General features: G+C 34.6%; 2 protein-coding genes and 1 long non-coding RNA gene across 5 annotated transcripts; 2 read left to right on the forward strand and 1 right to left on the reverse strand.

The window, feature by feature from the left end:
• Positions 1-2,388: 2,388 nt before the first annotated feature.
• Positions 2,389-27,455, forward strand: LOC149560922 (sugar transporter ERD6-like 4). Of its 3 annotated transcripts, none has more exons than XM_089824889.1 (18): positions 2,389-2,666; positions 14,433-14,495; positions 14,596-14,685; positions 14,830-14,889; positions 15,064-15,129; positions 15,669-15,734; positions 15,874-15,949; positions 16,068-16,132; positions 16,373-16,465; positions 16,776-16,856; positions 24,922-25,006; positions 25,356-25,402; positions 25,515-25,577; positions 25,688-25,747; positions 25,945-26,001; positions 26,109-26,168; positions 26,594-26,708; positions 26,818-27,455. In XM_089824889.1, exons 2-18 carry the CDS (start codon positions 14,466-14,468, stop codon positions 26,928-26,930), a joined length of 1,227 nt encoding a protein of 408 aa, XP_089681015.1. In that variant the 5' UTR covers positions 2,389-2,666; positions 14,433-14,465; the 3' UTR covers positions 26,931-27,455. The 3 variants fall into 3 exon arrangements, with proteins under 3 accessions (XP_089681015.1, XP_089681013.1, XP_089681014.1); XM_089824887.1 differs by having other exon boundaries at positions 2,494-2,992; XM_089824888.1 differs by lacking the exon at positions 2,389-2,666 and adding an exon at positions 2,707-2,992 and having other exon boundaries at positions 24,952-25,006.
• Positions 27,456-27,677: 222 nt separating this feature from the next.
• Positions 27,678-29,009, forward strand: LOC149560923 (uncharacterized). The gene is made up of 2 exons (XR_016363734.1): positions 27,678-28,287; positions 28,383-29,009. It is a non-coding gene; the product is annotated as an uncharacterized LOC149560923 (long non-coding RNA).
• Positions 29,010-46,563: 17,554 nt separating this feature from the next.
• LOC149560924 (ubiquitin-NEDD8-like protein RUB2) lies at positions 46,564-47,854 on the reverse strand. Its single transcript, XM_089823701.1, has 3 exons — positions 47,627-47,854; positions 47,048-47,307; positions 46,564-46,900 (listed from the first exon to the last, which is right to left on the reverse strand). The coding sequence occupies exons 1-3, from the start codon at positions 47,717-47,719 to the stop codon at positions 46,792-46,794; spliced, it is 462 nt and encodes a 153-aa protein (XP_089679827.1). The 5' UTR covers positions 47,720-47,854; the 3' UTR covers positions 46,564-46,791.
• Positions 47,855-72,089: the final 24,235 nt, after the last annotated feature.

The raw sequence follows: 72,089 nt of genomic DNA on the forward strand, positions 1-72,089 counted from the left end.
ATGGGGTAGATATATAGGGTAAATAGGGGGAAGAGATTGTGAGAGGAGGGAGAAGAGACTTAAAGAGATTAATGAGGCATGGAGGCAGAGATATGATGTAGAGATAGCAGGCAGTATGGGACATGATAGAGGCTATGGGGGGGGCATTATAAACAGAAGGTAGACATATAGAATGAGTTTGAGAGGTAAAGATATACGAGTAAGGGACATAAGAGTGAGATAAGAGGAAATATGGTGAGAGACATGTGCAAGAGAGATTGTGAGAGATAAAGATAAAGATACATGAGTGAGAGATATGGGGTAGATATAGAGGGTAAATATGGGGAAGAGGGAAAGGAGAGACATAAAGAGATTAAGGAGGCAGGGAGGCAGAGAGATGATGTAGGGATACACAGTAATAAAGGAGAGGATATGGTAACTAGGGGTGGAAATAGGACAAAGGCAGAAATGTAGGAAGGTATGAGGTAGAAAGAGACAACGTTGAAGGAGAGAGATTACGTAGAGAGAAAGAGAATAATTAGGGCATCAAATAGATGAAAATGGTGATGGGGGGAGGAATTTGGGAGGGAGGGAGGGAGGGATGGAGGGAGAGAGAGATGGGGGAAGTGGGAAGGGTCTATATTATGAGGAGGGGGTGGAGTGTGTAGAGAAAGAAGGGCAGGTAAATTATAGAAGGGGACATGTGAGAGAGAGTGTGACAAGGGGATGAGGGTGAGACATGAAGTAAACATTATGAGAGAGAGTGAGAGATAAAGATACATGACACAAAGAGAGCAGGTAGTATGGGACATGATAAAGGTTATGGAAGGGGCATGAGAGACACAAGGTGCACACACACACACACACACACAGAGAGAGAGAGAGAGAGAGAGAGAGAGAGAGAGAGAGAGAGAGAGAGAGAGAGAGAGAGAGATGAGGAGGGGACATGAGAGTGAGATAAGAGGAAATATGGTGAGAAACATGTGCAAGAGAGATTGTGAGAGATAATGATACATGAGTGAGAGATATGGGGTAGATATATAGGGTAAATAGGGGGAAGAGATTGTGAGAGGAGGGAGAAGAGACTTAAAGAGATTAAGGAGGTAGGGAGGTAGAGATATGATGTAGAGATAAATGGTAATAAAGGAGAGGATATGGTAAGTAGGGGTGGAAATAGGACAAAGGGAGAAATGTAGGAAGGTATGAGGTAGAAAGAGACAATGTCAAAGGGGAGAGAGATTAGGTAGAGAGAAAGAGGATAATTAGGGTATTTAATAGATGGAAAGGGTGATGGGGGGAAGGAATTTGGGAGGGAGAGAGAGGGAAAAGGAGGGAGGGAGCAAGGGAGAGAGAGAGAGAGAGAGAGAGAGAGAGAGAGAGAGAGAGAGATGTGGTAATTAGGGGATGGATGACAATTAGGGTCCAAAAGAGATGGGGGGGGAGAGAGAGAGCAGGGGAGGGAGGGAGAGAGAGAGAGAGAGAGAGAGAGAGAGAGAGAGAGAGAGAGAGAGAGTTGAGTTCCTATAAGTTGAGAGACATGGGATATTGCTATATGGTAATCTAGAGGAATGGATGGTGAGAGAGACATAGTGTGAAGGATGAGAGATAAAGAAACATGAGAGAGTTTTTGAGACTTTAATTTAATGAATAATACAAAAACCATGTATTATAATAGTTGAAGCCTTTATAACTCTCTAACTCTTGATTTCTTTAAAGAAGTCCCACTATGACCTTTTCTCTATTGCAAATAATAATCTAGCTTTAAGGATAAAACTTAAGCTAACACTAATGCAAATGAAAACTCTAATTTCAATCCAAAGTTTAATTCTAATTAGTTGAATAAAAAGAAAAAAAGAAAAAAAATTTGATTGTATTAATTATTATATAGGTGGTGATTTATTTTTTTTCCAAAGGGAATCTATTTCATTAAGCATATTTTTGAAGTGAACATATAAAATCTATAATGTACCATTAATATAATATATATAATTATTATTATTTATTCTTGTAAATTACTAACAATAATGTCTTTCACTCTTTCGTCGCGAGTGCTACTAGCTTATATATATTATATATATATAAAATACGCCGAGAGATATCCTTCTCGAGACGCCTATTTTCATAATCTCACTCAGTGCAATAGACGCCTCGAGAAGTATATCTCTCGGCTTATTTTATATATATATATATAAAAGCTAGTTATAATTATATTTAGTTTATTTCTATTTTATTTTTCAGACATGTAAATGAACATCAATATTTTTTCAAAATAAAAAATATTTACCTCTCGACATAATTACATAAATGTTAACACAATTTTAATTTATTTATTCATTTAACTTGTAAATTGTTTTTTTTTTGGAGGGACCCATTGCAGACCAAGTTATCGAAATGTCCAGCTTTTTCGACAATTCTGAAACTATCCAGAGACATGGATGTACATTTTACGAATTCAAAAAACTATACTTCATTCCCACATTTTACAAATCTACGATAAATTCTGCAATGCATTTTGTGATCACCCACATTCTTGATGCCTGAATATGCCGTGTTCCTCCAATAACAGGACCCCACAATTTGATGTGGCGCAAATTTGAAACATATCAGTTGTAAAACTGATTGTAAAAGTTTGACAAACACGTAACCTATTGCTTCATGAAGGATGATGGATATACGTTGCCTATCAGGCACGCTAGATGGCCCTACCTTTCTTATATATATATTGTTAATTTATTTAGAATTATAGTCAGTTTTCTTTTAATTTGTGCTTGTGATTTGAGCTAAAATGAGTTTTAATGGAACGAATCTGGAAATTGGGGATTTGGAGAATGATGAAGATGCGAAGACACCATTGATTTATCAAACAAATAGATGGTATAGCAATTCTAGGATTAACATTGAGAGAGGTGGTAGTAGCAGGCAAGTTCCAGAGGCTACTGCCCAAGAAACTTCTATTAATGCTGTACTTTGTACTCTTATTGTGGCTTTGGGTCCTCTGCAATATGGTTTCACAGTAAGTTTGCTTCTCTTGTATGTAACCAGTCATTTTGAGGAGAATGAATTAACTGCCATATAAACAAATTTGCTTTTCTGCAATGTGGGTTTGCAGTAAGTTTGCCTGTGTTGAAAACTTGAATCTAACCAATCATGTTGAGGAGAATGGATTAGTTGGGATATATTTTAAGTTTGCTTTTCTCCAAGAGGGATTCGCTGTAAGTTTGCTTGTATGAATGTAGCCAGTCATTTTGAATGAAATGATTTATCTCATTTTCTTCGTTGTAATACGGGTTCAGATGAAGTTTGCTTCCTTTCATAATATAATTCATCATTTAGTTATGTTTTCTTGATTGTACGGGGTCTTTTTTCTCGTTTGCTTGCATTTCATTTGTCGTTATCTTTTGGTTTGCTCTTTCCCACACACCTGCTTTTTGCTGTCTCCTTGGTTGTGTGCATTCAGTCCCCTAGACCCTTTTGGTGATTTCTTGTTAGACATTAACAAATCTATCTTATCTTATCTTATAGGTCTAGTCTCAACCCAATGAATGCATCATCAAGCTTAAACCCCACTTGCCGTGGGAAAGCCATGTGCTAGGGTTCTAATTCTACCAAATTTGTTTGTGACTTGCAATCAACATTGCCTGGATATGAAATGAGGCACCTGTAAGAGGTTTCACTACTCACATTCTTCTTGTATGATGTGTTTTATTTTGTTAGGTGTCTAATAGGGCTATCTTGTTGGACTAACCGCCAATGTTCCCCTTCTGGATTCGTGAATAGCTTAAACATCTCCTATGTTCTATAAGTCTAGTGGTTGTATCAGGCATTGACAAGTCGATCTTTTTGTGCAATGACAACCCTAACCTTTCTAACAATTGGTATCAGAGCTTGGTCACAGGTTTGAATCTCCTTAGTTAACGCTGAGGGGGGATTGTTGAACTAACCGCCAATGTTTCCATTCGGGATTTGTGAATGGCTTAACCACCTCCTGTGTTGTATAAGTCTACCAGTTGTATTGGGCATTAACAGGTCGATCTTTTGGTGCAACGACAACCATGACCTTTCTAACACATCCTTATAGCCTAGGTAGGAGCTCGCAGGGGTATTCCTATGGTACTTGCACCAAATAGCTCAATTAAGCATAGAAGCTAGATACATGGAGTTCCTATTCTCTCAAAATTTACATTAACCTATGCTGACTTGTCATGTGTGACATGGCATTGCTTAAAGACCATTTAGCAAAGGATGTAAGCTAGGTAGGATCTTGCTAGGGGTATTCCTCTGTTAAACTAGGTAGCTCAATTGAGAATAGAACCTAGGTATAAGGAGTTCCCATTCTCTCAAGTTTTACATTACCCCACCTTGAATTGTCATGTGTGACATGACATTGCTTAAAGACCATTTAGTAGAGGTTAGTATTGACAATTTTAATAAGTTCACCTTCCCACTAATCATGGGCAACACCCACTCAATAGTGTTGTAGGTTAGCCATCCTTCAATGCATATCTCCTCTTAATGAGAGAGGAATGAATGAGAAAAACTGTAAACAATTGATTGTTGATTTGTTCAGGTAAATTACTTAAATGGTAGTAAAGCTAGTTTCAATTTTTACTTCAATCCCTGGTCCTAACTAAGAGTAGTATATGATAATAAAACCGATGCAATTTAGTGGCAGAAGTCTCTGGTTTTGGTAGCAACTACCTTTTGATTAGTCCCTCAGTTTTGGTTCTACAAAATAGAAAATAAGGAGTTGGCCCAAAATTTCATCAAATAAAGGATATCCATGTCCCCAAATGAAGGAAGAACAATCTTTGTAGTGGGCAGATTTAGAAAGTAATATAATGTAAGAGAGGGAGGTAAGGAATTTTTAGCCTAGTATGGGTCCTCAAGTAACTGAGAATTGTTAAATTAAAAAGGAGTCTAAAAACAAGTAGTGTAAATTATAATGATCATTATTGGTGGAGACTAACTAAATTGTCTTTTCAAATGATGTAAATATCTTGAACACTATTCAACTCTGTTTCTGAATTCTTATATGAGTTTACTTATATTTTATATATATATATAAGCCTTGGTGCTGATGATAACAAGATCTTCCTTCAATTATACTGAGACAGATTTAATTTAATACAAATATGTGCAGGTCTGAATTTACTAGCTGAGATCTATATTGCTGTTTGTAATAGATATATCTCTGCAGTTTGTGAATGAGCGTGTGCGCGCACACACATATATGTGTTGAGACATGGTCATGTAGGGGCATGAGCCACGTAGAGTCATGACCCTACGTGGTCATGCCTCAACACATATCATTTCAAGTAATGTGCCCAAGATAGTATAAGCAACATTTCATATATTTCTATTGGTGGTAAAACAAAACCAATACATGTAATCGGTATTTGGATTAAGAACCGATACACAATATTAACTGATCGGCATTCTGATTACCACCGATACATATTGTTATATGATCAGCATTTAACATTTGAATAAATATGTAACTAAAGGTTTATGATAATATATATATATTCAATCAAGCCTTCATAATCAGATTTATCATCAATGATGTATATTAACATACATTATTTACTTATAGAGTTTGCTTCAATTTACTATGAGGCTAACATTCTCAACATTCAAGCAGATATAATACAAGATTAAATACCACCTTAAGTGTGGTCAATGATAGATTTATGTTATGGTGTCCAACAAGATCCGGCTCGAAGAACCATAACAATTTAATTTCATGGTGTTCGACAAAATCTGGCCCGAAGAACCATGATAATACTTGCTCCAACAAATTTTGGTGTTAGGAGATAAATCAACAATTGATAAGGTCGTCACCTTACAATAGTGACCTTACACATATGAAAGACCGTCACCTTTCATAACACAAATTTGAAAATAATCTAATTTTCAATTATTCATGAATATAGATTAAATTACAAATGTATTTACAAATATATAATGCCAAGTTTACCTCTGAAGTACTCTATTTTCAACCTTGCAAGAGGCTTGGTGAAAATATCAGATTAAATTACAAATGTATTTACAAATTTGTCATGCCAAGTTTACCTTTGAAGTATTCTATTTTCAACCTTAGAAGAGGCTTGGTGAAAATGTCAGCATTTTGCTCATTAGTGTTGATATAAATTAGTTTGATGACATTTCTATGAACCATGTCTTTTATATAATGGTATGGAGTATTGATGTGCTTTGATCAATTGTGGAAGATAGGATTAGCAGAAAGTTTGGTGCAGCTCTGGTTATCACAATGAATCACTATGGGACTTAGTTGCTTTCCAAAAAGTCCAAACAATAGTTTTCTCAACCATACTGCTTTGCGAGCTCCCATGGAGGCTGCCATATATTCAGCTTTAGTGGAACTCAAGACAGTTGTTGGTTTTTTTCTAGTGAACCAAGATATTATTGTTGATTTAAGACTAAAGCAACATCCTGTAGTACTCTTGCAGTTTATAGAACAACCAGCTCAATCAGAATCAGTATATCCTTCAAGTTTAATCTCAATATTTTTGTACTTCAAACCAAGTCCAACAGTACCACGTAGATATCTCAAGATATGTTTAGCAGTCATCAAATGAATCTTCTTTGGTTCACACATGAAATGACTTGAAACATTTGGGTGATGCAGAGTTCTCCCCTTGATACCATAAATTCATAATAGAAACAAAGGAACAACAACAAATGCAAGAAAAAAATATGGACTTATTTGCGCCGCAAATGCGGAATTACAAAATGTTAAATCACATGGGCGCCTTCAGTACAATAATTTGCAAGACAAGCTGCGAACTATCACTCAGAGTTGTCCTAGATAATGTTCGGGTCTTTCTTAAATAGGAAGTTCTATGCCGCTCGAGAAGGTTCTAGATGCTCAAACTCAATACCTAGGGCCGACAGACCCTAACAAAACATATAGAGTCAGCCAAATACATCTTTGACAATTATTTTAGAAATTTCGGGTAGCCCAACTTGGGAAGGCCATAACTCACGAATAGTTGCTCTGATTAGCTATTATAATCACTTTTTGGAAACACCAGCTCCTGATCTATAGGTTCATAACGGTGCTAGCGCCCTTCTATCAAGTTTTCGGACCTCATTCGGGCACTCTAAGGCCTCCAACGGTGAGCCTGAAGATTTTTCTACAAAAATTTTCATAAAAAATCTGCAATAACTTCTCTGATACTTAAGCTGGAGCAATGAGATTTTTATGGTCGGCTTATATCTCTAAAATGAACCTTCCTGTAGAAAATGAGAACATTCCGAGCTCATATGACAAATTTACTAAAAGTAGCAAGTTCTCATAAATAATAACCACCTTGTCTACTAGTCCTTATTAAAATAGAAAAGACTGAAAATAAAATATTTTTGGGTGATGCAAGATTGCCCTTACACCTAGGATGCTCCCGCATCATTTTGGCATAGCAGATATCAGGCCTAGTGTTTGCTAAATACATAATTGATCCAGTGATCTGTCTGTATAGTGCGGGGTCAATGGGTTCTAAATTCATAGCTTCTTCTTTTAGCTTGTGTAGGTTTGTTTCCATCGGAGTTGCTAGAGGTTTGGAGTCCATCATACCAAATCTAGTTAATATGTCATGGGTGTACTTCCCTTGATTTAGAAAAATATGGTCTTTCTTTTGACATACTTCTAAACCCAAAAAGGAGTGTAGTAGGCCCAAATCCTTCATTTCAAATTCAGCTATAAGATCTTGTTTGCATTTTGCAATTAAATGATCTTCACCTTTTATTAATAATTCATCAACATATAAAACAAGTATTAATATATCATCGTTAGATATTTTGAAATATATGTCAGGATCAACATCATTTTTGGAGTATCCTAGTTTGGAGAGGTAGCTATCTATCCTTTTATGCCAAACTCGTGGTGCTTGTTTGAGGCCATAAAGAGATTTCTTTAGTTTACATACATATAGGTTCATGTCTTTTATAACAAAACCTTTAGGTTGTTCGATTTATACTTCTTCATTAATGACACCATTCAGAAATGTGGTCTTGACATCCATTTGATGTATCTTCCATCCTTTGGATGTTGCAATTGCAATGATTGTCCTTACTGAAGTGTATCGAGCAACTGGAGCAAATGTTTCCTCATAATCAATACTTGCCTTTTGAGAGAAATGTCGAGCAACAAATCTTGTTTTATGTCAATACTACCATCTGAAGCATACTTGATTTTGTATAACCACTTTGATGAAACAATTGATTTGTCTTTTGGCCTAGGTACAATATCCCAAACATCGTTTCATAATATGGATTGATATTCTTCGACCATAGCATCTTTCCATGCTTGACAAGATAGGGCTTCTTCAATAGTTGATGGTTCAGATTTTGTAAGCTCAGTCACTAGTGCAGTGTAGCAAGATTTATTTCTAGTTTTCTTGCTCTCTCTGGAGATTTCATCTGGTTCAACATGATTTTTTTCAATCATTTTCCTTGCCCACAATAGCCTTTTCTTGATATTAGAGACATCTCTATTTTCTGTGTCGGGTAATAGTTCATTCTCTTTTGATATGCTCTCCCTCTGATTTTTAGTTTGTAGATTTTCATCTAATTCTGCGATGGGCTCATCTTCTGTACTAGTGGATAGTTTTAAGGTAGTGTTTTCTTCAAATTTGACATCTCTGCTGATTTCAACTAATCTTTGCCCAGGTATATAGACTCTACACCCTTTGGTGTTTTCACTGTACCCAACAAATATTCCTTTCTTCTCAAATGGTTCTAACTTGGTTCTCTTTTCTTTAGATATGTGAATGTAAATAGGGAAACAAAATATTCTAAGATGACTTAGGTCAGGCTTAATTCTTGTAAAGGCTTCTTCAGGGGTTATGTTATCTAAGATTGAGTGTGGGCATCTATTTTGAATATATACAGCAGTATTAGTGGCCTCAACCCAGAATGAGAAGTGTAATTTTTGATCATGTAGCACGGCCTTTGCTGCTTCAACAATGGTTATGTTTTTTCTTTCTGCCACCCCATTCTATTGAGGCTTATAAGGTACAATACACTCCCTCTTAATCCCAATAGAGGTGTAGAAGTCTTTGAAACTTTCAGAGGTGTATTCATCCCCATTGTTTAATCTTAGAGTTTTTATTCTTTTTAATGTTTGATTTTCCACAATTGCTTTGAACTCTTTAAATTTCAATAGGTCCTCATTTGATTCTTTGACCTTTAGAAAATAAATCTAGGTTTTCCTAGAAAAATAATTAATAAAGATTATGTAGTATGAGAATCCTCCAAGAGAAAGTGTTGGCATAGGTCTACATAAATTAGTGTGGACTAGTTCCAAAACTAATTTAGATTTGTGTTCGCTAGGAGGAAAAGATCTTTTTACATTCTTTTCTAGAGCACATCCTTTACAAATGCCTATATGGTTTGAATTTAAGTTAGGTGTTCTAGTGGTGATTTTTCCTATATTTGGTAGTGTATTGAATCCAATATGTTTGAGCTTTCTATGCCACATTTCATTAGGGTTTTTTACTTCATGATTTAGAGCTTGCTTTTGGATGTTACATAGTTTATATAGAGTTCCATCTCTAAACCCTATGGTGATAGCATTCTTGAGGTTAGATTTTTTAGGCAAGTACAACACTTTGTCTTCATTAAAGGTGACTTGATACCCTTCATCAGCAAGTCCAGAGATGAATAATAAATTCCTTTTTATGCCAGGTATGAAAAGAACATCTCTCAATTTTAGAGCAATCCCAATTCTTAGTTGTATAGAACAGGTCCCAATTCCTTTTACTGGATAGATGGAGTTATCTCCAATGGTAACTCCTTGAATGGTATAACTTTCAAAAGTTTCAAACTTATCTTTGAATCCTGTTATGTGATGGGATGCACCACTATCTATTATCCACACATTTTTGTTGTATTTCACATCACCTGATAGTGCTAAGTAGAATAATAGATTTTCTTCCCTTTTTGTTTCGGCCAAGGAGGCTAGAATTTTTTCCCTTTCTGGACAAAGTCTAAAGGTATGTCCAAATTTCTCACACTTTAACATTGAACTTTGGAAAAGTCTTTTCTATTGTTTCCTTTTCATTGATCATTTTTCTTCCCATTATGTTTAAATTTTCTCCTCTTCCCTCTGTTATTAGAGACTGAGAAAAGAACTTGATTTGAAATGATCCCTCTAGAAATTAGTCTTGATTCTTTTGAGGTGCAATCATTTTTAAATTAATCAAAAACTAGTATTGAAGGTCTGCTAATGACTTGGATGAATGCTTCCCAAGATATAGGTAGTCCTTTAAGTGCCATTATTGACAAATCTTGATTTTCTACTTTGTTTCCAATAGAGGATAGTTGATTCTTTATTTTGAAGATTATTCCAAAGTAGAATGAGATTGACTCTCCTTTATTCATTTTCATATTCATAAGTTGATTTTTTAATGTAAGCAATCTACTTGAGTTGTTGATCTCAAATGTATCCTTAATTGTTTTAAATACTTCAAATGCTTTCTTGAGATTTGATATGGAAGGAAGAATATGACCTTTGACTGAATCAACAATGATTTTTCTGGCTTTATTATTTCACCTTTCGTAAGTGGCTTTTTTTGCCTCATCTTTAGGTATTGAACTGTCTGTCTCAATGAATGATTCTAATTCCAATTCTTTGAGAATTTATTGTTGTAATTCGAATTTTCCAGGAGAAGAAATCTGTTGCTCCTTCAATCCTATCCTCGACTCTAACATTGTTTGCCATAATGTTTGTTTTAAGAAATTAGTTTAGCAATCTCTCTACAAATTTGGCTCGAATACCATGTAAATTATAATGATCGTTATTGATGGAGACTAACTAAATTGTCTTTTCAAATGATGTAAATATCTTGAACACTATTCAACTCTGTTTCTGAAATCTTATACGAGTTTACTTATAGTTGGTGCTGATGATAATAAATCTGTTTGATGTGTGCAGACCTTCCTTCAATTATACTGAGGCAGATTTAATTTAATACAAATATGTACAGTTCTGAATTTACAAACTGAGATCTATATTGCCATTTGTAATTGATATATTTCTACAGTTTGTAAATAAGCGCGCGCACACACACACACACAAATATATATATGCGTTGAGACATGGTCATGTAGAGGCATGACCCTACATGGCTCATGCTAGGTAGAGTCATGACCATACACGGTCATGCCTCAATTGTTTCAAGTAATGTGCCCAAGATAGCATAAGCAACGTTTGATATATTTTGACCGGTGGTGAAACAAAACCAATACATGTAATCAGTATTTGGATTGAGAATTGACACACAATATTAACTGAACGGCATTCTGATTACCACTGATACATATTTTTATATGATCAGCATTTAGCATTTGAATAAATATGTTAATAAAGGTTTAGGATTATATATATATATATATAAAAAATCAAGCCTTCATAGTCAGATTTATCATCAATCAAGTATATTAACATACATTATTTACTTATAGAGTTTGCTTCAATTTACTATGAGGCTAACATTCTCAAAAAGTAGATGCTGGTTTTCTATTTAGTTAAATACTTATGCACTGACTAGATCTACAACTATCATCTCGTCTCTATATTTTATTTCCCTGAACCTATTAAAGATCTATTCTATGGAGATGGAACTCTCAAGCTCAATACTTGCCAGCTATGGAAGTCTTTACCATTTACCTTGAGTGCTGAAGGGGTAGTCCAAATGGAGGAGGAGGATTTGAGATTTAAAGAAAAATTAAAATATAGGTGTATACAAATGATCAGATTAGGTGAATGCAACTTAAGATTACTGTCAGCAATTATAGCAAAAGAAAGGAGTGTTTTAGTTACATTGCTCCGGAAATTAAATAATCAAAGAGTTATCAATTGTATGGTCATCAAGAGTGATAACGTTCTCTAGGGAATGGCCCGAGGTAATAAGTCTTTGCTATTACTAGTTACAAAGTACTATCGATTCTTTTACCATCACAGGTCAAATATTTAATGGAAAATAAAGAGATTTGGAACAAGTACAGGGAGGACCACCTACCAACCAAAACTTGCTTAGGCCTGACAAGTCTTTTTTGCTAGCAATAATGGTAATGGAGGGCACTCGATTTCTTGCTAAAAGTGGCCACTGTAGGGCAGTGAAGGAAGAGTGAAATGTGACTTAATCATTGGTAGGTCTAGGAGATTATTTCAATACTTGACACACTGAGACAGCTACCTTGCAGTGGAACAGAACAGAAACATCTTTAATCAGAATCGTAGAACAAAAACATTTTTATTAAAAGAGAATTTGTGTTTTTCAGGTTGTTCCATTTTGTGTGGAGAATACCCAGAGCTTATCAGTTGTAAATTAGTCATGTTTTGAGTAATAAATGAGTAGATCAATTAATTATGGATTGATTCAGATAAAGAACTTAAAGTGGTAGTAAAGCTATTTTTAACTTTTACTTCTTCCCCTGGTTCCTAAACAAGAGCAGCATACAAAACTGATGTATCAAGTGGCAGCAGTCTCAGTTTTGGTGGCAATTATTTTTTGATTTGTCCTTAGTTTCGATTCTACAAAACAGAAAATATATAAAGGAGTTGTCCTGAAATTTCATTTAATTAAATATATTCATGTCTTTGAATGGGAGAGTTAGAAATAATAAATGTAAGAGAGGAAGCTAAGGGATTTTTAGCCTAGTCTGGGTCCTAAAGTCACCGTGAAAATTGTTAAATTAAAATGGAATCTGAAAGCAAGTAGATACTAGCTTACTATTTAGTAAAATAAATATGTACTGAATCTACAACTATCATCTTGTCTCTATATACGATTTCCCTGAACCTATTAAATATTTATTCCATGGAGATGGAACTCTAAGGCTCAACACTTTTGTCAATGCTATGGCAGTGCTTTATCATTTATTTGAGTGCTGAAGAGGTAGGCAAAATGGAGGAGACTGAGCTCTAAAGAAAAATGATAATATTAGTGTCTACAAATGATCAAAACGGGCGAATGCAACTTAAGAGTACCTTCAGCAATGATAGCAAAAGAAAGGACTGTCTTAGCTACATTCCATAGGAAAAATAAAGTATTAGTAAGTTATCAGTGTTTGTATGTCATCAAGAGTGATTACATTCTCTAGGGAATGGCGTCAGCTAACAGAATCAGTGCTGCTACTAGTTACAAAGTACTATTGTTTCTCTTTCCATCAAAGGTCAAATATTTAATGAAAAAACTAGAGATTTGGAACAAGTATAGAGAGGACCATCTATCAAACAAAACTTGTTTAGGTCCAAAAAGTATTTTTTGCTAGCAATGTCAGTGGGGAAGGCAGGGTACTTGACAGCTTGCTAAAAGAAGCCATTGTAGAGAAGTGAAGGAAGAGTGACATGTGAATTAATCCATCAAGTTGGTCTAGGAGACCATTTCAGTACTTCACACCTGAAGACAGCTACCTTGCAGTGAAACAGAACAAAATCCTCTTTAGTCAGCACAGTAGAGCTAGTATATTTTTTTCTTCATGTTATCCAGGAATAGAGAATTTTACATCTATTGAAAAACAAGCTGAATTGGGCTCCTCACTTTGAAGTGTCTCTTAAGCTACACTTTCTGAGTGCAGATTTAAATCTCAATCAACCAATATTGTGCTTTAATCAAATCCTTTTATGTGTAAGCCATTTTGAGTGCTACTGCTAATTTAGAAATTTCAATTTGTTCCACTTTTTCCTATACCGAATAAATCTCTTTTATCATTTGAGACTAATCCATACTTTCCGCAGAAGGAATTGATTATGAGGTGCTCGTGCACATTTCAACTCCTGTGGATTTCTTATCAAAGAGTGCCCTAGTACGCAATATATACTATGTCCCACTCTAAAAGCATGGCAGGTGCAAGGGGTTTTATGCATCTCCAAGAATGAACAAATTAAGGTTTCCAAAATAAGGCAACAAGATGGTATTAAGGAGCAATATGATAAAATCCATCAGCTTTATCCTTGTCCTCTACAAGTGACACTGAAGAGAATCTCCCTGCAAAAATAGCTAGGTCTTGTAGAACTCCTATCTAAAACCAGATGTGGGGGAGCTTCCTAGTTCTCAAAGAAGCTACTTGTTTCCCTTACATCTCAAGCAAGCTTGACATATAACAGATGAAATGTACCTTCATTTTTCAACCCACAACAAGCAAAGTGTACAATGAGAATAACATCTGGCTTACAGGTTCCAAGCATTACTAGGATAGAGTATAGTAAAATAAATTTCTTGTGTAATGTCATAAAATATGAATTATTTAAAAGAAAAGATAAAATCATAAAAGTATTCCAATGATCCAGATTAATTCTTAAGTAACTCTTGGAAACTTCTGTGCAACAGTTGGCACGAACTTCACAAATGTCTTATTGCTATTTATTATAGTTGTTATATTAAGAAGGGGAAAAATAAAGAAAAGTGATATTAATCGCTTTGTTGCAGACTGGCTATTCATCACCTACTGAGAGCAGTATAATGAATGATCTCAACCTGACCATTTCTGAGGTATGTTGCACCCTTGCAGCATTGTTTGTGCCTCTCTCAACTAGAATTGCAGATGTCAAGCTTACCATTGTTGATGAATTGGCTACTAAATATCATACAGTTCTCTTTATTTGGATCACTGTCGAATGTTGGGGCAATGACTGGGGCCTTGGTCAGTGGGCTACTTGCTGATTATATTGGAAGAAAAGGGGTACGTTTTTAAGAGATTGTATCAATGAAGGGAAATATAAACCGATATATATGAATTCAGTTTTGTCCTTTCCATCTTAATTGATGTTAAATGTCTGTGTTACTATTTCTGATTTTTTTGAAAGTTTTTTCTTTACATATACAGGCACTGGTAGTAGCCTCAATACCCAATATTCTAGGGTGGATAGCGATTTTTTTGGCAAAGGCAAGATGTCATTCTCCCATTGGTGAATCCTGCTTTATATAAATATGGCCTACAAAAATATAATCCTCGAATTATAACATGCATGGTTTTAGTTCACTATTGGAACTGCTGTAATTTGCACATGAAAATCACATGCTTGACTATTCTAATTGTAATATTGCTATCTGGGTGCAGGATTCTTCATTTCTGTATATAGGTAGGTCATTGACAGGCTTGGGAGTAGGGATCATATCATTCACTGTAAGTTCATTAATTTACCATAACCCTTTACACCAAATTGCTGTTTTTGAGTGTTTATCTCCTCGTGAGATTTATAAGCTATAATTTCCAGTTTTAATTCTTATTCTTCACATAGAGACAAATGTTAGCCAAGATAATTCTAATTAAAGTCCACTGAATGGTTTTGACAACAATTGGAAAATTATTATTTGCCAGAGCAGTATTTGTCATATACTTGAAAAGCTTTCCGGCATAGAAAAATTGAGAGGTGGTCTTTCTAGATGCATTTGAAACTTGAATTCCTTGTCAACTTCTGAGATTGAAATATTAGATACATTGTCAAGAACTTGAAACTATATTAATTTCTTAATACTATACATTTGTCTGTATTGGTCAGATTGTTCTATTGTCCTATATTGAACCACTTCTCTTCATATGAACATTAGCCAATAAAATAATTTCCATTATTAATGCCAAGGATTACTCCTTCAAGTAATCAGGAAGAAAAATGTCCTAGACATTCCTACAAATTTCTATGTTGCATGTTATGATCTTTTCAGGTGCCTGTGTATATTGCTGAGATAGCTCCTAAACACTTGCGTGGGGCTCTTGGGACAGTCACCATGGTAAGAACTTGCCCATTATCAGTATTTTGAATTTTCTGAAAAGTCAACCTTTAAACTATCTTTATAGGTAAAATTTGGTCATTGGTATTCATCTGCAAAGTCAGAGTTGTGACAAGTTAAGAGACAACTCGTGTTACAGCTTTCCATAACAATTGGTATATTCATGGCATATCTATTGGGAATTTTTGTTTCCTGGAGGCATCTTGCAATTGCAGGTATGTTGGTGCAAATTATATGAAAGAGAGGATAAGGTATAATTTAAGCAAGATATTAAAATCTCTTTGAGTGGCAACTTAATAATGCTCATATTTGCAGTGTTTTATGACTATGCAGGTGCAGTTCCCTGTTGCTTATTGGTTCTTGGGCTTTTTTTAATCCCAGAAGCTCCACGATGGCTGGTAAAAATATATCAATGTAGTGTTACATTTAAATTATGATGAAAATTTGAAATTCATGGTTTTCATCACTGCTAAAACTTAACCTCGTTAATCTTGTGTTTAAGGGCATTCAGGCTAAGATTTGTAAAGATTCAGACTTTGAAATGTGCATACTAACCCTAAATTTCAATTTTGATCAGATTGATGCTTTTCACCATTGCTTAAACTTATCCTGGTTAATCTGTGTTTATGGGCATACAGGCTAAGATTGGTAAAGATTTAGACTTTGAAGCTTCCTTACAAACTCTTCGTGGGTTTGACTCTGATGTTTCCCTTGAGGCAACTGAGATTAGGGTAATTCTTTCTTTTAGAATTTAATCTTTCATTTATTTACTTTATGCCTTGTCTCTTCCATTCTATCGAAATAAAACAGAACAGAAGAAATCCTTACATTCTTTTTGGCTTTGCATTGGGTAGTCCAAGTGCCAAGAAACATGTTGTATCATTTTTTATTTACCAGACCATCTTTGTAAATACCTTCTTAACCTTAATCTCCTTAGTGTGCTAAAACACTATCTTGAGCAAAACCTGCAGTCAGAAATTGGCAGTTGTTTTCATGAAGGAGCCTTTCCTCCAATTGATCTGAAAATTTATTGTGCTTTAGAGTGCAATGGAGCTTAACAGGCGAGAATCAAATATCAAATTGTCAGACTTATGCCAGAGGAGATATGCATTCCCTCTTACTGTAAGTATTCTTACCTTCCAATTTCAATGCCAAAAACTAGAATGTGACATTTATGTTTTAGACATCTATAGGAAATCATATGAAATCTCTATATGCATTTGGTTAAGATGTTGAAATTAGGATGGCCTTGTTAGAGATGTTATAATGTTGTGATGATTTAAGCCTGATGCTTTGTCAAATAACAAACTGAAAGTTGAGCTATACCTTTAGTTATCTCTACCTATTCTTTTAAAGCTTTTCTTTCAAAGTAGTTTCTAACCTGTATTCTCCACAAGACATTTACTGAGTTAATATTATAATTTTTTATTCCACCCAAAACCTTGAACACTGATCAATGTACCTATAGATTTACAAACTGCTTAGCTTTTAGCACCCACAAATCACTATAATTAGTAAACAGCATAGTTTATTGGACCACACAAGCTTGTGAATCTTAAGTTTTTCCATCCCCATCTCTTTTATGCACATACTCATGGGGGCTGTACTGAGTTTGAAACACCTGACTTCCCTTTTGCTATCTCTTAAACATCAGAGAAACAATTCAGATAAACATCTTAAGCAGTTCCTAGACTATATTAGTGTAACATAAAAGGTTGGTGTTGATGATAATAAGGGGTTCTAGTGTGGTTCCCTACTAGTGACATAAAACCAACCTTGGTCACATTGGAAGGAAGATGACTCACTAGACTCAAGTAAGATAAGCCCTAAGTGAGTGCAATAGTCCCTTGTTGTAATTGAGGTTTGATTAGGTAAATGTGATTGGACAATGAAAAATTGAAGGATAGAAAGGAACACAGTGAGTTTTGGGTTGCACAAACTGATAGGAAGAAGACAAACCAGTTTTGATGCTAGAAAACACAACCTAGAGATTGCAACTAACTTGTATATTCAGTCTGAAGAGGATCTAGAGGGAGTATGTCGGCTTGATCAATCTTTTCTCAGGACTACATTGACTGGGTCAACCTGTTCCTTGCACTTCCAACTGTTTCTAGTTGTAGATTGTTGATGAGGTCTTGAACTTTCTAGATCTGACCATGGTGTGAGTGCCACCTATTCCTACACATATAAACGAGAGAAAATGTTGTGTAGAGAGGGGTTTGCCTCAGTCAAACCCTGGTTGAGGAATCAACCTTGGAATAGAAAGGAAATATGCATTAAAAGAAAGTGTGCTAATGTAGATTTGAAATATAAATGTATATACCTTCACAAATGGACTTGATGCCATAATGTCTATGAAGAATTTTGTAGTTGTCTTGAATGTGATTGTACGTAGTTGTTGGATCTTGGAATGTGGAGAAGAATCAACAATTCCCTACACAGATGCATAAATTTGAAAATAATCCTCGTCTTCAATGTTGTTATGCTTGATATCTCTTGCCTTGAAGAAGAACAGTATTCACATTGTTATTCGTGTGTTTGGAAGAAGGAAATTCTTTCTTGATTGAGGTCTCCTCTACTTGGCCTTCATGAGGAAGAGAAGCTTGCTGCAATTGATAAGCTTTCCTTTAAAGAATGCTTTGGATACTTGAAATCTATATGAGAATGCTTGAGATGCAAAACTGTTGGAGAGATCATGAATACTTCTTGCCTTATGTCCAAATGAGGAGAGATAGGTTGTTTATATACCCCTTAAGCATTTTGGAACTCAAAACTCGAAGGAAGCTGATATGATTTTAGAATTCTTGCTTAACAATTGAGATGGGTCCTGAATTTAAATTTTGAGGCAAACCTTTTCTCATGAGTAGACCAACTCTGTTGACCTATACCTCCCAAAATGTCTTGAAATTTGTTCTCGGGGTTGGGAATGTGGAGAAGAGGCCGAATTAAAAGAAAAATCAGGCTAGATCAAGCATATCAGACATGAAAATCCAAGAACTCTAAAATGGGGCCTAATTGAATATCTAATTATTGGTGCTTATAATATAGGATGGTACATTTAGCCCCCACTTTAAGAAGAGTATGAGATTACCTCATGTCGGTAAACTAGATCAAAGCATTAGAATTTTGTTTAATCAAGGTCAAAGAGGCAAGGACACACCAAGACCTCAAGTGACTTATATCCTCATCAAATCAAAAACTAAGATAAAAAAGAAGAAACACTCAAAATGGAAAGAAACAAAGACATGACCAACTAGCTTAGTAAGGGTTGCCTTACTATGGGTCATCTAGAGAGAAAGAGTAGTGCACAGACGAAATTGACAATCTAGCAAGCTATGTTATGCTAGTCAACTCGTCAAAAAGGATAACCAAGTGAAGCATTATCCTCAAGGAAATTATTATGAAGCATTGCACACAATTGGGTAAATGAAGTAAATTCAAACGATATCTTATCCCTAATGCCATTTTGCTTATTAGAAATTTAAATATGCTGAACATCAATATCAAGCACAAGATAATAAACCTAAGCATGCAAATGTTTCAATCTACCAATAAAATCTGTCATTTTTTTAACACCTCATTTACAATGCATCAAATCAGTCAAAAAAATCTTAGGACCAATTTTATTTTGATATTGTTAAATGAAAGCATTAGCAAGTTTTTAAAACAAGTCAATGAAATAAGGAGACAGAGAACAATATCATTGTAAGGGCTTATTTCTAAATGTTCTTGTAATGTCCCCATTTTCTGAGTGACTCCAAGATGACATCCATTACTGGGACCCTCGTGGGCTCGTCATTTGTAGAGAGGACATATTGGTTGACTTATACTTTCTATTTTGGTACATCTCTAGGGTGCAGAGCAGAGACTGACCAGATCCAAGAATAGTAGCACTTCTTTGGAAGCAGTTTGAAAGTATTACTATTTATAGTAACTTAGTTATCGTAGCAGTTACTATATTTGGTAGTGGCTATTGGAGGCAGTGATGGGACAATGTAGAATGTCATGAGTTGTAGTTTCTTGCTACCTTCGTTTGGAGTGTTTCTTATGACTTACTATTTATTGTAAGTCAATTAAGAGGGTTGCTAATTTTAGAAGGGCACCTAATGACTAGTCAAAACCCCATTTGTAGTGGTGATTAATGGTTGACTTAGGAATTATTAAAAACTAGTATAATTAATGATATTAAATAACTTATAATAAAGTTATTTAATAAAGTCACTTTAGTGATCATCTAAAAGGACAATGGGGTCATGACCCATCAATTAATTTGTAAAGTGACTTGATTTTATTTTAAATGATGCCTAAGTCAAAACTATGGAAACACACACAAAAGTTATATAAGTTATATAACTTTAAATGAAACAAGAACAAATATGTGGGAATATATCTTTTATCCAACATGGTTAAGGAATGTGTTTGAGCTCTCAGAAGAAGGAAAAGGGGACTTAAGAGCTCATTCTTATATATTGAATTGATCATTTTTTGTGCTTAGATATTGTTGAATTTTATGAGTTTATCCAGGGAGGGTTTAAAGGAGCCATTCCATGTTTGGAAGCCATTATTACTCAGCTTTGAGGTATTGAAAGATTGCACTGAGATTGCTGGTTGTGCTTGCCATTGTTCTGCATCAGCCTTTTAGAGTTTTGTGCATTTACAAGGGTCTTATCTTATCATTCATGGGTCAATTTGAAGACATTTAATTGTAGAATGAAAGAGTTTTGTGAGAAGTCAATTCTAGATTTTATATCCTTCTTCCTTTGGCTAGCACATGCCCATAATATGCAAGTTTACCATCATTTTGAGAACATTTATCAGTGGTGTTTGGCTGTTTATAGGGCGATCAGATTATTGTTGTTTGCTGCAAGTTGAAAGACTATATTAGACATTCATAGCCATGTCCCATCTATCAATGAAACCATGTGCCCATTTTGGGAAGGATCGATCTCTTTAGAAGGCTGTTTGGTGCTTGTTTCAGAGGAATTTGACATCTTTCATCACTGTTTACTAATTTTGGGTAGAGATTATACATTTTCTGATCTGAATAAACATTCAATAATCTGGAAAAAGCTACAACAGTCACCATTCATGCCCAGATTTACAAGAAAAAGCTGTACTCTTCTTTTTGGGTATGAATCTTTGCAAAGTATTGTTGTACTTGTCATCTGGATGTATATTTTGAACTGCTGGGTAAAAAATAAATAAAATTACAGTCCATTAAATTTGTAGCAGCAGTGACATAATTGTCATTAATTAGTTATATTTCATTGTACTTGCAATATTTGTATAACTTTCACATTGCAAAAGCTTCACATTTCAACCCAAACTCAATCAAAATCAAAGCACACATTCAAACTCAAATTCATTCCAGCAACTTAAAACATTTTAAAAGTCCACCTTCTAGTGTTTAGAAGTGCCAATTTGAGTAATGGGCAATCTAGGTTATTTAGAGTGGTATCACATCTTGCATGATAAGTGTTGGACAAAATGTCAAACTACAAGAATTGAGTTAGAACCTTCAGGGTTCGTTATAATTCTAGTAAACAATTTAACCATGAGTTTATGATCATGAGACAAGTTGCTACATGAAGTTTCAAATATTTTCACATGATTCAAGGGATTGTCTTTTCCAGTGTAAGTCTCCAATTGAGGCATTTGCTTGTTGTGAGGGACAGCGACATGGATGATATCTAAGGACAAAGAACTAGGAACATCACGAGTTTTAATATTGAATTTGAATTAAATCATGGAGGCAATTTGTTGTTGCAGGGATACATGGTTAGGAGAAGACTGTTGATAGCGGATTCAACACATAGATTGGTAAGAGACATGTGTAAAAGATTCAAAACATTAGGGGAAACAAAAGGAGCATTGGAATATGAAAATGGGACATTATTGAAAGTAGGTATGGAAGATGGTTGGGAAATATATGGAACACTTGTAAGAATGATGGGATTAGGAATATTTCTAGGATTACCATGTTTAGGATTGATGATTGAAATGTTGAGTGTTGACTTGGTGGTTAGCATCTCCTTAGAGATTTGTGTCTTGGATTTGGGTAAGTCTCGGCATTTGTATCAGGCATTAACAGTTCAAGCTTTTGGTACAGCAGCAAATGCTACCTTCATTTGGTATCAGAGCCCTTGGGTCACAGCTTTGAGTCTCCCTTCAGTTGGAGCTGAAGGCTCAGTTGGTGTTGAGGGGGAGATTGTTGAGTGTTGACTTGGTGGTCAGCACCTCCTTGGAGATTTGTTCCGTGGATTTGGGTAAGTCTCAACATTTGTATTGGGCATTAACAGTTCGAGCTATTGGTGCAACGACAAATGCTACCTTCATGAAACATGTATAGTCATGAGAGGTAGAGTATATGTAGGAACACTAGGTAATGAAGTAAGATTGGGAATAGAGGTCCCAACACTAATATTAGGTTGAGGCAAACCAAGATCTTGAGCACAAGCTTTGATAGGTTTAACATCGTTATCAATAAGATGGGAATTAACACAACAAATCAACAGAATTGTCATCATTGTGACTCAACTTCGTCATTCCTTCTACTAAGGATTTGGCTTACCTATTAGCATGTTCTTGACCTAATCATTGCTTAGATTTTGCAAAATTGTGGGCAAATTTATGCACTTGGGTAGGAGAGACTTCTAAGTTTTCATCTTTATCATGAGGAGTGGGAAGATGGATTTTCAACAACAGTGAGACTATCATTACTAGGCATAGTCGTATCATTAACATTCCTAGGGTACATAAAGGATTGGGATCAAAAGAACGCATAAGTATACAACTTCTTACTAGAATTTTATATGGACTTAAGTTATGACACATATGCACAAGGTAAGGAAATAAAAATGTCTAAAAATGCCAATGCAAGTATTCACCAAGTTTACGCAACATAAATGTAATCAAGCATAATTGCATATGAAACATAATGAAATGCAATGCATCAAATAAGATATAAACACCAGATAAGAATGGCAATGCCATGCATTGGGATCACCAAAATGTAACATGAAAGATTGATGTTGATAATAATAAGAGTTTCTATTGTGGTTCCCTATTATGACAACAAACGAACCTTGGCTACAATAGAACCCACTAAGCTCAAGTAGGCTTAAGTGTTTGAGTGAATGGAATGGTCCTCTACTGTAATTGAGGATTGATTAGGTAAATGTGATTGGACAATGCAAGATTGATGGCTAGGAAGAAAGGAATAGTAAGTTTTGTGATGCACAGATTGACAAAATGAAGACAACTCAATTCTGTTGCCACAAATAGAGCGTAGAACTACAACTAACTGGTAAATTTAGTATGAAGAGAATCTAGAGGGACTATGCTCACCTGGTCAACCTATTCTTGGGACTAGGTTGACTTGTGCCTCGCACTCCAAAATATTTGTAGTTGTAAATTGTCGACGAGGTCTTGAACTTTCCTGATATAATCCTAGTGCGAGCACCCTTTGTTCCTATACACTAAAAAAAGAGATACTGTTGTGTAGAGAGGGGTTTTCCTTAGTCAACCCCAAGTTGAGGAATCAACCTTGAAATAGAAAAGAAATTCGCATGAAAAGAAAATGTGCTAATGCAAAGAAGAGACTAGAATTAAATGTATATGCTTATACATTCATTAATGGACTTGATGTTGTAATGTCTATGAAAATGGTTGTAGTTGTATTGAATGTGGTTCTATGTAGTTTTTGGATTTTGGAATGTGAGGAACAGTCAAGGATCCCTTCACAAATAGATAGATCTGCAAATACTCCACAAGTCTTTAGTGTTGTTATGATTGATACCTCTTGCCTTGAAGAAGCACACCTAGTTTACATTGATATTTGTGTGATCGAAATAAGGATCTTCTTGCTGAATTGAGGTCTCTTCTACTTGGCCTTCATGAGGGAGAGCAACTTGCCTTCAAAGGATGCCTTAGATACTTGAAATATGCTTCAGATGAGAAATTGTAGGAGAGAATTTGAATTCTCATTACTTGATCTTGAATGCTTCTTATCTTATGTCCAAATGAGGAGAGGGAGCTTTCTCATATACCCCTAACAAGCATTTTAGAGCTCAAAACTCAAAGAAATCTGATGGGATTTTAGAGGCAAACCTTGGGGAGTAGGCTGATTGGGTCGATTTATTCCAAGAGTCGGCTTATTCCCCCAAAAAGTCTTGAAATTTGGTTTGGGGGTTGGGAATGCAGAGAAAAGGATGGAATGCATAATGTGGAGGTCGACTTATTTCAAGAGTTGGCTTATTCCCCCAAAAAGTCTTGAAATTTGGTTTGGGGGTTGTGAATGCAGAGAAAATGATGGAATGCATAATGTGGACTCAAGGTTGGATCAAGCATAATAGACATGGAAACTGAAGAACACTAAAATGGGGGCTATTTGGGCATCTAATTATAGGTGCTTACAATTTAAAATGGTACAGTTAGTATGAAAGATTCATATTTAATATTAAGCCTTACCCTTGTTTCATGAAAAAATTTGACCCTTATTATATGGTAAGGAGTTTGATTCTTTCCTTGAATATGTTTTTGTCAATGCTTCATGGTTTCTATTATGTTTTAGGCACATAATATTTCCTCTGACCAAGGGTTGATAAGTGCAACTATATGTCTCAAAGAAGAATATTATTTTGTAATGAATTGAACTCATTAGTACTAAGTTCTTTAGAATTGCAATATTGAAAGGTGTTTCAGATGCAAGTTTTTCTTGGAATCAAAGAAAACATATCCTCCAATGGAACTGTATTTCATTATATGTCTATGCTCACATTCCCTCGCATTTTTGTGCCTTTCCATTTCTTAGACACATTAGCTTCTAAACCATACCATTTGTTCCAAAATCCAGCGAGTCCATGAGACACTAAGCCCTTTACTCGACTATCTTCAAGCTTTCTTATGCTAAATTTTAGGCAAATACTTTCCATTGTCATTACAAATTCTACTGCCAGATTTTCTAGTAACCTCTACTAGGCCCAAATGTTTTCTATAATTCCTTTTAGTAAAGTAGATTTGCAAATCTATCCATGCTTTCCTGCATCTGATCTTCCTCTTTCAGACTTGCTTTGTTTGGTGTCATTATCATCGCATGTTGAGAACTTGGCTAGAATTGAACTTAAGGTATTTTCTTGATGACACTTATTGTGTAAGAATCTTATTATTTCAGAATGTTAATTGTCAGATTGGCATTGGGCTGCTTGTATTGCAGCAGTTGACAGGAATAAGTGGCATTATGTTCTACAGTACTTCCATTTTCGAATCAGCTGGTGAGTTGTTTTATCACAAATTAATTGTTCTACCAACAAAATAGTGGTCCATGCACAACCATGTTAGAACCTCTGCATTGCACGTTCACATAGTACAAAAGCTTTGGTAGAATAGAAGAAAATAAACTATGTTAATTATACAGATGGAAAAAGTAGGACCATGGGATTCAAAAGTACATTAAATTATGATAGGGAAGTACTACAGCAAAAATACAAGGAAAAAAATGGCACCTGCATATTTGATAATTTTAAGTTGAAAATTTCTGTTTGCAAGGGATGTGATATCTACTTGGGAAATTAATGTATAATCCAGAAAGAAAAAGTTACTTAATTCGAATAAATCCGACAGGAATCTCAAATGCTGAGGTTGCATCCCTTGGACTCGCTGCAGTGCAGGTGATTGTGAAGTCCTAAGCTAGAAGTTCAGCCAATTGCTTGATAAAAGATTTGGAAAAGAAACTTTTTTTTTTTCTTCTTGACACGCAACTTGTATAATGATGTCATATAGATTCCAATGACTTTGTTCATTGCATGGCTTATGGACAAGGCTGGTAGATGTCTTCTCCTCATGGTAAGTAAATATGTTGTTTCTAATAATGCTCTGTTACAAGATCATAAGAATGCGCAGATTCAACTAAAGTATTCTAAGAGAATTATATAATATTTCTTTCACTCTTCCAGATCTCATCTGCAGGAATGGCAGCTAGCCTTTTCCTTATAGGGATTGCATTCTACCTAAAGGTACATTTCAACCAGCATTACATTTCTTTGTAGCAGATGAATGAGGTATGCAGGCTTTAATCTATGAATTGTACAAACAGGGAAAAAAATATTCCTATTGTTAAGCAGCTATTTACGTTCATTTAATCAGCTGAAGACAGAAACCTAATTAAGCTGTCATTTTGAAATTTGATCTAATGCTTCATTGAATCTTGCAGAGTAATGTGCTCGCAGCTTCTTATTTTTCCAGTATTTTGGCTTTAGTTGGTTTATTGGTAAGCCAAATTTATGTACTAGGCGTTCTGATTTCACTGCAAATGATCCCATTTCATTATAGTTAACACCTAGTGATACTTCAACTGATTGGTGCTCTTCATGACAGGTTTGTGTTGTTTCCTACTCTATTGGTATGGGGGCCATCCCATGGATTATTATGTCCGAGGTAATGTGTCTTCTCCAATTTATACTTGAGAAATATTCAGCAAAATACACAAAGTTTAGGAATATCTTTCAATTCAGAAAATAGATGTTCCCACAGTAAAATATTTGACATAAAAGAAACAAATCAAATTTTGGAAAAGTAGACATGGCCTATTAGTGAAGTTAGCATGACTTCGATTTCTCAAGGAATTGCACTTGATGCAAACTCATCAGTACAAAAGCTTGTGGGTATATCAAGTAATCTAGATATTGGACTTCTATAGTGTTCCGATAATTTGACCTTCTATCAATGCTAATCTTCTAGATCAAATTTCCCTTAATACTAGACATCCCATCAATGAAAGATTCTATTCGTCTTGCTCTGATTTGCAGTCTTATAGGCACTCAACCACAAAGCACTCATTCTTGTCTACTCTTCTATTACAGATATTACCTGTCAATGTCAAGGGCATTGCTGGTAGTGTGGCAACAGTGGCCAATTGGTCTCTTTCCTGGACCGTGACAATGACAATAAATTTACTCTTAGAATGGAGCAAAACAGGTAAGTTTATGGCCAGATCATAAACTCCAGGTAAGTATATTTCTTTTTTAGTGTTTTTGGGATCACTGGCATAGGATTGCAAACTCAAATCGAGTTATGTTTCTTACAGGAACATTCATGTTGTATGCCCTGTTCAGTGCACTTACCTTAACCTTTGTGGTATTGTTTGTGCCTGAAACCAAGGGGAAAACTCTGGAGGAAATTGAGGCATCCCATAGATAAAGTTTGAGGTGGTTAGAACTTAGGAACCAATAAGAGTATTGAGGATGATGTATTGCTATATAAGCATCAGGTTCCTGCAATGGATATGGTGGGTAAATCGAATAAATCTTGTGGATCATGAAACTGAAAGATGATACTCCATGCATTAGGAATTCTATGTTGTCCTCAAAAGTTGGGTTCACAAGTTTGCAATACACCAAATTAGGCGGCGTCTATACAGCTACCTATATTGGGGAATCCATGGCTTACTTCGGTAAAGAAACCTTGACAGAAGGATCTTATGATGAAATTCCGGAGCATTTGAATATAAATGGACATTTGATATTGAATGGTGATATATTCTTTAGGATTTTCAGTAAGCTGAAAAGACTGGGTCATCTTATCTGTAAGAAGTTAAGAACTGTATTCCCAAGTATTGTGTGAAATTAAATTGGATTAATTTATACTCTTTGGTGCATTTGCATCATGGAATTTGTAAAATTACAAAATAAAAAGTTTAGTATGGGCAAGCAATTCTTCTTCGTATTCTTTACTTGAGATTTTTAATGTTCTTTATTAATATATTGATCGATAAATGGTTGTCAAATATAAGATAAGAGTAACATGCTCATATCATTACACACCACCTTTTGTTGACATTATAATATGCCTCTAATATCAATAACTACAAGTTTTCTAATCTTAATACAGTGAAGTGCAATAGTGTCTCCCTTTTTCCTATATATATGTTGGTTTGTTAGAATTTAGTTAAAATGTATTTGATTTAATTATTAGTCCTTGTCCTTAAGTTAGGAGACCAATGTTTTCAAGGAGCTCTATTTTACATTAGTTTGCTACTTGGACATTGTGCATCCCCCCTTTAGTCTATGTTTTACCTATGTTGTGAGGAAATTTCTTTATTAAAGTTTTTCATTTCTTCTTTCTTTTTCCCTATTGGTCACGAGCATTATTCCCAGTAATTCCCAGTAATATTTTCCTTTATTTCTGTTAGATAATTAGGAAAAAAGAAAAGGAAGGGTGCTCAAAACGTGGCATCCTGCATGAAATTTTTGACAGTTGGCAATGGTTCAAAATGGCAGATGTTTCTTCTAGTAAAATCAAAGCTTCTTCATACAAAACATGCTTGTGCCTTGGGTTCAACTTTCAGGTTTCCCATTTCCACTACTCTCACTCTCTCTGAGAGCTAACAAGCTTCTTTTAGTTGAGGTAGTTGAGGATTTGACATAATGGAGGGAGGTGCTGGTGCACCAAGTGCCGCAGAATTGTCAACCTGCTGCTTGTGCACAATCCTGATATTCTGCAGCTGGCAATCTCTTCTTAAGTCGGGAGCTTTTGTTTTTGTTTGGATACAATACAGGTGAGCGAATTCTGTTAATTTATTTTTCATACATTTTTATACATTTTTTTATTAATTTGCTGATCAATTTGCAATTTGCATGATTCCAATTGCAGTTGCTTTATCTCATAATAGGTAAAAAGAAATCTAGAATGCTATTGTGGCATTCATGGAATGACTTTCTACATGTTTCTATGGGCTCTACTTCAATTTCTATTGTGGCTTCTCTTTCTTCGCATGGGCAATTAGGTACTTGATGTTTGAAAGTTAGACAATTGAGCCTGGAAACAAATACCTATTAAATTGTGGTTTTGGGTTTGTCCAAAGAATTTGGCTCTTTATTCACCACTGGGTATCTCTAGATTCTGCTGGAATTGTTGAGTGTGTGGAGAATTTATTTAGCCATGTGGTGGGCATCTGTCTTTCTTTTCCAACTCCTGCAATTTAGATCAGTATAAAGACTGTTTTTAAATCTTGAGGGGTTTCAGTGAGTATGGGGGAAGGCAAAAGAGTAACTAGGAGAAAGAAGTTCAGCGTTTAGGACAAGTGGAAGCATTTTAGAAAAATACGCTGGGAAATGACATATATTAGTGCTTGAGATGGTGGATCTCTGCCTTCTTAATGCCTCTTATCCAGCTGAAAGGAATTCACGTGGAATGACATTTCCCACTCCTTATTATGAATGGTTTCACTTTAATCTTGAGTTTTCTTTTGTTGATGCTCATATAAGAGATTGACACTAATTTGCATCTCATGGAGTGGATTTACTTTTATTTTGAAGGACTTTACAGAATAACAAAACATGGATGAATGCATGTTATACATAGAAGAATATGCTAGAACATGGACCCTTTGATGGCCTACTTAGGTTTTATCAGGTATTTAGTTAATGTACTTTGCAGGAAAATGCATGAAATTTTGCTCTTTATCTTGATTATTTGAGTTAATTCCAATTATCTTTTCGTTATTCAGGGTGCAATTCTTTTAGTCGGGCTGATTTCTCGTGGCATTTTTTATCATTCCCTGCATTATATCTCTTCCTCCACCTCTCCCTCTCTTTTTAATCAGTTCAAGTGTGTAAACTTTATCTATTTTTCTCCTTATGATCATGAAGTGTGATCTGAAACATAGTGTGATATGAAACATTGAGATAAACATATATATATTTTACTAAGTTGCCGGTTCAGATTCGGGTTCAAAATTTGTTCAAATTTTTTTGGGGTCGAGTTCAGATTCGTTCTGGGTTTGTCTATACAAGAATATATGCAGCTGCAAATAAGTTCATACACCACTATGCTAATATTAAAGCAACATAGCAAAATACACCACCATATCAATGCTTCAGTTCAAAAACAATAATGTCAACATTAATATTCAGCCATCATGATCAAATATTATAAAAAACTATCAAGAAAATTATCATCATTCTGCTGTTGCAAATTAGAAGCACAAAAAGTAATGCTATACGCCAGTTTAAGGCCAAAGTTGTGACCATTTCCATATTGCAAGCTTCACACGTTAACTATCATACCAGATGATTCAAAGAAAGCAACTTTGGATCAAACTGGATGAAGCCAAGAAAGCAGACTTTGGATCCAGGTTTAACCACAGTAAAGATCTCTTTAGATTTTGTTCGATCCATAGTTTTATATACATGTTATCTTATGCATGAATTATGGTGTATTACATACATTCTATAATAGATGTGTGGCACTTTTATACATCTTGATTCTTCTCTAGTAGCCTTTGATTCAAATTAAATATGATTTGCAATTTGAGTCTAATCATGTGCTTAGTCTAATTTGGTATTAAGAACTTTTTGAAAAAGTAAACAAAAGGGTGTTATTCTAAGACTAACCTATTATGTTTGGGTTTATATGCTTCTGTCAGGGTTCCTTTGAGAGAATCCCCCGCGAAATTCAGTCTCTGTGGTAGACTCTAGACTTTTGACAGAATTTGACAAGGACCAGACTTTTGAGAGAATTGAACCAGGAATTCCCAAGTCTAGGCTTGAGAATTTGGTAACTAAGATATTTTATTCCAGAAAACTCTTGCTTCTCAATAAGGATTTGTTATGTTAGGGGGTAGACTTTAGACTTTTGACAGAATTTGACAAGGACCAGACTTTTGAGAGAATTGAACCAGGAATTCCCAAGTCTAGGCTTGAGAATTTGGTAACTAAGATATTTTATTCCAGAAAACTCTTGCTTCTCAATAAGGATTTGTTATGTTAGGGGAGAGGGACCAGTAGTCGTGAGGGCTGACTTCGTTAACATTTAGCCATCGCATCGGATATTATAAGACCATCATTTTTTTAGAAATGTAAAATAGACATTTAACTACCTACAACTAAGGTTTGAAGGTGTGACTCATCGCACAACTCGTTAATATAGTTATTAGTAACTATTTAGTAATCTTGTGAATGTGTCCAAAAATGACTTTTAAAATATTCGACCAAAACTTGATCTAAAAATCTCTAGTAATTGAATTTAAAAATATCATTTGTTATGAATAGAATACCACATAAATATATATATATATATATATATATATAACTTAAATGGACAAAATAGTTATTAGTAATTATAAATATTTGTTATATATAACTTTTATATCAAATACAAAAGGGCAAATACTTCAACACAATTTTCTATTAATTTGTTGTTATTAAAATTGAACACTAAAATTGTTTGACAATCTCACATATTTCATGGAAAAATATAAGGCATTTATTAGCATTCACCTTTTATATTTATGATAAGACATTATTAATATGACTTATTCTAATGCATATACATTGCTACACCAATAATCGTACACATAAGAACAATATTTGGACACTGTTTCGTCCATTTAAGTTGCATATATGTTATATTCCATATAGTGATTTATATTAATAACTAATGATATTTTAAATTCAATTATTTTAGATTAAGTTTTGTTTAAATATTTAAAGTCACTTATAAACACATTTCACAAGATGTGCTATTTAAACGAGTTGTGCGATGAGTCACACCTTAAAACCTTAGTTGTAGGTAGTTAAATGTCGTTTACATTTCTAAAAATAATGAAGGCCTTATAATTTCTCTTGCAACGAAGTTAGCCCTCACAAGTACTAGTCCCTCTCCCCTAGACAACTATGATATTTTATTTGAAACAAAAAGTTATTTATTTCACTTGTTAATCAATTTATTTATTTATTTTTACTATAACATTTATAAGTTTTCATGTGCTAAGTATTCGTCTATTTTTTATCAACATTTGGATTTTTTTATTTCCATGTAGATTATTTAATTACAATATATAGTAAAAATGTGTGGTATGACTGGATAATATATTCACAAGATGGTGGTCGGCTATTGAACCTCGCTCAACTAATCGTCCCTTTTAGGTTCTTATTATTTGCAATAGTTGGACTTAATCTTAGTGAAGTTTTTTGTGTAAATTAACTTGTTAAGATTTTATGTGGTCTTTCATAATGTATATTCTATTGCAGGTAAATCTCATTTGCAAAGTAAAGACTTGGAATGGTACTTTTCCAGCCCTCAAGACAGTAAATGACTTCATGGTTTGTGGACAAATTGAGTAATTATAAAAGGTTATTGGAAGGTGAATGGGAAAGCTCTTACAATTTCTTCAAATTTGTGAATAGTGGGTATGAAAAAAATTTAGTATATTGCAAAGCATGTGCTCGACGTGGAGAAAGGAAAAATTGGGTGATGCATGGCCATAGGCTTGAAGACAAGAATTTACAAGATTCAAATATAATTCTCATATATGTGTTACATCCCAAATTTTGACCTAGTTTTAAAATTGCTCATAGCTGTTGCATTTAACAGATTTTCCTTTCATGATCATTTGAAGTAGGTAGTTATTTATATCCGTTGTATTAATTGTTAATGAAGATGGTTGTTAACCATTATTTTCTATAAGAAGTTTAGTAGTTGCTTGATTTTGAGATTATGGTTAATAATTTAAAGTCTTTTAAATGTTTATATGAAAATTATTATGGAATTGTTATTATGGTGGAAGTGTTTTTGCAGGAGAAGATGAAGGGGAGAAGCATTGTTAAATAGGATCATCGGAATGTGATACTTGTTTAGTTCAGTGAACAGGATTGACAGGTATGACCTTAAACTTCTTTTGTAAGGACCTAACAACTTGAACTCAGTATACATTTGAAGGACCCGCATTAGCTATTAAATAAATAATTTAAGAAACATAAAATAATTTAATTAAAATATAACACGTACCTCAAAGGATTTTAATGATCTTTTCACCATATTATGATTATATATATATATATATATATATTAAGTGGCACCATTATATTATTTCTTATCACTAATATATTTACATGTATGTATATAAATATAAATTTTAATAATATTCGAATTATAACCTTCTAACTCTTCTTCCATCCTTTTTATTTTTCTTTCTTGTTTGAAATCGATTGAACATTTGGCATTTTAAATTGACAAATATTCTTTAAGTTACAGAAGCCAAAGAGTCTTTTTAAGACCTTTTTATATCTTGAGTCAGGTGAGACAAAGACACAAGAACTCTCATTCCCAATTTCTTATTAAATCGCATTCTTTACTTGCTTATTGCGGCTCCATTCATAATCAATACTCTGCTACACATATATCAAATATCTGCAAGACCATTGAAATCCTTTCCCATTTCATAGCAGCACCAATGTAATACTCTATCGTATATGTTCTATTCATACTAAGGATTTAAGTATTTATGCACTTTGATTACGTCGACAACAACTAAAGAAGAGTTGATTACCAAACAACTTGCAAGACTTCAAACAGATCCAAATTTATATCAGGTCATGTGATAATCATTCCAGTTAATGTTATTCCAATGTTTTTTTTTACAAATCGATTTCCATAGCTGCAGCTGTAGTTTATCCTCATAACTCTAGGGAGTTGCTTACCAATAAGCATAGTGAGGAGTCTATAGCATGGAATCATAAACTATTTTTGCCAATAGACTTTAAAATCGGATGATAATTATTTATGCTATTTTCTTTCATTTAAAGAATATATTCATGTAATCACAGTTTGCGAAATGCTAGAAGTTTATAATATTCATGAATCATTAAGAGCTGGTTGCTCTAAAATTTTGAACACTTAGGACTCACCGTCTGTTTAGTCATGGAAAATGTGAAGAGATGAGATGAAATTTGCAAGGATAAAGAAAGTGAAATCAGACTTTATACTTTAAAACAAATTAAATAAATCTTACTTAGTAGCTCATGCTTGTCCCTAATAATGTAACCTGTTGTTAAGTCGAGCGGTGGTGATCAAGTCATTGAACTCATCAGAAATCTTTGACCAAGGTAGTTTAAATGCATGTTTGCCATCTAATGATCACTTGATGTCAATGGTGCCAGTTATGTAAACATGTCCGTCCATAACTGTGCGGACATTCTAAACACCAGGATGTTTAGGTGGCTGGACTAAGAATATCCCAAGCTCGATCCTGAGGTAGGGAGGGCCTTTTTAATTGAATAAATTGTGTGGGGATAAGTATGGTCTGAGGTTGGGACGTGAAGCCAACCAGCCAAAGACCCACCGGATGATACTTGAATGTTTCATTTCTTCTTTCATGATAAGCATTTACTTACTTCTATATAGAAAAGATAGTTAATCGATAACTTAGTTATTTCAGTTAATCATTGATACAGTTATTTTCAGTGGATCATGAATACAGTTATTTTCAGTTAATCATTAATACAGTTATTTCAGTTGATCATTAATACAATTATGTTCAGTTAATCATTAATCTAGTTATTTCAGATGATCATTGATATGGTTATAGTTATTCTAGTTAATTGTTAAAAATGTCAATGTCATATGAAAAGGATTTCAATTATCTTTTCAATGAACGTTGGAAAATCTTTAGATAAACTATCTTTTTTTTTATTATGAAAAACCGTTTATTACTTATGGTATTAGAGCGTTGGGTTCAACACTGAATCTAGGGCACACTACCTTCCATGTAAATCTAAAAAGTTCTTAGAATAATTGTACAGTATGCAAGTACGTAAAACACCCCGCAAGAAGGCTCGACATCCCATCTTCTCTTATTTAATTAAAAACATGCCAAAATTTGACTAAACTTGCTACTCCATGCCCCAAGACAATGAAACCCTAAACTAGGCCTTGCAACGAATGAAGAAGGAAAGAGTCAAGTGGACTCTTACTAGTAAAGCAGCATATAGGAACAAACTAATGCAAAATTGGAACACTCATCAAGGCAACTCTCTTCTACATTTTCACAAATCTTAGATGGTGCGGGATATGTACAAATCTGAGTCGGAACTGAATGCTTAGAAGCAAGAATCGATTTCATAATATAAATATCTTTAGTAGAAGAAATTTTTGTAAATAAGGCTACCATGAATGCAACAACAAAGTATTAAAGTTAATTAAATAAATTGGTATAATTCATGTGTTATATGCATTCGCAAAACTCTTTTAATTGTTGTAGGTATACTTTATATATATATATATATATATATATATATATATATATATATATAAATTGACACAAATTTTGTAAATTCATAGGTTAAACCAGTAGACAAACAAAATGAGTAGCAATGAGAACGTTGCAGATCATGACATAGTCTATGAAAACACACAATCATCCACTGATTTGTTACTTCACATTTTGCAAGAAACGCAACTGAAGTTGGATAATATTGAAAAGAGAATGAATGAGATGGTAGCCTAGATGGGGCATAACCATGAGGAAACACAATCATCACCTCCTCTTACAACAAAGACAGAAGTCTTCAAATATAATAAGAAAATCTCTTCACCCACTCAAACTGAAAAACAAAAGAAACAAGAGATAGTGGTTGATCTGTTAATAGATATTAAGAAAATCAAACCACCCAAATTTGTCGGTTTTGAATCCGGAGAGGATGTAGAGGCTTGGTTAACTAAAATGGAATAGTATTTGAAATTAGGAACTTTTCAAAAATCTCAAAAGCGGTTTGGGGAATATACCATTTTATTGGAGAAGCTGCTACATGGTGGGGAAACACCAAAGTTGAGCAAAAAATTAAAACTATTGAGATTGCCTGAGAAAATTTTGTAACCATTTTTAAGAATCGTTAGTTACCCCAAACCTTTTATTACCAAAAACTACTGGACTTCCAAAACCTGAAGCAAGGAGACATGACTGTACATAAGTACTGAGAGAAATTTACCTGACTACTAAAGTATGTACCACCCCATATCAGCAAGATAGAAATCTGAAGGTGGAAAAATTTATTATGGGTCTGAATAACAGAATAGGAGTAGTTGATGTTCTTACTCTTCAAACTATGGAAGAAGCTTTAGAGAAGGCTGTCTAACAGGAATACAAAATCAAGAGGGATGACTCCGTTTAGAATAATAAAAGGAAAACAAATTGGAATATGGAAAGTGCAAATACTGGATCTCAGAAAAAATAGTTTAAGGATTTCAAGTATAGCAAGCTAGAATCAAAAGGAAATGAAATCAAGGATTTTAAAAGTAATTTCAGTACAAGTAAAAATAATAAGAGTAATGAAAAGAAGGGGCCACCTTCAGGATGTTACAATTGTGGAGGAGATCATTATGCTAGTAAATGTCCCGTCCAACCCAACAACAATCAGCCGTACCGACCACCTCTTCCACAAAAACATGTTTATCAGTAAAGAATCCACGCAACCCTGGTTAATAGACAAGCAAAACAACAGAAAGGACCGATTGAAACTCCGAGTAAGACCTACGGGGACCCCGTCTCTATTTTAATTGATACTGGAGCTTCTGAATGTTTTATATTGCCTAGACTATTAAGTATATTTCCAAAGAGATCTAGTTTTATGGCAAAACCATGGATAGTCGAATATGTAAACCAATCAAAGGCTAAGGCAGAGAAGTGTTTGTTTGAGGCTCAGGTTGATTTTCCAAATTTCTCCACTCAATTGAATTTATATGTAGTACCTCTTGGGTCTTACGATATTATTATAGGCATTAATTGGCTCAATGAGCATAAGGCCAAGGTGGATTGTCTTGCCAAAACTATAGATTGTTTGGATGACCAAGGAAAACCTACAAGTATTATAGGGATTAAACATGAAATTAAATCAAAACAAATATCTGCCATGCAACTTAAGAAATATGGAAGAAAAGATTGTGAGATTTTTGCAGTCAGAATTGAAGACATGAGAGATCCTATAAACACCACTTATGGAGATGATTACATTTTTGAAGATGGAGAAATCAGAGAAAAGTTAAAGGAATCTTTCGAAGAAAAATATCCCTATCTAAAGAATTATCAAGACGTGTTTCCCAAAGAACTCTTGGGTCTACTACTGTGTCGAGTCTTTGATTTTACCATAGATTTGATACCCGGAGCAGAACCCATTTTTCGAGCACCATATCGAATGATTACCAAAGAATTAATGGAGTTGCAAATACAATAATAGGATATGTTAAACAAGAAATTGATTTGGCCCAGTGTTCACCGTGGGGAGCCCTAGTATTGTTTGTTAGGAAGAATTATAGAACCATGAGATTATGCATAGATTACAGAATGCTCAATAAGGTTACCATCAAGAACCGGTATCCACTTCCTGGAATTGATGACCTTTTTGATCAAATGAAAGACGCAACAGTATTTTCAAAAATTGATTTGAGGTCAGGATATCACCAGCTTCATATTAAGGAAAAAGATATTCACAAAATTGCAGGTATGGGCATCATGAATTTACAGTGTTACCTTTCGGATAAACTAATGCTCCAGCAGCTTTTATAAACTTAATGAATAGCATATTCCAAGATTTCCTAGATAAGTTTGTGCTGGTCTTTATAGATGATATTCTAATCTATTCAAAGAGCGAGAAAGAACATCAAGAACATCTGGAAAAAGTTTTAAAAAGGTTAAAAGAACATAAAAAATATGGAAAATTGTCTAAGTGCGCTTTTTTTCAAGAGGAAATTCAGTATTTAGGGCACATTATATCAGCTCAGGGAATAGCTATAGATCCGTCAAAAATCAAAGCAATTAAGGAATGGCTTATACTTAAAAATGTGACAGAAGTTGGAAGTTTCATGGAATTGGCAAGGTTCGATAGGAAGTTTGTCAGGAATTTCTCCAAAATAGCTTACTCGATTACATCACTTCAGAGAAAGGGAAGGAAATTTGTATGGACAGAAAAATGTCAATCAGCTTTTGAATACTTGAAAGAAAATTTAACCATAGCACCCATACTAAGAGTACCTGACCCACAAAAGAAATTCGTTGTTATAATAGATGCATCAGGAGGAGTAGGAGGTGTGCTAATGCAGGATGAGCAGGTAATTGCATATGAATCTAAGAAATTGAAGAATTATGAGCAGAATTATGCCCCTCATGATCTGGAATTAGTAGCTATTGTTCACGCTCTTCAAATGTCGAGACATTACTTGATTGGAAAACTTTTTGATCTACGATCTGACCATCACAGCCTAAAATATATTTTCACTCAACCAAATCTAAATGCTAGACAAAGAAGATGGCTGAAATTTTCAGCAGACTATGAATTTGACATAAGTTATATTAAAGGCAAGGAAAACAAAGTGGCAGATGCCTTAAGTAGGAGGAGACACATTTCTGCAATGGCTACTATAAATTTCAGATGAAAAAACTAGATTTTACAGCATCTGGAGCATGATGAATTTTATGCAGAGATCAACCTAGCTCTCATCAAGGACCCACAGGATTCCAAGTATTTAGAATTTAGGATAGAAGAGGATGGATTATTAAGATATCATAATAGGATTTATATACCCAACAAACTGAACTTCGAAGAATGATTCTGGAAGAATCTCATTCAGCTCCATATTTAGGACACCCTAGGGTAACTAAAATGTTGTCAGATATAAAACCTCTATATTTTTGGAAAGGAATGAAAAGGGAGATAATAGAGTTTGTGGCAGGATGCTTAGAATGCCAAAGAGTAAAAGCAGAATATCAATACCTAGCCGATCTTTTGCACCCAAATGAAGTACTAGAATAGAAATGGCAGATGATTTCCATGGATTTTGTACAAGGATTACCTATGACACGAAATCGACACTACCATTTTGGTAGTAGTAGATAGACTGACAAAAGTTGCTTATTTTATACCAAGAAATCTAACTGATGGAGCACTGAAAATTGCTCATAAATTCATAAAAGAAATTTTTAGATTGCATGGAGTTTCAGAGAAAATTATTTCAGACCGGGTTGCTAAGATAACTTCCAAATTTTGGCAAACATTATTTTCAGCACTAGGTACTAAACTAAACATTAGTTCAGCTTATCATCCTGAGACAAATGGTCAAACAGAAAGAGTAAATCAGGTATTAGAAGATCTTTGAGAGTTTATTGTATGGATCAACAATATCAGTGGGAAACATACTTACCTTTGGTGGAATTTTCTTATAAAAATTCCTACCAATCCAGTATTAAAATGGCCCCCTTTGAGGCTCTATATGGCCGCAAATGTAGAACTACGATGAGTTAGAATTGATTGGAAGATAGAATTATTGTTGGGCCAGAAATGCTTGAGGAAATGGAAGAACAGATAATCCAGATTCGTCAAAGATTGAAGGAAGCTAATGACAGATAGAAAAGTTATACTGATGCGAAAAGAATACCTAGGGAATTCTCAGTGGGAGAAAAGGTACTATTAAGAGTAAAACCTTAGAAGAGTACTATTAAGTTTGGTAAGAATGCCAAGTTAGCCCCAAGGTATGTGGGACCTTTTGAAATATTGGAAGTTGTGAACCTAGAAGCCTACAGAATTGCCTTACCACCCGCCCTTGCCAGGATGCATGACGTCTTCCATGTGTCATACCTTAAGAAATACATTATTCATTATGATCATATAATTGATTGGAACCTATTAGAGGTGTGAGAACTAGGGGTGGTAGAAATAGAACCACTCAGAATACTCGAGGTGCGTAAGCTACGCTTACGAAATCGAGAGATGACTCAATGCAAGGTCCAGTGGGATCAGCATGGAGAGGATAATGCCACCTGGGAAGATCATCACGAAATTTTTCAAAAATACCCTCATTTTTTCTCCAAAGCTAGAACCTGAACATTTCTTTGCTTGAATTAATCTGAATAGATATCGTTTAAAGTTTTGTTGTGTTATTCATTAGGGATGATGAAAAATTTAAGGGGGAGGGTATGTTGCATCCCAAATTTTGACCTAGTTTTAAAATTGCTAATAGCCATTGGATTTAATAGATTTTTCTTTCATGATCATGTGAAGTAGGTAGTTATTTATATCCGTTGTATTAACTATTAATGAAGATGGTCGTTAACCATTATTTTCTATATGATATTTAGCAGTTGCTTGATTTTGGAATTATGGTTAATAATTTAAAGTCTTTGAAATGTTTATATGAAAATTATTATGGAACTATTATTATGGTGGAAGTGTTTTACAGGTGATTGCAGGAGAAGATGAAGGGGGAAAGCATTGCTAAACGGGATCATCCGAATAGGATACTTGCTTAGTCTAGTCAACAAGATTGACAGGTATGACCTTAAACTTCTTTGGTAAGGACCTAATGAGTTGAACTCAGGATACATCTGAAGGAACAACATGAGCTATTAAATAAATAATTTAAGAAATATAAAATAATTTAATTAAAATATAATACGTACCTCAAAGGATTTTAAATGATCTTTTTACCATATTATTATAATATATATCTAAATGTATGTACATATAGATATTAAAATGAAGTGGCACCATTATATTATTTCTTATATTAAAATGATGTCACTTCACTAATATATTTCCATGTACATAAATAAATATAAATTATAATAATATTTGAATTATAACCTTCCAACTCTTCTTCCATCCTTTTTATTTTTCCTTCTTGTATGAAACCAATTGAACACTTAGCATTTTAAATTGAAAAATATTCTTTAAGTTACTGAAGCCAAAGAGTCTTTTAAGACATTTTTATAGCTTGAGTCAGGTGAGACAAAGACACAAGAACTCTCATTCCTGATTTCTTATTAAATCGCATTCTTTCCTAGCTTATTACGGCTCTATTCATAATTGATACTCTGCTACACATATATTGAATATCTACAAGACCATTGAAACCCTTTCCCATTTCATAACACTGCCAATCTAATACTCTGTCGGATATGTTTTGTTCATACTAAGGATTTAAGTATTTATGCACTTTGGTTACGTCCACAACAACTGAAGAAGAGCTGATTACCAAATGACTTGCAAGACTTTAGACAGATCCAAATTTATATCAGGTCATGTGATAATCATTCCAGTTAATGTTATTCCAATGTTTTTTTTAACAAATCGATTTCCATAGTTGTAGTTGTAGTTTATCCTCATAACTCTAGGGAGTTGCTTACCAATAAGCATAGTGAAGAGTCTATAGCATGAAATCATAAACTATTTTTGCCAATAGACTTTGGAATTGGATGATAATTATTTATGCCATTTTCTTTCTTTTAGAGAATATATTCATGTACTCACAGATTGTGAAATTCTAGAAGTTTATAATATTCATGAATCAGATGAAATCTGCAAGGATGAAGAAAGTGAAATCAAACTTGATACTTTAAAACAAATTAAATAAATAAGAAAGTGAAATCAAACTTAATACTTTAAAACAAATTAAATAAATCTTACTTAATAGCTCATGCTTGTCACTAATAATGTAACGTGTTGTCAAGTCGTGCGGTGGTGATCGGGTCGTTGAACCCATCACAAATCCTTGACCAAGGTAGTTTAAAGGCATGTTTTCCATCTAATGATCACTTGATGACAGTGGTGTCAATTATGTAAACATTTCCATCTATAATTGTGCAAACATTCTAAACACCAGGATGCTCAGGTGGCTGGACTAAGAATATCCCAAGCCCGATCCTGAGGTAGGGAGGGCCTTTCTAATTCAATAGAGATAAGTATGGTTCAAGGTTGGGAGGTTAAGCCTAAGTTAATGCTTCTCCTCTTACTGAAAGTCGAAGCTTGCACAACTAGTTAAAGACCTACCAGATGATACTTGTATGTTTCTTTTCTTCTTTCATGATAAGCATTTACTTGTATATAGAAAAGATAGTTAATTGATAACTTAGTTATTTCGGTTAATCATTGATATAGTTATTTTCAGTTGATCATAAATACAGTTATTTTTTTAGTTGATCAATAATACGGTTATTTTCAGTTAATCATTAATCTAGTTATTTCAGTTGATCATCAATACAATTATGTTCAACTAATTGTTAATCTAGTTATTTTAGATGATCATTGATATGTTTATGGTTATTTCAGTTAATTGTTAAAACAGTTAATGTCATATGAAAAGGATTTCAATTATCTATTCAATGAATGTTGGAAAATCTTTATATAAACTGTCTTTGTTTTTGTTATGAAAAACCATTTGTTACAATATGATTCAAGAAAAATAAGTGATATTTTTTATGTCAAAGATGGAAAAAGTTTTGCAATTAAGTATTTAACAACTAGAGTTTGCAATATTAAGGTGTCTGAATTGGGGACATTTTATTATTGTTTGTTGATTGTTGGGCTCTTTTGCTCTTTGTCGAATATTCCAAAAGAGTGGACAAGGTCCAAAGGATAGGGAGCAATATGGGGCTCCATTTATAGAGGAAGGGTAGAATGATGCTAATGATGGAGTGATTTTCCTAGAAGGAGAGGATCCTAATTCAACTAACAAACAATCTTGAAATATAGACAAGGAGAATATACTATTTGAGAAAGCTTTGGAAGAAGAGGGTTCTTTGGTACCCACATATGAAGTGGCTTCACCAACAAAAGAGGTAGAAGATTTCCTAAAAAATTTGTTTCTCCAAGAGATATTGAAGTGTTGACTGACCATCTTCAGAGATATTTGGTGGCATGTATGGTTGATCTAGAAGAGGGTAGTATCTTGCATCTAAATGGGTGCAATGATATCAAGGTAAATATCTATAGCGTGCATGCTTGTAGTTTGATCTTTTATATATCTCACTAGCTTTGGGGTGTTTTTTGTCATTTTATTTGGCTATAGTGCAGGTTCCTAAAAAATATTGTACGTATTTGGGTCCAATGATGGAGAGGGAAAACATTTTATTGTCCTTCCATGGATTTGATACATAATGCATGGAAATTTGAAAATTTGTATAGACAGGCTATATTTTATGCCTTGGTGTATGGCCTACATTTATCTTGCATGCTTTACTAAATAACTTCTATTTGTGGAAGAAATATGAAATTATGCCTAATGAAATTCCACTATAAGCACCTGCACCACTGACGCAAGAGGAGAAAAATGCATTCTTTTTAGAACTTGAAGATATGAGCTTAATGTTTGATGGGAGGAATATTAATGAAGCTCTATTGATGGCTCCACAAAGCAATGAGCAAAGAGGATAAGTGTTCCTGCCAAGTATTCAATCATCATCATGTGCTCTTGATGAAGGGATTTCTAAGAGATGAACAACTTCCCAAGTGGACTAAATTCTAGTGTAGAAAATTATAATGAATCAGCTATGTACTTCGATGCCTTGGACAACCTCCATAGTATCTATAATGTCTCGACATCCTAGAGTGGAATTGAGGATTTCACTGAGGGCTCACTACTTGATGAGACATGGGTGCCTGAAAGAACTTATTGATGCAGGAGCATTGATCTATGAGAGTTAGCTTGTGTGATCTTAGATGTGGATCATTGGATGGCATGTGGTCCTATGTTTAAGGCTACATAATGTTATGTTGTCATATGAGTTAATTATGCATTGTGAACTTGGGGTTTGTCTTAAGTATTTATTTAATTTAGTCTCTTAGGCTGACTTGTGGCTTGAGTGTTTATTTAATGTGTGTTTATTGAATGTAACAAGGAGTGTTCATTTAATGTCACTTGCTAGGCCGACTCGTGGCTTGGTTTAGTATAAATAGAGGGTCTTGTGATGTCTAAAGTCATTATTCAGTGGAGCATGGAGTAGTTGAGAGGAGTGAAGTTTAACAGAGCTAGTAGCTAAGTGTAGGCTTGGGAAACAAGAAGGTTGATTGGTGGCTTGCAAGCACAGGTTTAGATTCTTCTTGGAGGTTTCTATCAGATTGTGGATCAGGCTAGCTAGGGTTTGGATCTTGCGAGGTCTTGCATAACTGTTACTATAATTGCTTATGTATTTGGCCGTAACCTGGAAGGCCTTACAGTTGGACATGTTGGATGTTAATCTATTGATTCTATTATGAGATTGTGTTGCAATTGATTTGAATCTCTGCATTATTGTTATATTTCCACTGTGGTTATTTGTTGGGGGCTAAGTCATCTCCTTTGGGGACACACCAGCCTTGCACTGCATCACTTATGTTGGGGCTCATGGGTACAATATGCTTCAAAAGGTAAGCTCTTGTATGGCTTGGTAGAACAAGTGGGTCATATTGATTTTTGAGAGGAGGGCTCTAAACTTGAAGCAAAACAACACAAATCGAGCTTCATCATCATTTATAGAAGTTGTGTACTTCTAAACAAGAGATCAAGTTGATGTCATCTACAAACTTAACATCTATCAAATTAGAGCCTTTGTGAATTCTAATATTAGCCTTTCACTAGAGGATCATTGGAAGCATTTCTAACTGAGGTATATTCTCCATCGGTCTCAAAAATTCTAGCTACAAAAGGATTTTAGTTTATTCTAAAGGAATTAAATATAACCTAGCATCATTTGGTATCTTATTCTTAAATCATGTAAATAAGATTAATAAAAATTGTCCATAGTTTTAAAACACCCCATTTTGGTTTCAAAGCACTTTTTCATCTTATGGTTCCTTTTCATTGTATAAACAATGAAGCATGTAAATGATTATTCACATGTCATTCAGGTTTGAAAGCTCAATTTATTAATCTCTATGTGCACATAGAATATTTTTTCTCCAATAATATCTAACAGGGATTGAAATTATCTTAAATGGTACCGTGCTGCATATATTAAATCACAAGTTTTGAACAATTTTTAGTTTCCTGATTATCCAATCACAGTTTGATTTGAATCCATTATTTTTTTGCATTCATAGTTTTAATCAGATGTGATAATGTATGCAATTCAACAATGTTTAATCAGATGTGCTTCACTTTGTTGCACTGAGAAATTGTAGTATTTTACACAATCTAGCACTAAATTGAACTAAGATCACATTAACAGTAAGAACAAGCTGTTACTTTTAGCTTTCTGATACCAGATTCTCTGAATTTGGATTTAAAATTCAACAGTCACGGACTGCTCGACAATGGAAGCCTAGAGCAGTGTATTGGGAAACCTACTGGGCAATGCTCAGCTACACATACATTTTCTCCTACTCATCTACCTCTGACAGGGACTTCAGCTGCGTGCAGCTCTTGTTCTTTATGAACACAATGCTATTACTATTAAGCCTGGCAAATATGATAATTTTTTTGTGTTTCTCAACAGATATTGCTGCTTTACTAATTCAAGCTGGCCTCTTTAATGGTTTTGCAATCCTTTTTAAAAGAGACCTTAAAAAATAAAACTATAAGAAAACTCAAAATTCCTAAATGAAACTCAACTAATTGTTTTTATACACGGCTACCCTTCCTTTACTTTTGCAACATACACTCCCAGGAATTGCATATAAATCTATCAAAGAAAGAACATGTTCTCATAAACAAACTCTCTTGCATATATAGTTTGTAGGCAACCTGCAACTATAGTGTGGTTGATGGAAGTGTTGGCCATGGTGAATGCACTTAGGTTTCTATTGAGGTATGTGTGCATTTACTGTTACCACTGTAAATAAGTCTCACTCTTCCACTTCATGTGAGAAGTTTCTCACTGACGATGGTTCATATGTTGTTGGCCATGTGCAGCCGAGGTTGAGAGGAAAAATATTTGTTCCTGTTTGGATTAGAAATATTTAAGCTATAGCTATTGGGACTGAGGCTTATATAGGTCATATTACCGCATTGCTTGAAAACAAGAAGTACCATTTTTGGAGGAAGACAAAATGAATGGGAATCCTAGTTGAAGAGTGCATGCCTATCATTTAAGATGTGCATAAGGCAGAAAACAAGGGGAAAATTCTTATAAGCTATACAAGGTGATTGATATCTCCTTTATGATTTTGGTGATCTTCTTGTTTTAATATAGATCTCTCTTTGAGAAAAAGAGTGAAGGGAAAAACGATCATTACAATTTGGCTTATACAATATTAACTACTAGATAAAGCAAGCGCATACATTTCAGGAACATTCACACATGCGTTTCTTTCGCTTGAATATCTCACAAACAATCTTAGGTTAGGAAAGAATTTATGCTTATTAGAACAAATGTATTTTTTTTGAAGATCAATCTCCATGGTACATAAAGACTAACGACTTGTCTTCAGCCACAAACCCATTGACACACACACCTACATGAAAGAAATCATTGAACAGGTTCTGGAAAAATGCATTAGGCTTGTTAAATAAAAAGAAGATTCAGACCAAACAGTAAGACGATTGATTCTGTCATCAAGAACTTTCAAGCCCAAACTAAGCTCTCCTCACATTAAGATTTATTAGAAATGAAAAATGATCTTTACTTCAGACACAAGTAGAGACCTAAGCCTCTGACTTTAAAATGTGAATAACATCTTGTGTAATGCAATACAATCTTTCTATAAATAAAAAAAATGTTCCAAGGATAAAGCATATAATATTTCTGTCCAAGACCACCACTAATGAACTAATGCCAACACAGCAAAAATTTCCTATTAAGTGCACCTCCATTAGATATTCTGTTAAGGATATCTCTATTAGGTTTGTTCCAACTAAGTGCACTGCCATACAGTTATACTGCACTTGGTCTGGATTCATTTGGGCAAGAGATTATATGATCCTTATATCCAATCCAAAGTAGATATAACTGTTTCAAACACCATTAATACATTACAGCATATTGCATAATCCTCCTCACAGTTGTATTTAACTGTTCGACACAATTAATACATTACAGTATATCAAGTACATAACTATAATACTGCTTAGCAGATTTTTACGTCCATGTCAAAATGGATACTGAGATATCAATTGTATGTGCAAACTACAACATCATGAAAAGTATCCAGGTTGTTCACGCATATATTCATTGCTCCATATTAATCAATATATAAACTAAAATGAATGCTTGTATTCATATTTATTAATTTCTGCTTTACCAAGAAGATATGAAAATCAAACATCGACATGCAAAACATGTTGATTTAAGATTGTTAAGAGGACAAAATAATTATGGAGCAAAATAGCGTAAATGCTTTATTCATAACTATTTGTAAACAAAAGAATGATGCCTATCATGGTCATTTTTAAACATCACACACTAAAAAAGAAATTGAGGTTGAAAAAAAAAGGCAATTTTGACTATTTAACACTATTAGTCTAAGAATCAAGCCTTAGTGTATGATGCTTAAGTGGTCCGAACTATCACTGTTGCATAGTTCTAAACAAAACAAATTTATTAGCAGCCACCATGCAAAACCAGTACAAGGTATAGAATAGAGCCTCCCTCAACACCATATTGTTCGAGTTTAGCATCATCATGCATTTGCCTTCCCTCATATATAAGCCTACAAGACAGTATTCAACATGGAGATCAGCAACACTATTTTGTTTTTTCGACACCTTACCATATGTCTTACCTCTTTCCATTCTCTAAAATACCATGAAATTGAAACTTCCACGGAAGCTGCAATTATGTCAACAAAACTTCCTACCTTTGTTGTAGCGGCGGTATTCCCTCCATTTCCAAAACCATCTCTTTAATCCCTTGGACGGTATCAGTGGGTTCGATATTAAGCTCAACCTCTTTCCCAGTGAGGGTTTTCACCTTGATGGAAAAGCCTCCCCTTAACATCGATCTCAAAAGCAGATTTGATTTCTTTTGGATATTATAATCTGTAAGAGGTCGTCCATCTTCCATCTCTTTCCCATTAATTATCAACTGCTGCTGATCTGGTGGGATACCCTCCTTGTCCTGGAACAACACAGCCAATTGCAGTACCAATTCAATACAAGTAGAGAAATATGCCCAAGGGAGCAATCGATATACAAAATCCACTACTAAAATAAAACACTCATCTTCCATAAGAGATCGGAACAAGGCACAGTAGGAAACATATCAATTGCTACATAATAATCCTTACAGGAAAACTGAAATTCCATTTTGATGACACAACCCACTTAAAAACCCATCTCAAAATATTCAAAGAAAAGTTTCTATCACTCATATGTCAACAATTAATAAAAAGAATGAAAATTAGAAAACGTAATCCTGTACAAATGTGAACACCCACTTGAATCTTTTCCTTGAGATTTTTGACGGTAGCATTGTTCTCGACCTCAAGGGTGATAGTTTCTCCTCTCAGCGTCCTCACAAATATCTGCATCTTCGCGTTCTTGTCCAAACCTCCTTAATTTGATACGAGACCACCTCGATAAGTAATGATCCGAGGAACATGATCATATAGGTAGTTCACGGAAACAGAAAGAAGCCAACTCCATATTCTCATGCATGCCGCTGGTTAAAGTCGTGTATTGGAAGTGTTCTCATGCAAATATTTAATATTTAATTAGTGGAAAAAGATAAATAAGATTTTTTTCTATTTTAGTGTACTTAAAAATAATGAAAAATATTTCAAATGAAATTTGAGCAACAGTGGCATGGGAAGTGGAGCTAGTGGTTAAGTAATGGGTTCAAGTCTGGATTAATTAATATTATTTGTTCAATTCAAATGGATTCGAACCTAAAACCTCTCACACGAGAGGCTCACAAATTATCATTATGGTGTAGGCTCTTCCTTAGTATTAATAATCTAACTTAATATATTAATATTTATACCAAATTATTATTTATAAAAATTAAATCAATATATAATTTAATTAAAAAATTAAAGGTAAGTGCTACCAATAGTATATCTTCCTAATTGTTAATATCGACAAAAGATTGCAATACTTTGTGCATGATAAAAATCAGTTTATAAGTACATTCATACACTCTATCAGTCTATGATGTAGTGAAACAAGTCTTTGATGTTGCTCAAATTAGTAGGATAAAGCTTCTAGATTAAATTTTCTATCTCTTCTCTAAAGAGCCTTTGAGCTCTTGTAGCATCCCTATCATTGTTTAATGCACTCTCTATTAGACACATGAATGTAATGTGATAAAAGATATCCAAATATTATTGAACATTTTTCATAAAGATTGATTACATAAATTAGGTAGCCATATAGCAGCTCAACTGTTGTAGAAAAACTACCAAAACTAAAATATATAAACTAACTCAAACTATAATGATTAATATATTGACACCCTATAATCTAAAGGGGATATCACGAAGTCATCACAAAGTATTGTTCTTACTCCTCAAACATAATTTTCAACCAGACACTTTGATGATAACCTTTGTTGGTTGATCTCAATCATCTATTGAAACCCTATTACTATGACAAGATTTAAAATTTGTTTGAACTCACCTTTTTATCTTGACAGAGTTCAAACTTTTATAATTGAGCCCATTGCTTCGATAGGTCCCAAATTTTGTTAACAAAGCTTTTTCTTTGATAGGTCTCATATTGGGACTTCCATTCAAAATTAGCACACTTTGAGTGCACAATTATTGAAAAATAGAACACATTAGATGCAATAAAAATACACACATTGAGTGTTCTTATCTTATTTTGTTTATGTCACAATTTGATAATTGCACACATTGGGTGCATTAGAGCTTGAATTTGACACACATAATGTTCCTTTTTATAAGAGATAAGAGATAAATATGTTAACAACATGATTTTACTAATGAAGTTATTACACAAGAGGCCACATTTTTATCTTCACAACCTCAAATAGGTGGAATGCCTTAGTATCCACCAAGCATCAGAATTATCACAGATTTTAGCTTCAATGTTAGCGAAATCATTTTGATCGCCATGAATATAATAAACAATAACGTTATTTGGAGTTTTTGTTTGATTTTGTGCTAAAGATGCAATAATTGCAAAATCTAGAGAAGTATGTGATGTCCACAACCTTATTTGAACACAAAGAACTTATAAATGTTCTTTCTCTCTACAATCCCATTCTGTTGAGTGGAATTTGGAACTATGAACTAATGTTGCAAACCATGCTCAGTGCAAAAATCTCTAAAATACTGATTCACATATTTCCCCCCATTGTCAATGTATATATGTCTGATCGAAAGACCAAATTGCTTCTCCACAAATGTCTTAAAGATTCAAAATGAATCAAAGACATCAAACTTGTACTTTAAAAAGTACACCCATGTGCGTCTAGAGAAATCATCGATGAAGGTAAGCACATATCGAGCACTTGAAAAGAATGGAGTGGGGATTGGCATAAGATCAATGTGTATCAACTCCAATGGTGCCTTAACACATGTGGATCTACCTTATGGAAATGGATCTCTGTAATGTTTTTCGAGTGCACAACCTTGACAAACACTGTCTGTACAAGAGATTCGAGGTAGCCCAATCACTAGCTCTTGTGTACTTATTTGCTATAGATATATGTAGTTGACATGGTCAAAATGCTCATGCCAAAGTTCTCTCACTATGTTTGCATGAGCAATAAGAGAAACACCTATAGAATCGAAGCTCTCAAAGCCATCAAACTGATATAAGTGAGACTAGAGATCAACACTCCTAGAAGCAACAACCAAGTCAAGATCATGGAGGTCTCGAATAACCACATCATGTGAGGAGAACTCAATTGTCTTTCCAAATCCAAAATGAAAAATTTGAAAGATAGACAGGAGGTTCATAGAAATGGAAGGAACCAAGAGAACATCATTTAGTGAACCACCTTCTAAAGAGATAGTTCCCAAATGACTGAAAGTTGTGTAAAATTACCAATTGCAATCTGTGTTGTAACACTTTGAGAAAGTGAGGTAACCAAATCAGGTGAGTGTGTCATATGATGTGAAGCTCCTGAATCAAGAATCAAAGTAGCTATAGAAGACAATGCTTGTGCAGAAAGAACATGTCCTTTCCCTAAATGAGGAGGTGGTGGCTTCAAAGAAGAAATATTGTGCTACTGCATGGACTCCTCTAAAGCCTCAAGACATTTCCAACACCTGGAAACTGGATGACCTTCCTTGCCACAAAAACTACAAGGATCACCTGTGTACTTCTTAGTCTTGGAGGAAGATTCACCAAACTTAGAAGATTTACCCTTAGGAGAGGGTTTTCAAGCATCTAATTTAGAAGTAGACTTGGAGGGACTCTCCCTACCTATTGAATCTATCTCGTGCTTTAGTTTCCTATTTTGGCTTCCCTATAGATGTCTGAGCAACCAATGCATGTGTCTTTGAGTTGGTGATGGTATCCAATTGCTTAAGCTTGGACTGCTCTCTAGTCAAGTGATCACAAAAGACCTCAAAAGTGGGCATGAAAAATCTGGGACCCAAGGCATCCATAGTGGAATGGAAGGTAGAAGAGAAAATATGAAAGTTTCCTCAAAGCTTTGATAGAATCAGATAGATGCACTCTTTATCTATCTTCTCTTTCCCACATCCCTATAACAAAGTTCTTTATTGTTTGAACCTCATAAGAAAGTCCTCAATAGAGAGGAAAGCATTGGGTACAAGAGAAGTAAGCTTTGCTTCAATTTGAAGTGCTCTGAACTCGTTGATGGTGCCAAACAAGTCATTAAACTTGACCCACATTTCTTCAGGAGTGGAACACCCATCAAGATGAAATTATAAGTTGTATGAAATACTCAAAAAAATCAAGCCCATGGCTTCATCCATCTTATTCCTGTGCTGTAAAGTCTGATATTGACATTGAAATAATGGTTGCACTGTAGCTAAACAAGACCACAAACACTTTGAACTGAGAAGCTACTACATATGAGACTTCCATGTGTAGTAGTTGTGTGGGTTTAGAAGTACTAGACAAGAAGAGTTCTCGGCCATTTTTTTAAGAAAGGATTTTGAAGTTTTCTAATATGTTGATATTATAATAAAAAGTAATGAAAAACAGCCCCCACAATGCAAAAAATACCGAACCCTAGCTTGTAGAAGGCATGTGTATGCAAGAATAGAGAAATAAGCTTTTGTTGTGTATCATAGACAATTGGTATTAAATAGTGGTGAAATGATAGAGAATCTAGAAAGTGCTGGAGAAGATCTTTTCGATGCTTTTTCTAGATCAAAAAATGGAGCTATAACGAACAAGTTATGCCCCAAGAAGATCAAAGACATTATTGGACTTCAAGCACAAAAATAGGTACAAAATTGAAAAAAATTCAAAAAATACCTATACCATTGTTTGCGTCTCTAAATCAACTTTTTGGCACTTCTTTCGAATCAAAAAAAGACCCCCGTATGCTCAAGTTAGAGCCAAAAAACTAGCAGGGCCTTTGGAAGGGCAAAAAAAATTTGAAACCCCCAAAAAACTTGCTAAGGGATAAAAATTTGGCCCTCGAGCCCCCCACATGATCACAAGCGGCTTGAGTTATGGCTGGTGGAGGGCCGGTGGAGCTAGGCAGGAGTAGGCAAAGACACTAGCGGAGGGTGGTGGTCAGGCACGGGCAAGCAGAGACATCGACGTAGAGCGACAACAAGGTTTGGGTGGCAAGGATTGTGGCACCACCGATGGCCGCTGGCGGAGCAGAGACTGCTAGCAGAGTGGTGACCGCCGATGGTTAAAGACAAATTAAAGTGGTATTTTTAATATCGGCTATGGTTTTTAAATCACTTTTTAATTTTTTTTGCAATTTTTTATTTTTTGCCTCAGATTGTGTGCCGAGGGTTGTATGACCCTAATAAGAAAAAAAATTGTCTCAAATTTTTCTAGTGTGCAAAATCAACATATTTTATATGAAAATAGGGGTTTTGATGCCTTCTTAATCCATCCGTGAGGTCTGTTTGGCCTCAAAGTGCTCCAAAAATCATAGACCCACCTATTGTCATAGAAAATACCTAAAGAATGTTAGATTTGTTCTATCAAACCCTCGTTCTTCCTTTTATTCAAATATTGAACAAGCTACAATAGATCTAAATTTGATACCATGAAGGATTTGAGCAATACAAATCTACAAAGCTTAAAGAATACTTACATGCAAGAACCTGTCATAGAGAAGAAAAAGAAAAGAAGAGGCAAGGGTTTTGCTCTGAGAATATGCAAATTGTATTATCAGAATGAAAGAATGAGAGACATTTACAAAAGATTAATCCTTATAGAAGGAGATTGAAAAACCTAAAAGGTAAACCCTAAGAGATAAATGGCATTTGATATTAATTAATTAATTATTAAATAGAAATGTAAAGTGCATAAAGTAAAATTCTAAGAAGGGAGTAAAGGTAATTTAATAAATTAAATTAAATTAACTCTTACTTTAACACTTATCACCTCCTGCATAAAATGAATCCAATATAAAAAAATGCCCTCTAAGAAATAATAGTTCAAGTGAAATAAACACGTGAAAATGAGAGATAAAAAGAGGAATCTACTTACCAATAGGTGTTGTCATTGTATGTACAATCATGCTATGTGCTGCTGACATTGCAATCGACATTACCTCTATGGTTTTGTTCCTTGTAACAGGCAGGGTAGTAAACATAGGATCAATGCTAGGTGTTGAAAAATAAGATTGTTAGAGCATAAAAAACAAGATTGTTAGAGCTATTAAAAAAAAACATTGTTTGAGCAAACCACAAGTGTAGGATAGAACATGTGATGTATTTGAACCACCTACAATATCTGCATTTGGGGCATGACCCTTTAAAATTTTTTGCATCCTCTGTAAAATTAACACATGCATTTTATTTAATGACATAAATAAAAGATTATATTATAAAAACCATTATTGAACTTTTCTTATAATTAAAAACTACATTAATACTTACTGTATAAGTTTGAACCAGGTGCATCAACTCATCCTCTCTCATCTATAGTTGAGGAGTCTGGGGTCGAATTGATGCCAATTGAGTTAACGCTCTTGATAGTGCACAAAGGACCTTTTGCAATGCAACCACACGATCAACGACTAACATAAAATCAAGAATGAATGGATCCAACTCATCCAGCGACTCCTCATGGACTACTTGTTCCTTTCCCTTTTCCTGATCAATACTCATTTGTGAGAACAATATTATTAGTGCTATATTTAAAATCAATCTAAAATAGTAGTGAAGAATAAAACATAATAAAAAATATGTATTAACATATTTATTGTATCTAATTTATACAACAAGAATGAGTTTTACCTATTGGGAAGAAGAAGTCCCATGAGAACCATCATCGTCGTTTGTATCGTGTGGTTGTTAATCCATACTATAGCCTTGTATTTCAAAAAAAATCATTGAGACATGTTAAAATACATGTGTTATTATTCTAAGTTAGCAAAAAAATAAAAAAAAATAATGGTGTGTTGGATTCATTGATTGGAGTTTATTTTAAATGTGCATAGTATGTACCACCTTATCTATAATAGTGGCTTTGTTTGCATCTACGTGATTCAAATTGTAGTCAATAAGAAGCTCTTCGCCTCCACATATTGATTTTATCACACATACAAATACATGATTACCCTTGCGCACCTCAAATATGTAATTGGGTTTGTTCTTAGTTGACACAGGTTGTGTACTATTTATAAAACCTGCAATATTCCTTAATGCTTTTTGCCTTCCATCAATGTATATAGCTATTTTTTTACTTTGTTCACTGACTTTTTGTTGTATATAATTTTTCATGAGTGCATACCTACACATACTTTTTTTTAATATATCTACAATCCGCATCCAACTCCTATAATCATAGCAAGGTCTAACATACTCCATTGATTCATCAACCTTATTGTAAGAGACCTTTATGTCATCCATAGAAAATAGGCCCAAACCATGTAATGAGGATGGTGTTATTTGATATATTCTCTCTCCAACACAAAGATCAATGTTTATTGGAGGAAGTTCATCAGGGACCCCTTGTTTCTGTAGATGTTTGTACCTAAAGGACATATTGGAGTCACCTTCTCTCTCATCATCATAAGAACATGAACCCCTTGAGCAAGGAAAAATTTCATGTGCTTATTGAATTTCTTTCTGATATTTTAACCTCGATTCGATCTCCTTGATTTAGACATACTAAATGTCTCACTTTCTTCTTCCATTCCTACATTTTCCTCCCTTGAGAAAGTCAAATCTGATAAATAACTATTCCTAGTACGTACACTCATGAAATAAGAGAGATAGGTGACAATGAGAGAGATATTTTACAAATGGTAAAAGACATTAATCTCTATGGAGTGTATTGACTTATACTTGACGATCCATGAAATTGTGTGGGATGCTCATGAAAGGGCTATGGGTTCTCACATATGTAAATCAATTGTCTTATGTTAGCTAAAAAATTCATGATACATATACTCAAAATTACATTGAATATTAGCATCAAATATGAATTATAAACATTAAAAGGTACATGACAAATCAGATTAATCATTATCTATCAAGAACTCAATATCAAATAACATAGGCATTGATCACATAACTATACATTTCAATTAGGTAATTGATAATCAAACCTCCCTTCAATTTTAGATAATCAAACCCCCCCATCATTGGTATTATTCTTCATCCATCTCATCATCAAGATCATTGCAGTCATTGACATCATCACCACCACTATCGTGGTCATCATCATCATCGTCGCCATCATCATCATCATTTTCATTAGTAGAAGCATCATCATCGTGATCAACAACATCATCATTTGCATTAGGAGCATCATCAACTAACTTTCAATTGTGATCCACTTCTTCCTCTTCCTTGGTATCTTCTTCTTCCATCGCATTATACTTTATTGACCTTCCTCTTGAATCATGTCTAACAAAAAGTGACCAACCCAATTTAGGTGGGACCTCTAAGTAAAATATATGCTCATTGTATTAATAATTGGAAATCCATTCTCATGCTCAATAACAATTCTATCAGGATCATTTTGATTGAGTCATAGTATTTACCATTTGATGATGAAGAGAACTAATTTTAAGGAATTAAAGCCACAGTCAAGTATATCAACCAAAATGCCATAGTATTGATTTTGAGACTCTAGAGGATGTAAGTCATTTCTAGATGAAATATTGGTCACCTGGAAGATTGCACTTATCCCAAAATCATGAGTTATCTTTGTGTCATCCAACTTTTTGATGCAAAATTTATAACCATTGCATAACATAGCCTTGTGGTGTTTCACCTACAATAATGTCAAACATGTATAAATTATTGCACCACAAGTTCAAAAACATATAGTTGATTAACAAACTTATAAGTACATGGAGATCTCTTAAACCATATGTTAAATCTATTTCCTTGTGTATAACATTAGGATCTCCATTAAAATGAGTTTGTATAACCAATGAAGACACAGATTCCCATTTTAATCTATGACCAGAATGTTGACATCATTCAATCCATACTATCATCCAATCTTGATTGTTTGCAATAAAAAAATGCATTGCATCCCACTCTTTAGCAACTATACAAAAGTAAATAGATGACTTACAACAAATTTATTTTGAGGATTAAGAATTAATTAACTAAAATAAAATCTCATAATTTATTACCTTTCACTTTCCTAAATCTATCGTTCCCCACCAAGTACTCCCTTTTGAATTTTTTAATGGAGACAAGATCCCAAATGCAATCTTTATGGGTCTTTGCAACAAGATTAGGAAGATATTGAGTAATGTACATCATTTTCTGGTATACCAGATATCCCTCAACCATAGAACCCTTGGTATGTGCTCGTTGTTGAATCAAACCCTTCAAAAATTTCAAGTGTCTCTCAACCATCCACATTGACCTAGGTTGTACAAGTCAACATAATTCAATCTCCTCAACTTGGTGTATGAGATAGTGTCCTTGTGCATTGAAAAAGTTGAAGGTAAACACTTTTGCATTTCACACATTAGTCGACAAATTATTTTCTTCCAATATTTTATATCTTCTTTATGGATTTCTTTAGATAATAACCACCTACAAGGGATTCAAGACACAAAAATATATAAATATGAGACTTTACAATATATTACTTCTTTGATATATTGAAAAAATATCATTGTTTACTTCATGTATTTTCCAAGATTATATATCACTTGTTTGATATTATTGTCAAAGTTGTCTGGGAGCAATAGGGGTAGCACATACTGCAAAAATTATCAACTGATCATTTCATTCTTTTCTAACATAATACATTGAAAACTAAATACAAATTTATAAGTATATTGTAAATGCAAAAGATTGTCACTTACCTTGATGAAGGTATTGTTACCATTTTTCATCACTATGCTAAAAATGGATAAAGATGTTGACTAGTCTCTTTCCTCTAGGTTAGTGGCCATAATATATTTCACGTCCTTATGTTTGATTCATTAAAATTCCTACATAATAATTAATCATGAGAGGGATACATAAAATAATTAATCATGTCTCGTCTCCTTTATCCCTAAGTTTCTTTAACCTTTTGAAATCAAATGTCTTATAATTGTACTCAAGATTTAAGTTGTAACCTTGCGATTCATGCTTGGTCGCATGATCGCGAGTAGTAATGGTTTAACTCTCAAAATGGTGGAAATGTGATGTAGTCATCATATGGTTAATTTCATGTTCATGTGGTCACAAAGGGTCAAGCTAACCAATGATTAAAGATGGTGATGTTGCAAAAGCTTTATCTGCACAATCACGAGAATTTAGGATTAACCATGGGTTTAAATTCTAAAGCAGTGTGTGCCTAGTTGCTTGATCATAAGCTTAAAGATCCAATTAAACTTTCAATCTGTAATAATGCGCTGAGGAAGAAAGCAACCAATAAAACAACTAGTCGCTCAATTGCAAGATTAAATGCTAAGGTCAAGATATAAGTTGCGAAGCAATAATTTCATCTGATCACAAGGTCGCCTGGAGTTAACAAGGAATTAGGGTTAAGGCTGAAAGCATACAAAGACCTTGTTCACATGTTTGCAAGGGGTTAAAGCTAATCATGAGTTAAGCTTGCAAAATGATGGAGAGGTGACACGTAGCATTGTGGGCCCTATTTTGACTTTTGAGAGAGAGGATTGTGCATCTTTCCAATTATTTGATCAAAGATAGACTAGTGGTCATCATTATGTCACTAAAAAAAGAAGAAAGAAGGCTACCCAAAGAGACATAACAAGAAGCTAGCATGTGTACCAGTGGGCCAATTTTTTAACAGTTCACATGCCCTTGTTGCAGAATCGCAGTGAGTTAATTATAACTTGAGGTTAAGGTTTTGATGTGGTGATGCCTTTGTCACTTGGTCACAAGGGTTAATGGTTGAGTCAAGGTATAATTTGCAAACCTATGATCTCATACCATTTCAATAAATAGTCAACATTCAAACTTGGTGCAACATCGTAGCTAGAACCCATCGGTCATAGAATATGTTGTGAGGTTGTGATGTGGTTAGTGTTTCTGTTGGTCACATGATCATAGTCTGAAATGGTGTTAAGGACTTAACTATAGTGATTGGGCGACTGGGATCTATTTGTAGCATCGTAACTTTTAATGATCACATAGAGGGCTAAAATTAAGTTCTTGAAGGAGTATGAATTGATAAAGGAAAGTATGATTCATTTGATGTCATTCAACTGCAAAGGAAAATGACTTGAGGCGATACAGTGAGTATCATGAGACCATAACATTGTGATATCGGGAGTTCAAAGGGTTCAACAAAATTTCAAATGTTGTGTATATGGACCTCACTAGGCAATCAGTTAAGAGTTTGACCAAAGGTGGTGGAAAATAATAGGTTCAAGTTGTAGAGCTAGAACAAGGAAATATGAAGATCTGATCCTAGATTAAGTAGAGAAGAGAGATGGAGAGAAGGGATTAGATATTTCAAATGGCCCCAAGGAAGAAATGAATGTGATGGGAGCAGTTAAAGATGTCATGGCCCTACCAGCTAATACGGTTAGGAGAATTTCATGATTAAAGGAAAATAAAATTAGTTAAAGAGTCCCTGCAACAAATATCAACTGGTGAACATCATAATAGCCTCTTGGGTTTTGATTGAATACAAAAGAGGTAAAAATGTAATTTTCTAAAAATATATATATATATATATTCTTCCAATATCTTTTTGACATTTGCCCCTCCCATCTGAAGCTGGTTGCAATCCTTCTCTTTATAAGGATTTCCAAGATGTGGAAATAGAGGCTAGCTAGTCGAATCTTCCGATTTGGATGCAAAATTGATGTTGACATGACCTCTTCTAAGTCTTTCATAGCTTTTCTGCATTCTTGCTTTACAGTCACTCTGGAGGAATGTGGTGGAATTACTTTCAAAATCTAAATAAAGGAATAGTTCATAAGTCCTTATTATGTCTCTATTTCTCAAATTACTGATATGATATAACTTTTTTGGTTTATTTTGAATCCTTGAGTCTGTGTCTCAATTTTATTTTCAAGTAAGGTTTTGGATGTGCTCATATAGGTTATAAGTCATGAATCTGTGATTTATCTCAAATATTTAACTGTGAATGTTATCATTCCCTTTAGTATCTTGCCTAAAGTGCTTTCCTTCTTATGGAATACTTATGTATGAGTTTTTAATGATCAATATTGTGCTTATTTCAAATATAGTGTTTCATTGTGTCAATCCAACAATATCCTCATATTAATGTTTGGTGTATCACCTCAGCTTACCTTTCAACATTTGTTTCCAAGTAATCCTTCTATCCCTTTCCCCCTCAAGTTTAATTTCAATTTGAAGAAGTAAATAGGTGAGCATCATAAGGAACCGGCCTATACTCCAAAGATTCACTCTTAACCTTGGTATACCCACTAACTAGGAGTTTTTCCATGTTACTCAAAGTTGACTAAGTTAGAATCCAATCTAGGAGCTGTTGGAAATATAGATGAAGTAACTGAGAGGGGAGGGGTGAATCAATTACCACAAAATTTAATTCCAAAAATAAATCCCTTAGATGTCTTTACTTGTTGCTGATACTCAATAAATAGTACATGAATACTGTAACTCGGTAGATTAACTAATTACTAATTATCTAGCATTCATAGTTATTAATATGCTTGCAAAGATTAAAATAAATGAACACAAGAGACACCAGATTTAACGTGGAAACCCAATATGGGAAAAACCACCAAGTAAGTAGTCACTAATTTTCACTCTTCTGAAGTGAACCCTGTTAGGAGCCAACCCTATTAAAGGTTACAAAACACACTATTAGGTGTGACCTTGTTAGAGGATTTAATCATCCTGTTAGGAGTGGCCTGGTTAGAGGTCTTGAGAACAATTCAACTGAACTGTCACCTTGTTAGAGGATTTACAAAATGACTGTTAAACCAACTCTATTAAGAGATTCTAGATTCACTGTTACAATAATTAGAAAGCAACAATGAGGTGACTTGAATGATATGCAACTTATCTTTTTCTGATTACAGATCTCTTTTCTACTTTTACTGGATTCTTACTGATTGAATACAACTTTGCAGCTCCTCCAGGATATCTAATCCTTCATCAAAATTCGCTCAATATTTTCTTATGTCATCCTTATCCTTATATTCACTCTCACACCAATTCACAACTTGAACATCTATATATATACCTTTCAGATTATCAAGTCAGCTTAAATATAGGTTGCAATAACTAAAAGAATCATTACATCAGTCGGCTACATGGAACAATTGAACTTAATATTAAAACAATAAAATCATTCGCTGGCCGACCCAACTCGGTAACCACTGCTCCAGCATGGTTTTCTAGTGTTAACCAAGTGAAGCTCGGTAAACACTGCAAACCTTGCAAAAATCCTTTGGAGACCGAGTGAACTCGGTTAGTACTAATCTTCCTTTGCTGACCTTTGGAGCTCGGTAAAAGCTAACTTTTTGCCACTTTTCCTTTGATAACCGAGTGAGCTCAGTAAACATTAGCTTTTCTTTGTTAACCTTGGGAGCTCAGTAGAAGCTAACTCTCTGCCACTTTTTCTTTGATAACTAAGTGAGCTTGGTAAACATTAGCTTTTCTTTGTTAACCTTGGGAGCTTGGTAGAAGCTAACTCTCTGCCACTTTTCCTTTGATAATCGAGTGAGCTCAGTAAACATTAGCTTTTCTTTGTTAACCTTGGAAGCTCTGTAGAAGCTAACTCTCTGCCACTTTTCCTTTGATAACCGAGTGAGCTCAGTAAACATTAGCTTTTCTTTGTTAACCTTGGGAGCTCAGTAGACACTATCTGATGACTGATATGACATTTGTGCAACATCAAGGACAATACACAATTAACAATTGTATCCAACAAGAGCAACTTCTAGAGATAACAGGTATGCCAATCATGCGTTTTCAACCATGGCTGAAATTCACTTTTCTTTGGTATGAGAATGCTTATATTCAGAGAAAATCCTGTAGGAAATTAATTTTTTTATATGACTTCTTTTATGGCATTACTTTTCTACCTCGTTAATAACCAAAGAAGGGCACTTGCATTAATCAGTTCTCCATTACTATTTGATTCAATGATATTTTTCATTGCATGATTCAAATCATGAATGTTGTGCTAGAAATTTTGGAAAATTTTCATTGTCATACCTTCCATCCAATATTTTCCATAGTATCTCTATTACATTCTTTCGAATATGCATATTATCACACAAATGCACAATTTATAATTGCTTATACTAGGGCAACCTACTAAATTCTTTGGGATAAAATTGTTAGTTTGTGGTGATTGATCAAGGAACTATTCTTCATACTCCATAATTCCTCAGCGGGGTTCAAGGCTAGGGTGGGGCCCAAGTGGGGGTTCGGGGGTGGTAGCCCCGAACACAGTTGGGGTTGACAAGCCATGATTGTTGGGAGTTTGGGGGCGTAGCCCCCGAGGATTTTTTTAGGGGCTATTTTATCAGCATTTTATGGCTGACATTTGAAACTAATTTAAACACTAAAGCGAGAAAAATACTTGTATAAAAATGGCTTAGGGTTACAGATTTTTATAAGATGATGTGATAATTGCTTCTTACAATTGTAAGGAAACTCAGGTGTGGAAACAACTTCCTACACTAATCTCTCTTACATTTACAACATGCAATACTACTTTTATAAACATCTTAAGACCCAACAAAATTCCCACAAAAGAGTTGGGAATTTTTCATGGCTCAACCACCAAGAACCATGCACAATGTCACATGTACATGCAATACTGAGAAAAGGGCTTCCATCTCTTGAATAGGAAATGATAGCTCTTGTCATAGAATCCTCCAAAAATAGCGGTCACAAGAGAAGTGTAAGGAAATCCATCATACCAACCTATTTTTGGCATATTCTCTTACACACACCAACCACTCATTCTTGGGTGCCCAAATAGGCCCCATGTCATAAGATGCTCTTACACCTGTCATAGCTCATTCCTTAAATAGCTCTTATGCGTCATAGGAATTCGTCATAACTATTTCAGCCATGATCTCCTTCACACACTTCAAGATGCCGACACATGTAAGTGATCTACATGCCAACTAGACATGTACACTCACATTTACATATTATTTGCAAAAAATACATTTTACAAAAAAATTAATAATAAGAATAGGAATTATACAAGGTTGAGACACCTTATTCCTAACATTCTCCCACTTGTCGAACACCTTGTAAGAGCAATAGGAACATAACAGGAATTAACCAGTATAGGCCAAAAGGCCCATATACTCTGAACACCATTTGAACTTGTCTATGCCCACTGGTTTCATTAATTTATCTGCAACATTCTTCACAGTATCTACCTTCTCCAAATTTACCTTTCCATTTTCCACCATATCTCTCACAAAGTGAAACTGCACATCAATGTGCTTCATTCTGGCATGGAAAGTTGGATTCTTTGCAAGGCAAATAGCACTCTGACTATCACACCAAATAGTAATCTGTTCTGCATCAACACCAACATCAGAACACAATATCTTAAGCCAAATGGCTTCCTTACAAGCATGAGTAGCAGCCATGTACTTAGCTTCTGTAGTGGATAAAGCAACCACAGGCTATCGCTTGCTCATCCAATTGATGGCACCACCAAACATAGTAAACACATAAGCACTGGTGGATCTCCTGCGGTCAATATCACCTGCCCAATCTAAATCCACAAACCCATGAATACAAACTGAATGCGAAGATCTAGAAGAGTTACCGTGATAACATATGGAGTAATCTGATGTACCCCTCAAATATCTGAATACTCGCTTAACTACATCCCAATGTACTCATCTAGGATTAGCCATAAACTAACTCAGGACTCCCACTGCTTAGGCAATGTCTGGTCTAGTACAAACTATAACATACATAAGTCTGCCAACTGCACTAGCATAAGGTACTCTACTCATGTCCTCCATCTCACTAGGAGATTTTGGACAATCATCTACAGATAACTTTGTTCCCATAGAAATAGAACACATAGTGGTCTACAATCTACCATGCTGAACCTGTCCAACACAGACTTCACATACTTACTCTGACTCAACCAAAGTTTTCTGTTAGACCTGTCTCTACTAATTTCCATACCCAAGATGTACCTAGCTGTCCCAAGATCTTTCATCTCAAACTGTGCTGACAACTGAGATTTAAAATCAGAAATCATACCCTTACCCTTCCCAAACAGAAAACATATCATCAACATATAATGCAATAATAAGAAGGTGATCATTTTCAATTCTGAAATAAACACAACGATCTGATTTCGATCTTACAAATCCAATTGACAACACAAAGGCATCAAACTTAAGGTACCACATCCTAGGAAATTGCTTCAAACCATATAGAGATTTCTTTAATCTGCAAACTAAGGATTCTTTACCTTTAACAATGTAGTGCTCAGGCTATGACATATAAATCTCTTCCTCCAAATCACCATGAAGGAAAGTTGTCTTCACATCCATCTGTTCTATCTCTAAATCATATGATGCAACAAGAGATAATAGAAATCTAATGGATATCAACTTTGCAACAAGAGAGAATATTTCACCATAATCTATTCCCTCTACCTGTGAATACCCCTTTGCAACCAATCTAGCTTTTTACCTTTCAACACTGCCATCTACACAAAATTTCTTCTTGAACACCCACTTACAGCCAACAGATTTTCTCCCTTTAGGAAAAGGTACAAGGTCCCAAGTTTTTTTTTTCTCTAATGAAGCCATCTCATTATCCATAGCCTTAATCCAAGAACCTGCATCTTCCATGCCCAAAGCCTCTTTCACAAATCTAGGCTCATCAGTGTTAGTAATCAAAGAAAAAGCACAACTGGAATCTAACATAGAATAACCAAACCTTTCTAGTTGCTTTCTTTCTCTTGTGGATCTCCTCAAGGGCTGAGGTCGAGGTTGTTCTTCCTCTTCTTCTGAACTATCAGAGCTGCTAGAGCTCTCCTCATCATTAGACCCAACATGGTCTCTTTGTTCAGTCTTCTCAGGGGTAGGAGGCAACTGAACAACATCTTTTTCTTTTCTTTTTCATCTGGTTGTAACACAATAGGAGAAGATGTTAGCTCTCTAAAAATAACATTTCTACTATACAACACCTTACTAGTCACAAGATCCCAAAGCTTGTATCCTTTCACACTAGCACTGTACCCGATGAAAATACATTTAACAGCTTTGTTTTCCAACTTAGATCTTTTCTCCATTGGAACATGTGCATAAGCTTCACAACCAAAAACACGAAGATGTCTGATTGAAGGCTTCTTACCAGACCACACCTCCATGGGTGCCTTACCAACAAGGGTTGATGTAGGAGATCTGTTAACCAGATATCAAGCAGTGGCCATAGCTTTGGCCCAAAACCTTTGTTCTAAGCCAGCTCCACTAACCATACTCCTAGCCTTCTCCATCAGTGTCTTGTTCATTCTCTCTGCAACTCCATTTTGCTATGGGGTATAAGGAGTTGTCTTATGCCTCTCAATACCTTGTTCTTTATAGAATTATTCAAACTCTGCTGAGCAAAACTCACCACCATTGTCAGTTCTCACACACTTAATCTTCTCGCTTGTCTGATTCTCTACAAAGGCTTTAAATTCCTTGAATCAACTAAAGACTTGTGTCTTACTTTTAAGGAAATAATTCCATGTCCTTCTACTGTAATCTTCTATGAAAGATACAAAAAATATAGACATGGAGATTGAAGGAACTTTTATAGGACCAAATACATCAGAATGAATAAGATCCAAAAATTTAAAAGATTTGTGAGAACTAGAGTAAAATTGAACATGATTTTGTTTACCATAGACACAATGTTCACAGAAATCAAACTCAAGATTGCAATCATTTAACCCCTCAGCGAGATTTTTATTTTTTAGGGTTCTGAGACCCTTTTCATCAATGTGACCAAATCTCAAAGACCACAACATTGTCTTTTCTGTAGGAAGCTTACCTTCCAAAGTGTTTGCATTGCCATCGAAACCAATAACCATAGTATTCTTCACTGCTCATTCAGATGGTGAGGATGAAGAACTATTACATAGAGGAATACATGCATCTAGCTGAAATAAGGTACCTCTCCTAGTACCCTTTGCAAGAACTATCGATCCTCTCATCATCTTGCATCCTTCTTTCGAAAAAAAAACTTGCACACCTACATCATTCATCATACTTACAGATAATAGGTTTTGTGCCAAACCTAGAATGTGAATAACTCCATTGATTCCCTTTACTCATCCATCAGGAAATTTGATAGTGACCCTTCCATGTCCAACTATCTTTAGGTGAGAATCATCACCCAAGTACACCTTTCCACCATTGAACTCTTCATATTTTGAGAACCAATTTTGATGAGAGGTCATGTGAAAAGATACACTCGAGTCAACCAACCATACATCATCAGATGCATGGGCTGCCAAAGCTACGATGAATGCATCGCCATCTTCTTGAGATCTTTCTGAAGCTGAATCTGAACCTTTCTTCTTCTTCTTCGGCTCTTTGCAATATTTACGAAAGTGCCCAGGTTTATCATAGTTCCAACATTTTGCCTTGGACTTATTGGAAGTCTTTGACTTCCCACGGGATTTGGATGCACCTTTATTGTCAGACTTATTGTCATTTTTCTTTCCTCTTTCTATGGATCTCCCACGAACAACAAGGGCTTCTTTTTTTGAAATGGTAGCCTTTCTTCGCATCTCCTCTGATAGTAGCGAAGCCACCACATCATCCATTTTGAAAGTGACTAGCATGTTTTCAAGAGGCATCACAAGATGGTCCCATGAATCTGGTAAAGAACACAAAAGTGTGTAGCAATGATCATCCTCCTCTAACTTGACACCATTTGATGTCAACTGTGCATCCAGCAAATTAAATGCATTTAAATGATCCGTTAAGGATCCACCTTCCTCCATTCATAGAGAATACAACTTCTTCCTCAGGAACAACTTGTTCACTAAAGATTTAGCTTGATACACGACCCCAAGTTTTTCCCACAAACTATATGCGATTTTCTCATCTAGAACATTCAGAAGAACTACATCAGTTAAACAGAGTCTTATGAGACCCTTAGCTTTATGGTCTTTGATATCCCAATCTACTTGAGCTATAGTTTCTGTTCTTGTAGCATTTGAAGTCGCTTCCCATAGGTCACGATCTTCCAACATGTCTTCCATCTTGAGTTTCCATAACTCAAAATTAGTGCCATTAAATTTCTCCACCTCCATTCTTCCATATGATGAACTCACCATCTCAATTTGCAAATAAGATTCAAGATGCTCTACACAAGACTCCCACTCAACTTGAGATTAGTTCAAAAAACCCTACCCAACAACTAGGATCAAAAGTTGATCAAGCTCTGATACCACTTGTAAGGAAACTCAGGTGCGAAAATAGCTTCCTACACTAATCTCTCTTGCATTTACAACATGCAATACTACTTTTATAAACATCTTAAGACCCAAAAAAATGACCACAAAAGAGTTGGGCATTTTTCATGGCTCAACCACCAAGAAACATGCACAATGCCACATGTACATGCAATACCAAGAAAAGGGTGTCCATCCCTTGAATAGGCAATGATAGCTTGTCATAGAATCTACCAAAAATAGTGGTCACAAGAGAAGTGTAAGGGAATCCGTCATACCAACCTATTTTTGGCATATTCTCTTACACACACCAACCACTCATTCTTGGGTGCCCAAATAGGCCCCATGTCGTAAGATGCTCTTACACCTATCATAGCTCATTCCTTAAATAACTCTTATGCATCATAGGAATCTGTCATAACCATTTCAGCCATGATCTCCTTCACACACTTCAAGATGCTGACACATGTAAGTGATCAACATGCCAACTAGACATGTACACTCACATTTACATATTATTTGCAAAAAATACATTTTACAAAACAAATAATAATAAAAATAGGAATTATACAAGGTTGAGACAACTTATTCCTAACAGCAATGGTATTGAGTTGTAAGGGATTACAGATTGTAATTAGGTTGTAATCATTGGATAGTAATAATATTAGACTTTTTGTTTGGTGGAGATAGCCTAGGGATTGGGTGAACCACATTAAGTCTTGGTATATTGTGTTCTCTATTGTGCAATTTATTATTTTCTAATATTGGTTATATTTGCATATAATTTTTATTTATGTTTGTGGTTAATCCTAACAAGTGGTATCAGAGCCTAGTTATTTTTCAATTGTCCTCTATAGGTTAGTCTCATGATTGAGTGGGAGAGATGACACATGAGTGTAAGTTGAAGGTTGAGAAGTTTAATGGGAAAAACTTTCAATTATGGAACATGCAAATAAAGGACTATCTTTATCAGAAGGCTTTATGAAAGCCATTAGAAGGAAAAACAAAGAAATAGGGAACTATAATAGATGAGGACTGGAAAGTTCTAGAAAAAAAGGCACTTGGAAGTATCTAATTATGCCTAGCACCATTAGTGAAATTTAACATAAAAAAAGTGAAGACGATGGAAGAGTTGATGCAAACCATAGCAATGTTGTTAGAAAAGACTTCCACTTCAAATAAGGTATTTCTCATGAAGCATTTATTTAATATAAAGATGACAAGAAGGATCTATTGGAGATCATTTAAATAATTTTAATACTATTACTAGTCAGTTATCTTCTATGAATGTCAATTTTGATGAAGAAATTAAAGCTCTCTTGATTTTGTGTTCTTTGCCTGAAAGTTGGAATCTCTTCGTAATAGTTTTGAGTAATTATGTTTCTAGATCTAATACCCCAAAATATGATGATGTGATTGGTGTTATTATGAGAGAGGAAACTTGTAAAACAACCTTAGGTGGATCTACATTAGGAAGTTCTTTGAATGCACTATGTAGAGGCAAAATGACTGAGAGAGGAAATAGTTATGGAAATCTTGGGAAATCAAGAGGAAGATAAAAGGGGAAGAGGTCTCAATCTAGAGGACCGAGATATTGCTACTGTGAGAAGCTAGGGCATAAGAAGAAATATTGTTGGACTCAAAAGAACAATGAAAGAGATAAACCAAAAGGGAACAAGGGGGAAAATATGGTAAGTAATAAATTTGAAGAGGATTCATTGCTTCTTTATTTAGTAAGTGTTGATGATTCTTGGGTTTTAGATTTAGGGGCTTCGTTTCATGCTACACCCAATAGAGCTTATTTTATTGATTATGTCCAAAGGGATTTTGGACTTGTTTATTTGGGGGGTAATAAACCCTGTTAGATTCTCAGAAAGGGAAAAGTTAAGTTTAAGTTGCAGAATAGGAATCATTGGCTACTACATGAGGTAAGACATTTTTTAAGATTGAGTAGAAATTTAATTTTAGTGAGGCAGCTGGGTGATTAGGGTTGCATAGTTACTTTTAATGATAAAAATTGGAAGGTTTCAAAAGGTTCCCTTGTAGTAGCAAAAGGTGTGAAAGTAGGCACCTTACATCTTTTTACATGTGATAATGTTCCTTCTACTTTAATTATTTTAGAGAAAAATGAATGTTCATCAAGAACAGTTGTTGCAATTGAGCAGGGTGAACAAACAATTGCTATAGATTTTGATACACCACTATCGAACAACAAACTTAGGCACATGAGTGAGAAAGGTATGAAATTACTTCATTCAAAGAAATTTTTACCAGGTTTGAAATGTGTTAATATGGATTTTAGTGAAAGTAGTGTGTATGGAAAACAAAAGATAGTGAGTGTTGTGAAGATGAGGAAGGAAAAGAAAAATGAGAAATTAGAGCTTGTCATACAGATGCATGGGGACTAGATTAAGTATCTTCCCTTGGTGGCTATCATTATTATGTTACATTTATTGATGATGTAAATAGAAAAGTATGGATTTATTTCCTTAGACAGAAATCTAATGTATTTCAAACTTTTAAGAAATGGAAATGCTTGGTTGAAAATGAGACTGATCTCAGATCCGATAATGGTGGTGAGTATTGCAATCATGAATTTGAAGATTATTGCTACACTAATGGCATTCATAGACAAAAAATTGCTCCAAGGACTCCATAAGAAAATGGTGGCTGAACACATGAACATGACAATAATGGAGCATGTAAGGAGCTTGAGGTTACATGTTCGGTTTCCCTTAAACATGTAGGTGAAGGCTATCAATACTATTGTTTATTTGACTAATAGATCAGGTCCCTCTATTCCTTTGAGTTGTGGTATTCTAGAGGAAGCATGGACTGGTAAGAAGGTGAGTTACTACTCCTTTCTCAAAACCTTCGGTTGTGAAGCATTTGCACATATAGATTCTGAAAATAAAACCAAGTTGGAAGCTAAGTCAAAGAAATGTATATTTGTTGGATATGACATTTGGGATTTTGAAAACCATAAAATTGTACTTGAAGCAGAGATATCATATTCAATAAGGAAATTTTATACAAAGATCTATTGCAGCAGCATGAGAAGAAAGAAAATGATTAAGTAATGTTGGATGATACTCAAAAAGATGATGTTCCAGCAGTTCCTCACAATCTGTAACAAACACAACAACAAATACCACACATCCTAGTGAATGTTAGATGGTCAACAAGGCTAAATCAACCTCCAGAAAGATTTTCTCCCCCTTTGTGATCTATTTTACTAACTAATGTTGGTGAACTTGAATGCTATAATGAAGTCATGCAGGTTGATACTAAGATTCAATGGAAGTCTGTGATGATCAAGGAAATGGACTCCTTGCTAAAAAATAAAACTTGGGATTTATGTAAGTTGTTTGTAAGTAAAAGGGTTTTATTGAATAAATGAGTTTACAAGTTGAAAGAAGAGGATGGAGGTAAGAAAAGATTTAAAGCCAGGTTAGTTGTAAAAGGATTAACATAGAAAAGGGGCATTGATTTTGATGAGATATTATCTCCTATTGTTAAATTGGCTTCTCTTTGCATAGGTTTAAGTATTGTGGCTACTGAAGATTTTCATTTGGAGCATATTGATGTTAAAACAAACTTTCTTCATGGTTATTTGAATGAAGAGATATATATGGCATAGCCATAATGATTTGAGGTCAAAAGTAAGGAGAACTTAGTGTGAAGATTGAAGAGAAGTTTATATGGCTTGAAGCAAGCACCTCGATAATGGTATCTAAAATTTGATAGTTTTATGCATGAGCATGGATGCAGTAGGTGTCACTCAAATCATTTTGTTTATTTTAAGAGGTTGGATGATAACAACTACATTATTTTATGTTAATATGTTGATGATATGCTTGTAGTTGGGTCTAACATGGATCACATTCAAGGGCTAAAAAAATAGTTAGAACATTCATTTTCTATGAAGGATTTGGAGGTAGCAAAACAAATCCTTGGTATAAAAATTTGCAGAGATAGGAAGAATAGGAAATTGACATTATCTCAATCTGATTATTTTGCAAAAGTGTTGCAATTTTCCTCTATGGAGAATGCTAAAGCTATAAGCATGCCTTTACCAGGTCATTTGAAGTTGACTAAAGAGATGTATCCAAATACACAAGAAGAGGAGGATAAGATGTCCAAGGTACCTTATGCTTTAGCTATAGGAAGCTTGATGTGTGTTATGGTATGTACAAGGCTAGATATTGCACATGCAATTGGAGTCATTAGTAGGTATATGAGTCATCTAGGTATTGAGCATTGAAATGTAGTCAAATAGATTCTCAGATATTTGAGAGGAACATCCAATACATATTTACACTTTGGGGGCTCTACTACTAACTTACAAGGCTATGTTGACTCAGATTTTGTGGGAGATATTGATATTAGGTGGAGTACAATAGGTTATGTATTTACTATTGGTGGGGTAGTAGTAAGTTGGGTTTCATGGATACATAAAGTGAATGTTTTATCCACTATAGAGACAGAGTATGTTACTACTACAGAGGCAACCAAGGAGATGATATGGCTTCAGTTCTTCCTATAAAAATTGGGACACCCTCAAAGGTATAATTAGTTGTGTACAAATAGTTAGATTTCCATTCATCTTATGAAGAATTATGCTTCCCACTCAAAGATAGAACATATACAGTTGCGGTACCATTTCATTAGGTTAGTTTTGGATGATGGATAGTTAAGGCTAGACAAGATACATACAGATGACAATCCAACATATATGTTTACAAAAGTAGTGACAAGGGACAAACTAAACTGCTCTTCAAATTTGGTTGGTCTTCTTGATTGAACAAAATAAAAGAATAGATGAGTCTAAGGTGGTTTGACCCAGTTGGAGTCTCATGGAGTAGCAATATTGCTACAAGATCAATCTCTAAGTGGGATATTGTTGTCTCATGTAGAGCTTGATCAGTTCCCAAGTGGGAGATTGTTAGTTAGTGGTGATTGATCAGGGAAGTACTATACGTACTCCATAATTCCTTGGGGTTATTTTATCAACATTTATGGCCAACATGTTGTAATTAATTTTAAACCTAAATCAACATAAATACTTGTATAAAAAGGGTTTAGGGTTAGGGATTTTTATAAGGTGATGCGATAATTGCTTCTTGTGGTAGTATTGAGTTGTAAGGGATTATGGATTGTAATCACTAGATAGTAATACTACTAAACTTGCTATTTGGTGGACATAGCCAAGGGATTGGGTGAACCATGTTAAATTTTGGTGTTTTGTGTTCTCTTTTGTGTGATTTATTATTTTCTAATATTGGTTATATTTGCATATAATTATTATATATGTCCACAATTAATCCTAACAAACATTTTAGTCCCTTTGGAAGGTGGCTAGTGATGCTTTGATGACCTTCACGTTCCTCAATTACATAACTAGCCAACAAAACCCAATCAAAATTTATAATTTCTAAACATAAACCATTAGGTGGAGTGATACTACCTCAAATTCTATTATATTCCAACTAGCATAGGTGAGGTGTCATTCTTTGTGGCTTTGATGTATTCTCTTCTTTCCCACTGAAAATATGTTTTTTGACATTTTGATACTTATTGGAGGAAGTTCCTAAAATCAAACACCTACTTTCTTAAAATTTTGGAATGACAATTGTGCAAGAGCACCTAGGTAAGGCAAATTGGTAATCGAGGTTTCCTAGTCTAGTTTTGGCTTGTAGTGGCTTTAGCCAAGCCACTAGCGAAATAAAAGAGCTAAGGAGTCCTAGAATGTTTCTTAGAAATTAGGAGGTCTAATTAGGTCCTTAATACTACTTGTTTGTCCATAGTTGCTAAGTGGTGTGCAACTTGGTGTCATCATTGTAAAAGGTGGCAAATGTGCATTTAGAGGGTTGGATTGGAAAAATGTAGGATGGGATGATGATGTCATGTCATAAGTGAAATATTCAAACACTTGGTAGTATTTCA

This window comes from Cupressus sempervirens, chromosome 4, assembly GCF_028749045.1.
Source record: "Cupressus sempervirens isolate cs-2001-9-10 chromosome 4, ASM2874904v1, whole genome shotgun sequence".
Taxonomy (NCBI): Eukaryota; Viridiplantae; Streptophyta; class Pinopsida; order Cupressales; family Cupressaceae; genus Cupressus; species Cupressus sempervirens.

What these genes read in the sequence shown, in the direction of transcription:
- LOC149560922 (XM_089824887.1), top strand. Translation starts at nt 2,765, where the DNA reads ATGAGTTTTAATGGAACGAATCTGGAAATTGGGGATTTGGAGAATGAT. An exon ending in TCAACCTGACCATTTCTGAG is followed by an intron (nt 14,496 to 14,595) that starts GTATGTTGCACC and finishes AATATCATACAG; the next exon opens with TTCTCTTTATTTGGATCACT. An exon ending in CAGAAGCTCCACGATGGCTG is followed by an intron (nt 16,133 to 16,372) that starts GTAAAAATATAT and finishes ATGGGCATACAG; the next exon opens with GCTAAGATTGGTAAAGATTT.
- LOC149560924 (XM_089823701.1), bottom strand. Translation starts at nt 47,719, where the DNA reads ATGCAGATATTTGTGAGGACGCTGAGAGGAGAAACTATCACCCTTGAG. An exon ending in ATCTCAAGGAAAAGATTCAA is followed by an intron (nt 47,308 to 47,626) that starts GTGGGTGTTCAC and finishes GTGTTGTTCCAG; the next exon opens with GACAAGGAGGGTATCCCACC. An exon ending in ATACCGCCGCTACAACAAAG is followed by an intron (nt 46,901 to 47,047) that starts GTAGGAAGTTTT and finishes ACTGTCTTGTAG; the next exon opens with GCTTATATATGAGGGAAGGC.